At 36.6% G+C, this 72,089-nt stretch overlaps 2 protein-coding genes across 2 annotated transcripts; both read right to left on the bottom strand.

The window, feature by feature from the left end:
* Window positions 1–18,073: 18,073 nt before the first annotated feature.
* On the bottom strand, window positions 18,074–44,150 carry MS4A13 (membrane spanning 4-domains A13). The gene is made up of 7 exons (XM_063095149.1): window positions 44,100–44,150; window positions 42,016–42,156; window positions 38,498–38,554; window positions 35,371–35,490; window positions 31,105–31,200; window positions 27,556–27,577; window positions 18,074–18,294 (listed from the first exon to the last, which is right to left on the bottom strand). Exons 1-7 carry the CDS (start codon window positions 44,148–44,150, stop codon window positions 18,074–18,076), a joined length of 708 nt encoding a protein of 235 aa, XP_062951219.1.
* A 9,188-nt stretch (window positions 44,151–53,338) lies between these two features.
* MS4A12 (membrane spanning 4-domains A12) lies at window positions 53,339–62,709 on the bottom strand. The gene is made up of 6 exons (XM_063095148.1): window positions 62,449–62,709; window positions 59,110–59,247; window positions 58,114–58,170; window positions 56,305–56,421; window positions 53,627–53,737; window positions 53,339–53,446 (listed from the first exon to the last, which is right to left on the bottom strand). The coding sequence occupies exons 1-6, from the start codon at window positions 62,707–62,709 to the stop codon at window positions 53,339–53,341; spliced, it is 792 nt and encodes a 263-aa protein (XP_062951218.1).
* Window positions 62,710–72,089: the final 9,380 nt, after the last annotated feature.

The raw sequence follows: 72,089 nt of genomic DNA, 5'->3' as shown, positions 1-72,089 counted from the left end.
AATACATTTCTTTTTTTATAAATTTCCCAGCCTGTGGTATTCTGTTATAGCAACACAAAACAGACTAAGACAAAACCTATATGTTTGGTACCTCTAAATTGAATTAAGGCCCTCATTTTTCTTGCCTGAATCACTGTAGTGACCTCCTCTAACCTCCCATATCTTCTCAAATCTAATCTCTTATTACTCATTGAGTCATGGTATTAAAACAAATCTAACCAGGGCACTGTCCTCAGTCAGAATATTACCCAGGGCTGTCTAGTAGAAAAATAATGCAAGCAACATACGCAATTTTAAGTTTTCCATCGCCACATTAAGAAAAGTAAAAAGAAATATATGATATTGATTTTAACAATATATTTTATATAACCTAATATATCTGAGATATTATTTTAACATAGAATCAATATAAAATTATTAATTATATATTTTACATTCTTTTTATTCATACTAAGTCTTTACATTTATGGCACTTCTCAATGTGGTTTATTTGCATTTTGCAGGTTTGATAGCTACATGTGACTAGTGGTTATTGTATAGGACAGTGTAGTTCTAGTCCTTACTTATCTTCTCTAATCCATTTTCACTCATTTCATTTGTGATCTGATGTAATCTCATGGGTGTTAAATATTTCCCTGCTAATGACTCCCAAACTTACTTTTTAAGCCTAATTCTCTCTTCTAAACTTTGGATTCTGCATTGAAGAGGACTTGATATTTCCAGCTGAATATTAAATATCTCAAACTCCACATGTTCAAAACAAACTCATGGTCTTTCTCTGAACACCAGTTCTATTCACAGTCTTCCCTGTATCAGCTGATGCCAAGTGATTCCTTCTATTATCTTAAAACCAAATCCTGGCATTATCTTTGACTTCTTTCCCATTCTACACCCAATGCCACAGGATATTCAATTTTCTCTACCTCAGTATACATCTAAAATCATTACACTCACCACCTTCACGGCTACCAACTTTGTCTGAATCTCATCTGGATTTCTGCAGGAGCTTTCTAAAAGGTTTCCTTGGCCCCCTTCATTCTCTAATCAACCCAGCAGTCAAAGTGATCCTTTTAAAACTTAAGGTACATTATTTAACTCTGTTTGTGAAACACTATCTAAACTAGAATTTCACTTAACAGCAAAAGCCAAAATCGTTACGATGGCATATAAAGCCTTGTATTACAGGCCCCCCAGTATCTTTCCTATGATTGTTCTTGCTCACTCTGCTCCAGCAATACTGGCCACACTTTTTTATGAATACTTCAGGCACAACAGACATTAGAGACTTTGTTCTGGCTATTTCCTCTCCTGGAATGTTCTTTCCCTACATAACTATGTGGTGAAAACCATCATATTTTCAAGTTTTTCCTTAAAAGTCACCATACGAGTTTGAACTTTTGGTCACAGTTCTTTACTTAAGGCAATAATAATATACTTCCCTACTCTTTCCATGGTCTCATGGTGGTTGGTCTCTGCTTCTCTGCAGCTTAATTAGAACTTGGCCATTTTATTTGAATTGGCTGGGATTTTAGCAGAAATAACCTAAGCCAAGGCTTGAAATGTTCTTGTGTGATTAGGCTTATCCTCTTGTGTTCATGCCTTTTATTGTGAAAAGAATATTATGTCCAGTAGCCACCAGTCTACAGAGAACGTGATACAAATTAATCAGATCTGGACCCAACCTATAGCCGGAAGCCAAGTCTACCTAATTTCAGCCCATATCAGCTGAATCTCTGCTAACTCTGCATGAGTAAGAAATAAATGCTTGTAGCTGTATGCCACTGGGTTTTGTGGTGGTTTGTTATATAACAATACATTAGTAATGGAGTTACTTTTCAGAGTGACTCTACTTACGTCGACCGTCCAGTTTTAAATGGTAACCCATATTCCCCTACCACTTTCCTAGAAATTACAGTCCCCCTTAACCTACTACTTTTCTTTTTATCTTCTATAGCTTTATCATCTTCTAACATACTAGAATAAAAGCTTCCTAAAGACTGGAACCTTTATTTTGTTTGCTGATGTATCTCAGGTATCTAGAATGGTGCCTAAAACATAGTGGGTACTCAGTAAGTACTGGTTGAGTGACCAAACTTGAAATATATTATTATTATTATAATGAGTTTCATTCAGGATGATGTGGGGGACAGTGGCACATCACTCACCGTTATATGCTTCTTTTGGATTATCCTCCTTCAAGGACAATGGTACATCACTTACCATACTATCAAACACAATAAAATTTACTTTATAAATCTCTGTTCAATTTCACTAAATTTTTCTTGGACCAATAGAACACCAAGACTTCATTTTTCTTTCTCTACACAAGTTCTACTTCTTCAGCAACTACGCTTTCTCATCATTACTTGCCCCACTGGCAAAATAAACGTCGTATGGTAGTTGAAGAGTCACCAACCATTTTCTGATTTCTAAAAATGCCCCTTGTGCACTTTATCATTGTTCCCCATATCCAAGAAGGATGTAAACAGTAGCCCTTTAACAAAAGACTTTTTACTGTGAAACAGGATTACTGATAAGAATCTTTAAGTTTTTTTTTTTTCATGTTGATATATTCCTTTTCAACTAGACATAAAAATGAGTTCCTTGAGAACAGGTGGTGTAGTTTTAGTGTTCTGTCTCTGGCACACTGCTTGATTCAGAAACAGTCATTAAATGCAGTAAATAAATTAATGATTGACAATCAGAGATTTGATTATTTACTCACAAGATGGGATGACCAAAATGGGTATCCTGTTACTGATGTAAGAGGAAGATATATACTTCCAAATGCAAAACTTTGTGTGCGAAACAAATATGCCCATATCAGTCCCAGGGAGAGAAGAATCAAACCAGTCATTATTTGTATGGCCTGGAAGGAAAGAATACCATCATTAATTACTTACTTTTCCAGTTGAACCTTTGAAAGGAGTATACATCAAGAAAAAGCCAAGGTTGGGAAGAAAGGTGACAACCTAACAGAATTTCAGGTTTCTCCACATTCAGCTCAGGTGAGGAGAGTCTGTTATTATTATAAAAAACAGCAGTTTTGCAGATATAACGACTATTTACATATTTAATAAAGTTATACTGGGAGCCTGTTTATCTGTTTGGTTCAAGGGGTCATACAGAATAAGTCCTGCAGCCCCAAAAGAATTGATCTCCCTCAAGACTCAGTCAATGTTTGGTCAATAATCCTTGACCTGTGTCGTCAACAATTCTTGACCTAGGTCAACAAATCATATCCTGAATGCACAGATCTTACGTATAAGTTTGTGATGTGCTCTTGTTATGTTACGTGATTATGGCAAGACCCAAGAAGTGGCTAGTTGATGGGAGTACTCCTTTCCGTTATAGATTATGCTGACCTCCAGGCAGCACAAAACCATGCACACAGTGGTACCTTGACAGGCTGTGGCAGAGGAAAGAAGCAAGGGGAAATTGGGGTGAATAAGACTTTCCCCACTACTGCCATGCTGTGCAGTTTCAGCTCTTTGTTTGCCTTAGAACACAACCTCTGAAGTCTGAGTTTAGTGAAAATTGCAGGATTTTAAAAAACTTTATTTTTAAGTAATTATAGATTCACAGGAATTTTCAAAAATAGTATGGAGAAGTCCTCGTACCCCGAATCCAGTTTCTCCCAGTGGTTACATCTTATGTAAGTATAGCACAATATCAGAATGAGGAAATTGACCCTGACGTAATGTGTGTGTATAATTCTGTGCCATCATATCACATGTGTCCATTTGTGTAACTATCACCAAAATCAAGACACAGGACTATTCTCTCACCACAAGATATCCTTTGTAGTACACCTTTATTGTCACTCTTCTCTCAACATCCTTAATCCTGGTAGTCACTAATCTGTTTTCCATATCCACACTTTTGTAATTTTGAGAGTGTTATATAAATGGAATAATTTAGTATGTTTCTTTTGAGTTTGGCTTTTTTCATACAGCATAATACCCTTGAGATCCACCAAGATGTTGCATCTATCAATGTAGTTTGCTCCTGTTGGGAAAATATAGAAAAATGGTCAGGGCCCCTCAGATGTTCAGAATCTTGCCAAGCATTTGATGTAAATATGTACGTGCACCCAGGTGTTCCTTGGTTACTGTCTAATGTAATTGAGTATGTGTACCCAGGGGTCATGGGTTATGGACTTAGGTATAAAGAATGAGTGGCTCTGATCCATGGTGCTCCCCACATCCTGGATCCCCCATGGGGACCATGGGGAGGCCACTACTGATGCTGGAGGCTGTTGCTGCTGGGGCCCCTGGGACCCTCCACAAGGCCGCCATCACTGCTGGACCTGTAAGGTGTTGGACCTGTAAGCTGCTGCTGCTGTTGCTTAGGACTGAGCTCGTGTCATCTGCCAATGGCTCCTGGGATCTTTCCCAATTACCTAGCATGGACCTGTATGTGAGGGGTCTGGTGACCCAGCCTGGCATGTGGGGGTCTGGTGACCCAGTCTGTACAATAGGTTTGAAGGTCTTGAGCCCTAGCCCTGACAATACAAATGGAAACTTAGCATAACTAAAATAATGAAACATTTCAGCTTCAGTTACAATTTGCCTTACTCAACAACTGGCATAGTGGTGTAGCTTTGCAATTTGCACAGTTGTTGCAGGATTTGGGACAGGTAAAAGTGCTTGACAATTGGCATAGTCATGGCAGGATTCCGGGCAGGTAAAAGAGCCTGGCAATTTGAGTAGTCACTGCAGGATACCAAGCAGGTAAAGAAGCAAAGAGCCCCTTGGGAGGGGGAGGAAATGTGGCTACCCTTGGGTATGTGGTGCCCAGTGGCTGCTTTCCTATTGACTGCGGTCTGGCTGTTGCTTGCTGTACTATGAGCCAACATGGACCAGAAATCCCATGAAGCATCACAGTTTCAAGACTTGCAGCAGAAAGCAGACAGGTTGGAAGGGCGGATATATGCCCTGGAGGCTGAAGTATAGTAACAGATTATCCCTGCTTCTGACACCAAAGACATATGATGAACCTGATGGTGAGTTGGGGGAGACTGTGAGTCTCCTGGAATGACCTGCTCATCAGAAAGTGAAGCACAAGCAGCCTATGGGACTGGGCGGACGAGTAGGCAACCTACAGGTGACCCAATTCACTACTTATGGCTCACATACCCAGGTCAAATTGGTGGGCTTGGGAAAACAATAAAGCAGCAGAAACAGGGAGAGCCCCTGGCTGCTACAGCTATGGGACCTAGGCGTGGATGGTGTAACGTGCTCTGGAGATGATGTAGTAAATGCATGTCATGTTTGTCTGAAGGCAAATGGTTCAGAGGGTGCCACTTAAACCTGATGGCTCAACAGGTGCCATATGAACCTGAGAAAAGAGTGCCACATGCAGATGGGCAGATGGCCCAAGGATGGGTGCCCCTGCAGATTTTCAAGTGTATTTTCACTTGGTGAAAAGGTGGAAAAGTTAGCCTCCATTACTATGCACCTGTCTTTGTGGGAATGGTTACAAGATAGCCGCAGATATGCACAAGGGCAGGGCAGCTACTCCTTGATGGACTGGAGAATGCAGTTGTTTCAACTGTGTGGGCAAATGCTGCAGAACTGCCCAGGACTGTGAATGAATAGCCAGTGTAAGCTGAGCTGATTCAAGTAATTCAGGAGCCAGGGATGGGGCAGCTAGATGCTAATGACCAAGACAATAGGAGAAGGGCCCTGAGGGCATTTCAGAAGTTCGGAGGAGTGCCCCTTCCATTATAGACCATGAGGTCTAAGAGAACTGAGTTTCTCTGGAGGGCAGACATGAGGCATCATTGCCCTCAGGAAACTACTCTCTGCATCCCAGCTGCTCTGGCTGGAGCAGCGCTACCTTGGGTGGCCCCAAGTGTGATTCATGCAGCATCTCTGGAGAGCAAAAGCTGAAAACCTTGGTGGTGTTCACATTGTGTTACGTTTGCAGGCCAGGAGAACATGAGAACAGGGAAGGCATGTCAGCCTCCACCCAGATTTCAGAATATGTATGAAAAAGCCGCAGGACTCAGGCAGAGACCTGCTGCAGGGGTGGAGCCACTGCAGAGGTCATCTACGGAGCAATGTGGAGCAGAAAAGTGGGGTTGGAGCCCCAACAGAGAACCCCCACTGAGGAAATGACTAGTGGAGCCAGGATGGTGGGACTGCTGCCAGGAGCCCTGAACTGTGGGGCAGCTGGCAATGTGCAGCACCAGCCTGCAAAAACTGCAGGCACCAGGGCAGCTAAATGGGCTGCACCTGGTAGAGCTGTAGGAGCGAGACTGCCCAATGCTGTGCGGGTCCAGGTGACTCAGTGTGCTTAATGTTTGCCTTGTTTGTGTTTCAGATTTGTTTGGGGCCTGTTTTTTCTCTTTCCTGGTCTATTCCTCCCTTCTGGAATGGGAATGTGAACCCAATGTCTGTCCCACTATATCTTGGAAGTAGATAAATTTGTTTTTGATTTTTGCAGGTTCACAGCTGAAAGGAGTTTTGCTTTTGGTCTCAGATGAGACTTTGGATTTTTGAGTTGGTGCTGGAAAAAGCTAAAGACTGTTGGGATGGAATATCCTCACTAAGGGAACATCGCAGAGGATTCTCAATATGCAGATTGTACAGTGAGGGGGTGGACTGTTGGGAAAATATAGGAAAATGGTCAGGGCCCCTCAGATGTTCAGAATCTTGCTGAGCATTTGATGTAAATATGCATATGCACCCAGGTGTTCCTTGGTTATTGTCTAATGTAATTGAGCATGTGTATCCAGGTGTCCTGGGTTACAGACTTAAGTATAAAGGATGAGTGACTCTGATCCATGGCACCCCCCAACCCGGGGATCCCGGGGGAGGGGGATGGGGAGGCTGCTACTGCTGCTGGAGGCTATTGCTACAGGCTGTTGCTGCAAGCTGTTGCTGTCAGGGCCCCTGGGACCCTCTGCGAGGTCGCCGCCACTGCCAGACCTGTAAGATGTTGGACCTGTAAGCTGCTGCTGCCATTGCTGAGGACTGAGTTCATGTCATCTGCCAACGGCTCCTGGGATCTTTCCCAATTACCTAGTGTGGACCTGCGTGTGAGGGGTCTGGTGACCTAGCCTGGCATGTGAACGGTCTGGTGACCCAGTTGATACAATGGGTTTGAAAGGTCTTGAGCCCTAGCCCTGACAATACAAATGGAAACTCAGTATAACTAGAATAATGAAACATTTTGGCTTTAGTTATGATATGCCTTACTTGACAACGGGCATAGTAGTGTGACTTTGCAGCTCCTTTTGTTATTTCTGAGTAGTATTCCATGATATGAATGACTATAGTTGTTTAACTATTCACTGATTGAGGGGCATTTTGATAGTTTCCAGTTTTGAGGCTATTACAAATAAAGATGGTATGAATAGTCATGTATAATTTCTTATACAGACATTAGTTTTCAGTTCTTTAGGTTAAATGCCCAGGAGTGGACTTGCTGGGTTTAATGGTAAGTGTATACTTAGTATTTAAAAAAACTGTCAAACTATTTTCCAGAGTGGCTTTACCATTTTTATATTCTCACTAGCACCATTTTTAAATGGGTAAAAAACATTTGTGAAAATACTATGTAAAAGATAATCATACATCATTTCCAATTCAGAATTAAGTGTAACTCAGTAAAATAAAGCACCACAATGTGAATAAATAAAAAAAAAATTTCCAGAATTAAAAAAAATTCTAGATAAAAATTCTTTGTCAGATACGTGGTTTCAAATATTTTCTCCTATGTAGCTTGTCATTTTATCTTCCTGACAAGGTCTTTCACAGAACAAAAGTGTTTTGTTTTAATTTTGATAAAATTCAATTTATTGATTTTTTTTCTTTTACGGATGAACCATGCTTTTGTTGTCTTTTTTTAAATTTGTTTTTTGAATTGAAACATTGATCATACATATTTATGGAGTACAGAATTGACTGTCAGTATTTGTGTACAGTATGTGATGATCAAATCAATATTGTTAGCATGTTCATCACTACAAATCGTAATTATTCTTTGTGTCTCTTACCCAGTTACTCCCTAACCTCCTCCCTTTCTCTCCTCCTCCTCTTCTTCCTCCTCCTCCCCCCCCTCTCTCTCCCTCTTATAAGTGAGGACATGTGGTATTTCTCTTTCTGTGCCCAGCTTAATTGCACTTAACATAATTTTCTCCAAGCGCATCCATGTTGCTTCAAATGGCAAAATTTCATTCTTTTTTTTACAGCTGAGTAGTATTCCATTGTGTTTATATACCACATTTTCCTTACCCATTTGTCCGTTGATGGACACTTAGGTTGGTTCCATATCTTGGGCACTGTAAACAGAGCTGCAATGAACATGGGAGTGCAGGTGTCCCTTTGACATGACAATTTCCATTCCTTTGGGTATATACCTAGAAGTGGGATTGCTGGGTTATATGGCAGTTCTATCTGTAGTTGTTTGAGAAACCTCCATACCATTTTCCATAATGGCTGTGCTAACTTATAGTCCCACCAAAAGTGTAGAAGATTTCTCTTTTCTCCACATCTTCACCAGCATTTGCTATTCTGTCTTGATAATAGCCAGTCTAACTGGGGTGAGATGATATCTCAGTGTAGTTTTGATTTGCATTTCCCTGAGGGTTAATGATGTTGAGCATTATTTCATGTACCTATTGGCCATTTGTATGTCTTTCTTTGAAAGATGTCTATTTAGCTCCTTTGCCCACTTTTTAATTGGATTATTTTTATTTATTTATTAATTTAATTAATTTATTTATTTATTAATTACAGTGAGTTCCTCATATATTCTGGATATTAATACCTTGTTGGATATATAGTTTTCTCCCATTCTGTAGGTTCTCTTTTCACTCTGTTGGTTTTCTCCTTTGCTGTGCAGAAGCTTTTTAGTTTGATATAATCCCATTTATTTTTTCTTTTGTTGCTTGTGCTTTTGGGGTCTTATTCATAAAGTCTTTGTCCTGTCCTACATCCTGAAGTGTTTCCCTTATGTTTTCTTCTAGGAGTTTTATAGTTTCAAGTCTTACACTTAAGTCTTTAATCCATTTTGAGTTGATTTTGGTATATGGCGAGAGGTATAGGTCTAGTTTCATTCTTCTACAAACGGATATCCAGGTGTCATGTTTACAAACTCTTCATTTAGTCCAGATGCCAAATATTTTCTCTTATGCTTTCTTCTAAAAGTTTTATAGTCTTTTATTTTATATTTAAAATCTCTGATCCATTTTGAGTTAATTTTTCTATAAGGTGGGGACTTCTGAGTTTTTTTTTTCTGATAGCTATCTAATTGTTCCAACACCATTTGTTGAGAAGACTATACTTCCTCCATTGAATTACTTCTACCAAAAATCAGTCAGCTGTACTCGTATGACTCTATTTCTGGATCATGTGTTCTGTTCCATTTATTTATGTATCTATTGCTACACCATTACTACATAGTCTTGATTACTGCAGGTATGCAATGTCATAAAATTAGGTAGTGTAGTTTCTCCCACTTTATTCTTCTTTTTCAAAAATGTTTAGCTATTACAGTTCCTTTGCCTTTCCATATAAATGTTAGATAATCTTATCTACATCTATAAAAAATGTTGCTAGGATTTTGATAGGCATTGTGCTAACCTATCTGTCAATTTGGAGAGAATTAATATTTTTGTTGAGTTTTCCAATCTACAAACACATCTTTTCATTTATGTAGCTTACTTTGAATTCTTTCATAAATAGTATTAATTTTAAATTTTGGTTTCTAGATGTTCATTGCTATTATATAGAAATATAATTCATTTTGCATATTGATCTTTTGTCCTGTGACCTTGCTGAACTCACTTACTAGTTCTAGGAATGCTTTTTTTTTTTTTAATTGCTTGGGCTTTTCTACATAGATCATAACGTCATCTGTAAATAGGGACATTCATATTATTTCCTTTCCATTCTATGTGCTTTTTATTTACTTTTCTATCTTACTGATCTGGCTAGGGCTTCCAGTAGTATGCTAGTAAGCATGGTGAGAGCAGACATCTTTGCATTGGTCCTGATCTTAGGGGGAAAGAGTTCAGTTTTTCATGATTGTGATGTTAGCTGTAAGTTTTTCACAGGTATTCTTTATCAAGTTGAGGAAAATCCCCTGTATTCCTGTTTTTCTGAGAATTTGTGTGATGAATGGGCATTGAATTTTGTGAAATGCGTTTTTATTTTGCCCCAGTTGGCATCATCGTGTGATTTTTTTTTCTTTAGCCTATAATATGGTGGATTACATCGATTGATTCTTGAATATTGAACCAGCCTTTGTTCCTGGAATAAACACCACATTGTCATGGTGTAAAGTATTTTTACATATTGTTGAATTATATTTGTGTCTATATTGTGAAGAATGCTGATCTGTGGTTTTCTTCTTTTATGATGTCTTTGTCTGGTTTGATATCAGAGTAATACTGGCCTCCTCAAATGAGTTGGGAAATGTTCTCTCCTCTTCTGCTTTTTGGAAAATATTGAGAAGTGTTAAATATTCCAAAGACATCTGGTAAAATTCTCCTCTGAAATTCAGGCCTGCAGAATTCTTTTTTAGGAGTTTTAAAATTACAAATTCTGGTCCCTGAGGCTCTGCTTTTTTGTTTGTTTGTTTGTTTATTACCTCTCGGTTCTTAAAACTGGGTATTTTTTTATCATTCTGTCTTTGAGTTTACTGATTATTTCCTCCTTCTTTTACATTCTTCTGTTGAACCCATTTAGTGGGTTTTAAAATTTCAGTTGTTGTATTTTCCAGTTATGTCCATTTGGTCCTTCTTTATAGCCTCCATTTCTTTGCTTAAACCTTTATTTTTTTCATTTGTTTTAAGCATGTTCATAATTGTTTGTAACATTTTTTCTGATGGATACTTTAAAATCCTTATCAGATAACTCTAACACTGTGCCATCTTGGTGTTGCCATCTATTGATGTCTTTTCTCATGCAAGTCTAGATTTTCCTAGTTCTTTTTGAATAAGTAATTTTCAATTGTTTCCTGGACTTTTTCGGTGTTATGTTCTGAGACTCAAGATATTGATTAAGGTCAGTAAGATGGTGGACTAAGAAGCTTCAGGCTCTTCCCTTTCCATGAAGATGTAAAATAAAAAACAACAGACTGACTAAAATGGCTTTGGGGAACTCAACACCCTTTCATGATAAAAACTCGCAGCAAACTAGAAACAGAAATAAACTACCTCAGTACAGGAGGGGCCATATATGGCTTTTCCATACAAAAAGCCCACAGGTAACTACATACTCAGTAGTCAAAAACTGACATCTTTTCCTGTAACATCACGAACAAGACAATAATACCCACTTTTACTATAGTACTGGAATTCCCAGCTAGACATATTAGCCAAGAAAAAGAAATAAAAGGCATCCGAATTAGAAAAAGGGAAGTAAAGTTATCTCTGTTCACAGATGGCATAATCTTACATGAACAAAACACTAAAGTTTCTACAAAATGTGCTGGAACATATAAATAAATTCATCAAAGTTGCAGGATACAAAAAAATTCAACACACAAAAAGTAGTTGTTTCTATACACTAAAAATTAACAATCACAAAAAGAAATCAAGAAAGAAATTCCATTTATAATAGCAGAAAAAAAGAACGAAATACTAAGAAATAAACTTTCCTAAGGAGGTGAAAGACTTATACACTGAAAACTATAAAACAGTGCTGAAGGAAATTAAAGATACCAATAAATGTAAAGATACCTGTGTTCATTAATTGGAAGACTTAATATTGTTAAATTGTCAATATTACTACCCAAAGGGATCTACAGATTCAATGCAATTACTATCAAAATATCAACTTTTTTTTAAAATAGAAAAATCCTTCCTATAATTCATATGGAATCTTAAAGGACCCTGAATAGCTAAAACATTCTTTAAAAATAAGAACAAAGTTGGAAAACATAGGAGAAACACTTCAGGAAATAGGACTGGACACAGACTTCATGAATATGACCCCAAAAGCACGGGCAACCAAAGGAAAAATAAACAAATGGGATTATATCAAACTAAAAAGCTTCTGCACAGCAAAAGAAACAATTAACAGAGTTAAAAGACAACCAACAGAGTGGGAGAAAATATTTGCAAAATATACATCTGACAAAGGATTAATATCCAGAATATATAAGGAACTCAAACAACTTTACAAGAAAAAAACAAGCAACCCAATTAAAAAATGGGCAAAAGAGCTAAGTAGGCATTTCTCTAAGGAAGATATACAAATGGCCAACAGACATATGAAAAAATGCTCAACATCACTCAGCATCAGGGAAATGCAAATCAAAACCACACTGAGATACCATCTCACCCCAGTTAGGATGGCTAAAATCCAAAAGACTCTGAACGATAAATGCTGGCAAGGTTGCGGAGAAAAAGGAACTCTCATACATTGTTGGTGGGACTGCAAAATGGTGCAGCCTCTATGGAAAATGATATGGAGGTTCCTCAAACAATTGCAGATAGATCTGCCATACGACCCAGCTATCCCACTGTTGGGAATATACCCAGAGGAATGGAAATCATCAAGTCGAAGGTATACCTGTTCCCCAATGTTCATCGCAGCACTCTTTACAATAGCCAAGAGTTGGAACCAGCCCAAATGTCCATCATCGGATGAGTGGATACAGAAAATGTGGTACATCTACACAATGGAATACTACTCAGCTATAAAAACGAATGAAATACTGCCATTTGCAACAACATGGATGGACCTTGAGAGAATTATATTAAGTGAAACGAGTCAGGCACAGAAAGAGAAATACCACATGTTCTCACTTATTGGTGGGAGCTAAAAATTAATATATAAATTCACACACACACACACACACACACACACACACAGACACACACACACAAAAACTGGGGGGGGGTAAAGAAGATATAACAACTACAATTACTTGAAGTTGATACAACAAGCAAACAGAAAGGACATTGTTGCGGGGGAGGGAGGAGAGGGAGGAGGGAAGGAGGTTTTCGTAAGGGGCAACAATAATCAACCACAATGTATATCGACAAAATAAAATTAAAAAAAAAAAAAGAACAAAGTTGGATGTCTCATAAGTCTGATTTCAAAACTTACTACAAAGCAATAGTAATCAAAACTGTGTGCTGCTGTCATAAAGTCAGACATATAGACTAATGGGATGCAACAGAGAACCCAGGAACAAACCCTTCCATATGTAGTCAAATGATTTTTGACAAGGGTACTAAGACCATTCAGTAGAGAAAAGACAGTCTTTTTAATAAATGGTGTTGGCATATTGCACACAGGTATTTATATTCAATGCTGTATCCCAAAGATATGTATAATCAATTACATTTTAATAAAAAAATTTTAAAAAATGGTATTGGGAAAACTGAATATCTACATATAAAAGAATGAAGTTAGATCCTTACCTTACACCATATACAAAAAGTAACTTTAAATATATAAAATATCTAAATCTAAAACCTAAAACTACAAAACTCTTAAGGTAAAATATAGAGAAGCTTCATGACATTGAATTAGGCAATGATTTCTTGAATATACCAAAAGTACAGTCAACAAAAGAAAAAACAGATAAATTGGACTACATGAAAATTAAAAACTTCTGTGCATGAAATGACACAACAAACAGAATGAAAAGAAAATCCACAGAATGGTAGAAAATGTTTGCAAATCATATATATGATAAGGGGTTAATATCCAGAATATATAAAAACTCCTACCATTTAGCAACAACAAAAACAATGCAATTAACAAATGAACAAGGACTTGAATAGACATTTCTCCAAAGATGACATATGAGTGGTCAATAAGCACATGAAAAAACCCTCAACATCACTAATCATTAGGGAAATGCAAATTAAAACCACAATGAGATACCATCTCACACTCACAAGGATGGCTGCTATCAAAAAGGCAAAAAATAACAAGTGTTGAGAGACTGTGAAGAAATTGGAACCCTTGTGCATTGTGGGAGGGAATGTAAAATGGTGCTGCTGTTACAAAACCAGTTTTGAAGCTTCTTAAAAAAGATTAAATATAGCACTACCATATGACCCAGCAATTTCATTCCTAGGTATGTATACAAAAAAATTGGAAGTGGAGACTCCAGGTATTTGTACACCCATGTTCATAGCAGCATTACTGGCAATAGCCAAAAGTTGGAAGCAACCCAATGTTCATTGATGGATAAATATATAAACAAAATGTGGTATGTACATACAATGGAATATTATTCAGTCTTGAAAAGGAAGGAAATTCTACAACATGAATGAACCTTGTTGATATTACGCTAAGTGAATAAGCAAATCACAAAAGGGCAAGTGTTGCATGAGTCCACTTATTTGAGGTACTTAGAGCAATTGAATTCATAGAGACAGAAAATAGGATGGGTGCTAGTGGCTGTGCAAAGGAGGGTAAGGAGTTTATTGTTTCATAGGTTACAGGGTTTTAGTTTTTCAAGATGAAAAGAGTTCTGTGGATGGATGGTAGAACATCCACACTTAATGTCACTGAACAGTACACTTAAAAATGGTTCTGATTAGAAATTTTATGTGTATTTTACCACAACCAAAAAAAGACATTACTTAAATCTTCTGTTTCACCAGATCTTCTCAGATACTGTGCTGACAATGGCACAGGGCATAGCCTTGTTACTCCTAGGTGGGAGTGGAAGGTTAGATTCCAACTTAGCCTCAGTTGACACCGTGTGGGGATCATTTTAGTATTGGTGGGTGGGGATGGATGTTCAGTTCTGCTGACACCACTGTAGCAGGGTGGGGAAGGTAACCACATCACTGCTTCCCTATGTAGCTTACTGACAGGAGGCTGGAGTAGGGAGCCCATTACTGCTAAGAGGTAATAAAAGTCTCAGCTTCCCACTCAGCTTCATCTGACACAACCCTGGGGAAGGGGAGAGGTTTTCTGTTATAGCAAAGTAATGATGGAAGTTTAGGCTCCCACAAGGACATTGTTTATGGAGATGGGGGGGCGGGCCATAGTTTTTACTATTGTATTTGGCTAGAGTAGGGTAATTACTTTCTAAACATTTTCTGCCTTGCTAGGCTTCCCCTTTCCTTAATGTATGACTGGAAAAAATAAGCTTTTCTTGGAGCTTTTTTTCCTTATTAGTGTTTGGGGTTGCAGGTTTCTTGAGCACCCAGTGTGAGATACGTGAAATAAAATGAAATCCCAGGAAACCCATTACCATGTCATTCCTTGGGTTCCAAGTTCCTAGCTCTTCTTCCTCCTTATTTGTACTTTTCAGCCTTCTTATATTTGTCCAGAGTTTTAACTGTAATTAGTGGTAGAAATAGGGAGAAGTGTTTCTACTCCATATTGTCCAGAATTGAAAGTTGAGAATGTTTTATTAGATGAAATGAGAACTGAACCCTGTGTCTTCTTGAATAATGGTAGATCTCATTAGAAAGACAGTAATGTGGCCAGTAATAGAACTACTTATTTTCAGGCACACTTCAACTATTCCTCCCCAATACCCAGACCAGATAAGGGTGTTAGGAATCCCTGTTTTAACATCATAACATTGGGAAAGAGGAGAAGAAGAAATATTGGGTTCATTTCTTGCTTTCTGTAAGGCTCTTAGTATAATTCTGATAGAGGATCAGGTATATCTTAACTAAGTGGAGGAAATTATAGACTTGTGATGCTGAAAATTTTCCTGAACCAATTTTGCTGCTTTAATCTTGCTTAATTAGGTTTGACTCCTAATTTGGCTCCATCATCCAACAATATGGGTTGATAATGCACCACTATGTGTGGATAATGTAAAATCATTCAGCAATATGGGTGGATACCTGCTATATTTAATGGGCTTGATTGGGAAAAGAGTGCTATGTCTGGGGGGTTAATGCTGAGAACACAGTGCTGTTAGGACCACTGTTCACAAAGCTTTACAGTCTGTAGCTTCTCCTGAATGTAGTTCCCACACTCTGACCATCTCATTTAGAGCCATATCATCAGCTTATCTTGAAATAGTTTATACATGACAAAAATATATTTTCCACTCATTTCCAGATTCAGGGTATATTTTCTAAGTATGAGTAGGTCGTAATGGTGTTGGGTCATTTAATGTAGTTGATAGATCCATAATTTCTGCCTTATTTAATTTTAGCCTGACATACAGATTATGTATTCAGGCTACATGTGGAAAATGCAGATGCTACATAACCATTTCAGGAAACTTTCATTAGCTCTCCTTCACTTGGAGAGTTCATAGTAGACGTGGTTAAATTTTCCTCCCTTGTATGTTTAGAAGTTGCAACTCTATAGTCATTTACTTGCTCAAGTAGCGTTTAGTTCTTACCCCCAACAATCTCATTTCCTCTCTTATCCACAGACGATTTTGTGGCATTTTCCACTAAGATATGATAGAGAAATATGAGGATAAATGTGTTCCTTTCCTGTAGGAAAATATGGAGACAAATTAGTATTAAATATTTTCTTGGGTAAGATACTTAAACTTGAGAGGGAAATCAATTCATTTTTCACTACTTTGTAGTCCTTTGAGATATGTTTTTGCATCAAACCACCACTATTACTGTTGTGACAAAATCCAATAGTTACCTCTCAAATAGTTTTGGGCATTTATCAACCTTAAGTTAGATTTCAGTAAATAGCATGTGGTGGCTTCCCCCAATCACATCAACCCCTCTGGAAATTACCCATATCCACACATTAACAGGGTCAGAAAAATTGGACTTTTGACTGCCAGGGATTATTCTCTTACTCATTCTTGTTTCCTTACAAATTAAAGTCTGGTTCAAGGGTGCCTGACTGGAAGAACCCATGTCACATTCCTACACCAGGGGAGGCTGGAAAATAAAGTGCTATATATTATACTTTGGAAAAGTGAGCTTCACAAGTTAGGGGCCAATAAAAATATAGCGAGAGTGTTCAATAGATAAGAAAATTACAACTCGCAGATAGCTACCATTTAAGTTGTGGATAACCTTTGTTATTCTATCATGTATAACTTATACCAATCCTCCCTGGCTTCCATGTTTAATATACACGAGAATCGTTCTTTGATCCTAGCTGGTTGAGTCAAGAGTGAACACTTTACTGAAGTGGGTCCGTGATATAGTCTTTCCCTGATGGTTTGGGCTGATATTTTGATAAGATGTAAAAACTAAGGAGCAGTGGCATTGGCATGTTCTACCCTAACAGACAGAGTTGTAAAGAAAGTTTTGAGAGTGAGAAAAGTAGAGAGGACAGGCAGAGAAAAGCAGAGGCAGAAGGTGCAGAACTCCCCAAGTTTCTGATGGCTTTCCGTTTTCTAGTTCCAATTTCTTTTGGAAGCCTGGATGACTTCTTGCTCTTCCATTATGAAAATATAACTGTTCATATATTACAATAAATACGTCTGAATTTTGCTGAAACTAGTAAGAGAGAGTTTCTGTTTCTTGCAATCAAAAAGCTTTTTAATTTTAAGTCGCCTTATCTTTTAACTTTTCTCACATGGCGTTGACAATCTAGTCTCGCCAATCTCCAATGTCTGATGATTCTTCTTTGCTTTTTACTTCAACCTCTTATCATAGCCCTATCTGAACATTCACATCCTGTATTCAAATTCTTCATTTCAAACCTTTTCCTTAAGATTTAAGTTGCCCATTGATACTAGAAATTGAGAAAATATAGAAAGGTATAGTGGAGTCAAAGGAGTTCAAATCTTACCAGTTACTGTGTGACCTTGTCCATATTATTTACTCGTCCAGAGGCCCTTTCTTCGGCAGCAAAAAGCCTGTAGGATTATGTTGGGGGGCGAACCAGAGAAACTGGTACAAAATTGAAACTCCAACAAGAGGAATTAGTGTCGGCAACGCCTCAGTGTAGTCCACACCGGCAATGGCTTCCTACACTCACCTGATCACAGGGCCAGCGGGGCGTGATCGTGCAAGTGATGCCCTTCGTTCCAGACCTTCCCGCTGCGGGTGCTGGCGCAGCCCGGTGGGCACCGCTCCCTCGGTCGTGCCCCTTACTCTCCCTCGCGCGATTCCAACGCGGCGGTTGTGGTCAAGGGCGCGGCTGCCAGGGGCGCGGCGCGAGGAGACCGGCGGACGAGGACGCGGGGGTGGCTGCTAGAACGTGGGTAAGGGAGGAGGTGTGGCGGCGGCAGCTGACGCAGGTAAGCCTTTTCCTGCCTGTGTCAGCATGGTACCGCCCGTGGACCTCGCCGAGCCCGAAAACAACCGCAGGCTGTTTCCCTGGGTGCCTCTAGAGACTTCTCCATCAAGCCTTCTCCACTTTTCTACGAGGTTAGTATCAGCGAAAGTCTTTTTACCTTTAATTCCCACATGGCCTAGAGGGAAGAGTACAGGTCAGCAAATCTGGGCTCTCTGAACCTTACTTTTCCTTTTATTTAGATAGCTGTGTACTTGGGCAAAATACTGAGATCGTTCCTGTTCCTTAGATTGTTTTTTTGTACATTTGAGATGATACATGTTCTGTGTACATTACTAACTTACTCTGAAAACTGAAATCGGCTTATACAAGCTTAAAATCTACTGTGGTAATCAGGTCCCAACAACTGATATGTTACAATCCTGACTTGAAGGACATCTCCATGAGGCCAGACACCATGTATAACTTTCTTATTTTTTAAACCACTGAACACTAAGTGTAAGGGACCTGTGTCTGGCACATAGCGGGAAAGAATAAATGAATCAAAGCTCATCTATTCAAACTTCCTCAGCTTATAATGAGCCCAATTTAAGAGTAAAAATGATTTGCTTTGAAGGCTAACTAAAGGTGTGGTTTTAATAGGGAATGGAATTAACATTTGTTGAGTGTTTAGTTATCACGTGTTAACGTAGCGTACAATTCGTTGAACAGTAACGTTAAGCATCAGTATGTGTCAGGTATTGTTCTACATATTGGGGGTAAAGCAGTGAAGAAAATATGCAAATATCCCTGCCCGCCTTGGAGCTTGCTTTGTGGGAAGGTTGGGGGTAGGGAAGATAAGTGTTACTGTTAGGAGCTAAGGGAAATATATAGGATCCAGCATAGGAGGTGATGAGTGGCCAGAAAGGTAAATAGGTACTTGCAGAGTCCTGGAGTCTAAGGAAAAAAAGTGTAAAATGATGGTAAAAGTCTCCTAGATGGTCGATTAAGATGAGAGCTGAGCATTGGTCATTAGGTTTTGCAATATGGAAATCACTGTTATTATTGACAAGAGTAGTTTCAGAGGAGAGTTGGAGGTCAAACCCTAACTGGATTGAATTCAAGAGAAAACAGGAGGAGATAATTTGGGGATAATCAATATAGATGTATTGAGTTTTATTTTTAAGGAAAGGAAAGAAATGGAGTCATATGTAGAGGGAGAAGTAGAGTCAAGAGGTTTTTTTTTTTTTTTTTTTAAACAGGAGAAATAATAACATGTTTATATGCCGGTGAGAATAATCCAGAAGAGAAGAAAAAACTGAAGTCATCAGCTAAAATGAGGATGGGGTAGGAAGACTTCTGTGTCCTCTGGAATCTGCCTTCTATTGTGCATAGACCCCTCTATATCCCCAACTTCGTCACAGGAAGCTTTATCCACCTTCTTGTCCTGAAATCCAACTTTCCTCTGAGGACAATACTTTTCTAAGAGCTTGGTCATTCTTTCCAGAACCAGTAATTCTTGGATGAGAAAAAAGGAGAATACATTTTCTGTGAATTCTGCTGAAGCTTTGAGACCACAATGTCCAATACAGCAATCCTTAGCCACATGTGGTTATTTAACATTTGAAATGTAGTTAGTATAAACTGACATGTGTTTTAAGTGCAAAATGCACACTACTTCAAAATTTGAAGACTTGACATGATAAAAAGAATGTAAAATATCTCATTAATAATTTTCATCTTGATTAAATATTTAGATGACACATTCAGGTTTAAACTTTTTTGACAGATTAATAAAATATACTACTAAAATTAATTTCATCTGTTTCTATTTAGTGTGGCAACTAGAAAAATTTTAAATTACACTTGTAGCTCATATAATATTTCTATTGAATATTTCTGTTCTAAACCTTTCACTGTCTTATAAACTCTTCCCTCCTTCAGCTCTTTTCATCTTAATGTCTTTTTTTCCTACATTTACACTAAATGCTCAAACTTAACAAGGCCAAAAAGGCACTAAATGAGTTGACTCTGCCTGTCTTTCTACCTTTATCCTTATTTACTTTCCTTTTTCATCAGTCAGTTCTGGCCACACCATCCTCTCAGATCAGCTAAGCCCTTTCTCATGTCAAGATTTTGTTCTTCCTAGTTCTTCTCTTGGAGCACTTGTTTCCTGACTTTTAAAATGGCTGGCTCCACTTCTTTGTGTTCTTTCCATGACATTTAGTTTCAACCTAAATGTTACCTTCTTAGAAAGGAATTTATTTCCTATCTATAATACTGCCATTTACCCACCCCATCTTTTACTTTCTTCCCATCATTTTGTGTATTTCCTACAAAGCATTTTCCTATTTGATATTTTCTAAAATTCTCTTGCTAACTAATGTATTTAACTTATATATAATCTATCTTTTCCTTCTAGCTCCACTGGAGTAGGGGTCTTGTCTATCCTGTTTACACCCAGGCCCCAAAACAAAGATGGACTCCTAAATATGTGCTAAGTGAACAAGAGCAACAAGGATGAATTATAATGATTACATAGGAGTAGTTTTTAGTTAAAATAGTAAAAATGCGGTTGAGTAGTACTAGAAAGTGTGTTTAAATATTACTGTAAATTGTAGAAATTATAAATAAATGATAAACAGTTGATTTAAATAATTATAATTAAAATGACTTTTTTTTTTCATCATCATCTGTCTCTTCCTTTAATTTACAATATTTGACTCTCTCCTAGTTCTCTGTGTACCTTTAGGTCACTCCTTGTGGACTCCTTTCCGTGGCCTTATATTTTGGTCTTAAACGATATTCTTCCCTAAAGTCCCTTCTATTTTCACTCTCTTCAGAAATGACAATTAGAAAGACCCTTGGACTAAACATAACAACTTAGTTTTCAAACTTTAAGGTTTTCGTTTCTTTGGCTTATTCAGTAATTTGGTTTTTTAACTTCAATTTTGAGGGACTTAGATGGGGCTTGAGTCTCTAAGACACCATCTGGCCACCACTTTCTAAAGTTTTATAACTAGTTTTTTGTAGACATTTGGATTGCTGGTGCTGGGATTTCTCTATTGAAATTCCATTTGCATGTACATTGTGTACTGCAATCTTATAAATAACTTCCAAAGTGGAATTTCTACCTTAGAACTCTCTACTGAATTCCTAGTCTCATATTTTCAACTTCCCACTGAATGTTTCCACATGGTTCATCCAAAAGCACCTCAGATAAAAAATAACCCAGAGTAAACACATCGTTTGCCCATAAAGTTTTTCTTTTTCTTCCATTCCAATTAGCGGCATCACCATCTAGCTAACTGCCCAAACCAGAGCACTGGAATCACTCCTATATCTAACTAATCTACAAATCCTTTTGATTTTATTTCCCATATATAGTTCAAATTTTTCCTCTTTGTCTTCATCTCCCACTGTCCTAGTCAAAGAATTCATCTTCTCTCCTCTGGATAATCTCAGTAATCTTCTAAACTAGATAACTTGCTTTTAGTATAAGTCTCCTCAATTCTTTTTTTTCTTTTTAAATAACATTTTACGTGCCTCAAGTATTTAATAGAAATCAATTTTAAGCAAATGTCATAGTCTATGTAATTTCAAACTACCGGAATTTACCTCTTTATGCACCTGTTGCTATACCTTGTGTAAACAGTCAAAAAGCATTTGTTGAATGTAAAGAATAAACCATGTATTTTCAATAGGGACAAGTAATTTTTCTGACAGTTTTTTAATTGAAAGATAATTGATTATATATATTTGTGGGGTACAGTATCTAATATCAATACATGTGTACAATATGGGGTGATCAAATCAGGATAATTAGTATACACATATTTACAAAATGTAATCAATCTTCGTGACTCAACTAGTTTCTTCCCATCCCCCCTCCACTTCCCCCTTTCCCAGTTCTAATAACCACAACTCTGTTCTCTCTCTTTTTAAAAAAGTTTAATGTACTATCATGATCCTTCTTCCTCCCTCCCTCCTTCCCTCCCTCCCTCCCTTTCTTCCTTCTCCCCTTTATGAGTGAGGACATGCAGTATTTCTCTTTATGTGCCTGGCTTGTTCCAGCTGACATAATTTTCTCTAAGTTCATCCATGTTGCTGTGAATGGCAGATTTTCATTCTTTTTTATGGCAGAGTAGTATTCCATTGAGTACATATACCACATTTTTCTTTCCCAGTCATCTGTTGTTAAACATTTAGTTTGAGTCCAACTCTTGGCTATTGTAAATAGAGCTGCAAATAAACAAGGGGGTGCAGATATTCCTTTGACATGATGACTTCCATTCCTTTGGGATACACCCAGCAATGGGATTGCTGGGTTGAATGGCAGTTCTATCTGCAATTGTTTGAAGAACCTCCATACTGTTTTCCATAATGGCTGCACTAATTTACAGTCCCACAAATGGTGTAGGAGGGTTTTCCTTTCTCCACTTCCTCACCAGCATTTGTTGTTCTTTGTTTTTTTGATAATGGCCAGTCTAACTGGGGTTAGGTGACATTGCAGTGTGGTTTTGATTTGCATTTCCCTGATGCTGAGGGATGGTGAACATTTTTTCACGTGTCTGTCGGCCATTTGTACACCTTCCTTTTTTATTTATTTATTTGTCTTTTTTGTGACTGGTAAGGGGATCACAACCCTTGGCTTGGGGTCATCCACACCGCGCTCAGCCAGTGAGCGCACCAGCCATTCCTACATAAGGATCCGAACCCGCGGCGGGAGCGTCACTGCGCTCCCAGCGCCGCACTCTCCTGAGTGCGCCACGGGGTCAGCCCTGTACACCTTCTTTTAAGAAATGTTTATTCACCATCTTTGCCCATTTTTTAATTGGGTTGCTTGTTTTCTTACTATTGAGTTGTTTGAATTCTTTGTATATTCTGCATATTAATCCCTTGTCAGATGCATAGTTTGTGAATATTTTCTCCCATTCTGTAGGTTGTTTTTCTGTTCTGTTGATTGTTTCCTTTGCTGTGCAGAAGATTTTTAGTTTTATATAATCCCATTTGTTTATTTTTTCTTTTGTTGCTTGTGCTTTTGGGGCCTTATTCATAAAGTCTTTGCCCTACTTCCTAGAGTGCTTCCCCTATGTTTTCTTTTAGCAATTTTATGGTTTCAGGTTTTATATTTAAGTCTTTAATCCATTTTGAGTTGCTTTTGGTATATGGTGAGATGTACAGGTCCAGTTTCATTTTCTGCATATGGATGTCCTTATTAATATCTCATAGTCCTGAGTTTAATATATTCTTTGGCACACGGTACCCACTCTGAAAGAAATAAGCTAAGCACTGAAATTCTTAGAATCAAGAAATCTTAATTCATAGTATTAGATAACAATTGGTAAAACATCTTGAAAGACAAGGCAGAAAACAAACAAAAAACATTAGCACATTTAAAAGAGAGCTACATGTACTCCACTGGCATGGTTAATACTGCTGAGCAGGGCTTTCTGAAGTAACGTTCCATGTTAGAAGAGACAGTAAACTGAATTCAGAACAGAATCCTCGGGAATTCCTTTTATTGTGGAAAGGTAGTCTGTTCGCTTTGAAAAGCAGTTGAACAGATGATCCAAACAATGATAGGAAGTAAGAAGCAAAGGAAATGAAAGGGGAAAAAAGACTGCAGAGACTTTTAGGACAGAAAAGAACTTCAATGAAGTGAGGAGAAATCAATGCAGGGAATATGAATTGGAGGCCTTTTGATTCATACTTTGTCAAGGTAGAAGTTAGTTCAGGTAGAAGAATTTAGACTGTGAAATGTGCTTTTTACTTGTAGGGACATAATTATTTAAAGTTTTCCTGTGAATTATACAGCATCACACATTGTCTTTATAGCCTGCACTCTAGAGATATTAACGAATCATTTTTATGGTCTCTTATGAAAGCTCCATTAAGGAGAGATGCAGTTATTCAAAGTACCCAGATAAATACTTCCTTGTAATAATCTCATATTTAAATAGGAAAAAACTTTCCCCCTGGGGCCTAGAAAAATATGTGTGAGAAATTTCTTGAATACTGAGGAGAAAAGTCCAACTTGTTTTGTATTTTATCTTGCACAAAATCTGTGGGCTTCATAGCAATTTATTATACAGAGATACCATTATAGCCCACATCAGACATTAGCACCAGTAAAAATTTCATATTTCTAAGGTTTTTAAAACGTGCTCTCAGCTTCCTCTGCAACAGATGTAAAATTATCTTCATGTCTTTGACCCTGGAAAAAAAAAATTAACCCCTTACAAATCATGTTTCTTAAAATCATACACGTAATACATAATTTTAAAAAATACTGTTTTTAAAGTCTTAAAGTGCCATTTTTCCTAGTTCTGTCTGATTCCTCCCATAACCTACTTTCTTAGTTCCTATTGGATCACTTGTAACTTCTGGTATACTTCCAGACTTTTATAACAAAAATATTCATGGTCTTCTTAAACACAAACAGATGCCAACACAACACAAGTCACTCTATGCTCTCATGACATTTCCCTACTATTACTTATTCCTTCCCTCCAAGGTAAATGTCACTTTGACTTTTAGGTAATCAATCCTTTCTTTTCTTTCTAATTTCACCAACTAAGCTTGCATCTCTAAACACTATAGTTTAGCTTTAGTTTTGCCTGGTTTCAAACTTCATATAAATGCAATTAAAAAAGTATGCTTTCTTTTGAGTCTGCCTTTTTATAACCAACATTGTATTTATAAGATTCATCAATATTGTTAAGTCTAGATATAGTTTGTTTTAATTGCTATGCAGAATTATATTAGAGTAATATACTTTAATTTATTCATCACTCACTCATTTGTGTTGTTTCCACTTTGGGGCTATTTTTTACTAATACTGCTATATATACTCCTGGAAGAATATCTTGGTACATATGTGCATACGTTTCTGTTGGGTATATACCCAAGGACTTAAAATTCTGATCATAGGGTATGCACATCTTAACTTTCAGTAGATAATTCCCTAAAAGTTTTTGAAGTTGTTGCAATAATTTACATTCCAACCAAGATTGTGAGAGAGATTTCTTTTATCCATAGTCTTTACCATCACTTGGAATTGTCAGTATTTTGAAGTTTAGCTATTTTGCTAGGCACCTAATCATATTGCATTAAAGCTTTAATATATTTTAATGTTATTATTGAAATAGTTGAATGTATGTCTATTTTGCTATTTGTTTTCTATGTGTCTCATGCCTTCTGAGTTCTTCCTTAACCTGTTTTTTTAAATTAGCAATAATTTGTGTTATTTTAATTCCTTTGTTGATTTTTTTAACTATAATTTTTTTGTTTTAGTTATTAAATATGCATCTTAATTTATCACAATCTACTTCAGATGAATGTAATTTAACTCCAGTAAAATATATCAACTTTGTTTCCATATAGTTCTATTCCCTCCCCCTTCCTTGGTATTATTATTGTCATATATTACATCTAGATATGTATATACCCAATAATATAGTGTTATAATTACTACTTTTGTAAGTTTATCTTTTAAAATTTAAGAGAAAAAAGGGGAAAATGTATATCTATTGAGGAGAGGTTGGTAAACTGTGACACATGGACCAAATCTGGCATAGTGCCTGTTTCTGTAAAAAAAATTGTACTGGAACACAGCGATATCCATTCATTTATGTATTGTCTATGGATGCTTTCGTGTTAAAAGGCAGAGATGAGAAGGTGTGACAGATGAAATTAATATTGGTAATAACATGTCCTTAAATTAAGGAGATTATCCTAGATTGTCTGAGTGAGCCCAATGCAAATGTCTTTTAAATCAGTTAATGGAAGACAACACAAAAGATGTATTTATTCTGATTTTTATAATCACCTACATAATTACTTTTACTGGTGCTATTTATTTATTCATGTGCATTTGAGTCTCATCAGATATCACTTCCTTTCAGTCTAAAGAGCTTCCTTTAGTGTTGTAAGGCAATTCTGCTAGCAACACACTTTTTTCTTCTTAAAAATACATTCTCTAAGTTTATTTGTGACTTTATTTCACCTTCATTTTTGAAGGATAGTTTTAAAGGATATATAATTTCTACTTGATATTTTTCCTCCCAACACTTTAATATGCCTTCCTACTACTGCCTGGCATCTATTGTTTCTAACGACTGTTAGTTAATCTTATTGTGGTTCCCTTGTATGTGAAAAGTCATGTTTTTCTTGCTGCTTTTTCCCCTTTTTTATCCTTCTGACTTTGAGGGGTCTAGAAGTAGATTTCTTTGTGCACATTGTGCCTGAAGATCACTGAGTTTCTTGGATGTATATGATAATATTTTCCATCAAATTAGGAAAAATCTGGCCATTATTTCTTCAGTTTTTTTCCTGTCTCTCCTCCTTCTCCCACTACATTTCTATGGATATCTCATTATACATTTGAGAGTGTCCCAAAGATTTCTGAGGCTGTGTTCATTTTTAGTCTTTTTTTCCCCCCGTTCTTTGGAGTGGATGATCCCTTCTGTGCTATTTTCATGTTTGCTGATTTTGTCTTCTGTCAGCTCAAACCTGCTCTTGAGCACCGCTAGTGAGTTTTTTATTTCAGTTACTGTATTTTTAAACTCCAGAATTTCCATTTGGTTTTTTACAATTTCTGTCTCTCTTACTGATACTCTTATTTCATTAGTCATTGTTATTATCCTTTGATTCTTTAAACATATTTCCTTTAGTTCTTTGAAGTTTTTCTTTGTTGAATCCAACATTTGTCCTAACCTCCTCCCAAAAGAACTGTACGTACTGAGACTCTTTTCAAGTGTATGGGTCACTATATCCTGTTTGTTACATTTTTTTTGTTGTTGAAAATGATATTTTAGATAATGTATTACAGCAACTTTGGATTCTGATTGTCTCACTTTCTCCCCAAAGCAGTGGTTACTGCTATCTTTTTAGTGACTTCCCTGCACTAATTGTGTAGAGTCTGTTTCCCTTGCAGTATGTGGCTTCTGATATATCTACTCACTTTTTCATTTTTTAAAAAAAATCTTGTTTTTATTTTTAAGACTGGCTTCCTTGGGTTCTCCCCTGGGTCAGCATAAGTGGTCAGCCAATGACTGTTCAGAGGTTGTGCTTAAACACCTTGTTAGGTCTGAACTATATCCCACAAAACCAATATGTTAAAAGTCTAACCCAAAGTATCTCAGAATGTGACTGTATTTGGAGACAGGGTCTTTAAAGTGGTAATGAAGTTATAATGAGGTCATTAGGATGGGTCCTAATCCAGTATGACTGGTGTCCTCATAAAAGATTAGGGCACAGACATGGAAGTAAGGCCATTTGAAGACACAGGGAGTAGAAAGCCATTTGAAAGCCAAGGAGAGAGGCCTCAGAAGAAACTAACCCTATCAACACCTTGATCTTGCACTTATAACTTGTAGAGTTGTGAGGAAATAAATTTATTTAAGCCATACAGTCTGTGGTACTTTTGTTATGGCAGCCCTAGCAAAGTAATACATACCTTGAGCCAGTAAGACTTCTACCTTTTCCCAATGAAAATGAAATACATTGAGGAATGTATTCAAAGTTTAGGCTGCTTATAAGTCTGCTCCAGCTTTTACTTTATTTTTTCAAGTCCTCTTGTTCAGCCAGAGGTGAGTGGGTTACTAGGGCCCTGCCAGTCTCCTTAGCATGTGTGTAGCCTTGCACATATTTATATTCTTCCACAGATAAGTAGGATATTATCAAGGTCCATTGTGGCTGTCTTTTTCTCTTAATCTCTCTGTTGAGTTTCTAGCTGGTTGCCAGTAAATTTCTTGCCTCAACAATTGTGATCTTAATCAGGCTAGGAGTGACACTGGCCTCACCTGCTTGTTTGCCACTGAGATCACTACTGTTTTAATAACATCCCTGGTAATGAAATTTTAGCCTTCTCAAGCCATATGGCTATTGGTCCTCACAGTCTGACCCACCAAGGAAAATTTTTGCATAATTAAACCTGGGGCGTAGGAGGAATGGGAGCAGCCTCAAGCTAACATGCCACAGATATCCACTGTTCTTACTGAGGTCCAGTAGATTCTCTTAAGCAAACCGTTCTCAATTTGTTGTATGCTTTGGTCAACTTCCTGAATTTTTAAAAAGGTTGTTTACTGACAATTTTGTCTAGTTTTACAATTTCTTTTCTTTTTTTTCCTAATCCCCCAAATTTATTTCATGAGGACATTATCACCTTGATACTGATACCATACAAAGACAAAACAACAACAACAGCAACACTAAAAACTACAACAACCTACAGTCTAAATATCTTCAATGAACATTGATGTAAAAATCCTTAACAAAATAGTATCCATCACAACACAGCTCCACATCAAAAATTGTACACCATGATTTAGTGTGATTCACCCCAGTGGTGCAAGGATTGTTCTGCACACACAGGTCAATAACTGTGATACAGTTGGAACCAGCCCAAATGTCCATCATCGGATGAGTGGATACGGAAAATGTGGTACATCTACACAATGGAATACTACTCAGCTATAAAAACGAATGAAATACTACCATTTGCAACAACATGGATGGACCTTGAGAGAATTATATTAAGTGAAACGAGTCAGGCACAGAAAGAGAAATACCACATGTTCTCACTTATTGGTGGGAGCTAAAAATTAATATATAAATTCACACACACACACACACACACACACACACACACACACACACACACACAGAAAACCGGGGGGGGGGGGAAGAAGATATAACAACCAAAATTACTTAAAGTTGATACGACAAGCAAACAGAAAGGACATTGTTGGGGGGGAGTGGGGGGAGGGAGGAGAGAGGGAGGTTTTGGTAAGGGGCAACAATAATCAACCACAATGTATATCGACAAAATAAAAGTTAAAAAAAAAAAACAAACAACTGTGATACACCACACCCAGAATATCAAGGACAGCATTGGTAGGATTATCTTAATAGATGCAGAAGAAGCATGTGACACATTTCAACATCCCTTCAACATTAAGGGTCTTAGGAAGTTTTGTATAAAAGGAAAGATGTTGACACAGTAAACCCATATAAAGACATAAATATATACATATATAAAGAAACAAATGAATACATGGAAATGTAGGAAAGAAAGAAAGATACCAAAAGAACAAAAAAAAGAAATATACAGAACCATCCTAAATACAGGTTGGCCTTTTAGAACAAGAGGAGCAAAGTGTTGTTCCAAGAAGTGTGAAAGGCAAAAACGGAGGTGGGTTAGTGAGAAATTGATTAGTGGACATGAAGAACGATTCCATCATGCAATGATGGAAGTGCTAATTATACTGATTTGAACATCACGTATTGTATACTAACATGTATAGTCCATTCCATACAACAACAATTCTTAAAATCAATTACATTTCAATAAAATAAATACCTATACCTTTAAAATTTAATAGCACTACACAAATATTGGCCAAGAAAATAAACCACCTCAAGAATAAAAAAAAAAAGGGTTTCCCTACAACAATGTAAAATTTATCCACTTCTATAATGTGGACTGAACACTTACATGGTGTGGTCTGCAAATTCTCTTCCAACAGAACCTCTTCAACCAAGAAATCTTTGTCCTTACAATGCAAGTCATTTCCTCTCTTAACCACACACTCTCATAAAAAGACATACACATTCACTCTCCTACCAGCTTGGTGCCAGCAGTATAAGGCCAGGTCAATGGACAATGTGAAAAATGACATCAAATAACATATGATTTGAAAACTTTTTATAATGAAACAAAATCTCAGCAGAACCTGCACATTAAAAGGCCATTATCTTTTATGATGAAAAGAAGCCATAACTTGATGTTATAACTGTTAGCTTATAAATATGTTATACCTGTGGACTGTTAATATTAAACCCATAATTAAAAGAATTGTATACATGTATCACATGAGAGTGTAATATTCCATTTGGTGTGTCTGTATACAATTTCTTTTTAGGGAGATTTGCCATATCCTCATTTAGCCATTCTGAAAGTCCCAATCATTCTTTATTCTTTACAAACTCTTTTTCCTTATCATCTCATAGTTCCTTCTGTACTTTTGTTAGTCCCTGCTCAGAGTAGTCTTCACTGACCATCTTATGTAAAATAATCTTTGCCTTATCTCCTTACTCTGCTTTATTTTACTTCACAACATTTTCTACTTCCTGACATTATTTTATATATTTATTTGTTTATTCTCTTTTCCCCCCAGTGGAATGCAAACTCCCTGATGGTAGGCACATTGCATCCTTACTGTCTACTAGAATGCCTAGCAAACAATAGGCCCACCATAAACATTTGAGAAAGAATGAACGAATGTCAGTTAAATAGTTTTTTTAAGCTTGTGAGAAAATAAACATTCTCATAAACTTTTGTGGCACTGTGAATTGTTACAGCATTTTATTAATTATGAATGTTAATTTATTATTAACATTATTAAATGTTATTAAACTTGACCCTGCACTTACACTTCTAGAAATCAATCACCTACAGAAACAGTAGTCCTGTATGCAAAAATAGTATTAAAATGTTCACTGCATCGTTGTTTATAATTTAGAAAAAACTGAATACAAAGCTAAATATGCAGTAAAAAGGGAATGTTAAATACTAAGAAGAACAATGAAGCAATTAAAAGGCATTATTTAGATATGTTTTGTAATGGAAAGATGTTCATGATAGTTGTGAAAATGCATATGATAAAACAATATAGATGTGATCACACAATTAGTAATCTATGTGTGTTGGTCTGTTTTTGTGTAGATGTGGATGTGTATATATGATGAGGATTATATTAAGGGAACAACCACTTTTTACTCTATAATTTTTTAAAACTTTTTAATTTATAGTGTCATGTATTACTTTTGTAATCTTATGTTTTCTATTTATAAAATAAGGAAAAAATAAAAAGTAAAGGAAATATTATCATATATTCCATTTTCATCAGTTCCAAACATTGTATCAGTGCATGTCACCTCCTCATAGAGTATGCTTACAAGAAATCAACATCTTTTGATTTGTCAGAGGGTAAATTACACTTACCAAAAGCAAACAGCAGTTGATAGAGTATGTAAGTGCAACAGCAAATTCCAAAGGGTAGAAGACCAGTAAAATACGTGAAACTTCCCTCCCAAGTTTCTGTAACAAGAAAATAGGGGAAAATCCTGTGTTATCTTTAGTAAATGCACACATACACGAAAAGAGCTCTTAGTATGTGAGTGAAGGAAAGGAAGGAAAATAATAAAGCTTTCGCCATTTGATTTCCCTAGGCATTTCTACTCTTTTGCCTTCTGCTTCACTTTTCTTTCCTAGCTTTCATTCCCCTAATTCATTGTCTCTGGCTTCCATCCTTGATCTTCATCACTCAGTATTCTTGTCTCACTTCTTACATCTTTTCATTCTCATTAATGTCCTCACTACAGGTTTCTGGCACAGCTTACTAAACTCTTCAGTCATTAAGATTTGGCTCTCCTGTCTCTAATGATAAGAAGGCAATCAGGAGATTTTTTATTAAGCAGTCCTATATATTGAAACAGCTATTATTCATTAAAAACTTACATGAATTTACATATGTAGTAATAAAAATCTCATATGGATATTGCTGTGATATTATATGGAATAATGAGTAAATTAAAAATGAGTTCAAAGAACATTTCACTTAGAAGTATGAGGTGATTGACTGCTGGGATAAATATAGCAGATCCCTTCTGTTGCTATGGGAAAGATATTTTCAACTACATATCTGACTGGTGAGTCCTGAAAATATAGTTTTTGTGTTGCCTATAGAAAGACAAGAATGATATTCAGACCAAGAAAGAACAACATCATTACTCTTTCCTTCAACTCCTTCTTTTCCTCCTCTTCTTCCTCTTTCTCTTTCTCCTTTTTTGCTGAGTTTATGTAGTATCTTTTATATGCAAGAAACTATTAGGTGGCAGGGACTATATAACAGGAGTGCAGTGACATATAGAAACTTCCTGCTTTCTCAGTGTTTATACTCAAGCAGAAAAGGCAAGGGGTAAGGTAACATATGATAAGATTAAATATGTCAAAAATAGATTTAAAACTTGTTCAATAATTATGGGGGACACGAGGTTCACTCTAAGCCATTAGTATCCAGGAAGGCTTCATAAAGAGGTAGAACCTTTGAAATGAAGGGTGAGACTGAGAAAAAGAAAAGGGGGAAGCAGCATTCTAGGCAGCTTTAAACTTTTATTTATGTATCTCTTTGTAATCTATCTTGTTCCAGAAAGAATTTAAGAATTTAGTACATAAATTAAAAGTGAGACAAAATAATTAAGAAATGGAGACATAAAATAGAACCAATAATAAAGCTAAAATACATATCACAACCTATAGTTGTGTAACATGGGCAAAAAACAATGCAAGAAATATGTTTTGAGAAAATGATAAAAACAAGTTTTAACTGAAGTACAGTATTCATACACGTATGATATATACAGGAAGATAAGGAAAAGACTGTAGAGATTTTGAAATACCCAGGTAAAGAACTCTGATTTAATTTTGTTGACAGAAACACAATATCAGGTCGTTTTAGCTAGAATTTCCTTGTGACCTCTTAGTTGGTAAGATGGTAAAAAGTCATTTTGCCCACATTCCTTAATTTATATGAGTTAGTGTTACTCTAAAACTCTTCCTCTGTAAGTGGCAAGATGTCTTCCAGAGAAGCTCAAATAGAAAGACAACAGAGAGAAAAGAGTGACTGAATTCTTGACACATAATGTAAGCTCTGGACCCAGCTTAAGTCAGTAAGTGCCCTTTTTTTGATTAAGTCAATACTGGTTGTATTTCTTGTCACTTTAAATCAAGAGAATCCTAATTAATTAAAGTTTAAATAATGTGCGAACAATATTTGGTTGTTAGAAAGACAGGGTTGAAGGATTAAGTCAAAGTTTTGAGTGAGTCAGACTGAAACAAGGGAGTCCTGTACTGCGGTACTGATGTAGTTTGGATATATTTGTCCCCCAAAGCTTATGTTGAACTCTGAACCCCAGTGTGGTAGTGTTGGGAGATGTTTGGGTCATGGGGTCAGATCCATCTTGAATAAATTATTGCCTTCCCTGGGGGTGGGGGGTAGTGAGTACTCACTCCATTAATTCCTGTGACAGCTGGTTGTTAAAAGGAGCCTGGCACCTCCCCTAACTCCCTCTTGCTTCCTTTCATTATGTGGTCTCCTTGTACATGCTGGGTGCCCTAACTTTTTCCACTATGAGTAGAAGCAGCTTGAGGCCCATGCCAGATGCAGCTCTCCCAGAATCATGAGCCAAATAAACCTCTTTTCTTTATAAATTACCCAATTTAAGGTGTTCTGTTATAGCAACACAAAAATAGACGAATATAAGTACTTTTGAGAAGATAACTAATTTCCATTTTATATCTGTTTAGTTTGAGAAGATAATGATAGAAGCATATCCAAGTAGAAAAGTCAAACTAGCCATTAGAACAGGTCAGAAATTTGGGAGAAAGAACAGAGCAGTTAACAGGCATGTATTAGCATTTTCTCCATTTTACACATAAGAAAACTAAGGAACAGTGAAGTTAAGAAAGCTTTCCAAGAGGTTATGCACAGTAGAGTACTGATGATAGTATTTGAATAACTGCAGTTTGGTTCTAGAGTCTATACTATTAACAATTTTGCTACATGAGGAACGCATCTCAGAGGCATGCACTTTTGGGGATAGTTGAAACTACCTGAGAACACTGATAATTTGATGAATTTGTGGATTTAGCCAACCCCCTTGCTTATGTTAGAAAACTTGGCATATGAAAATCTTGTAAAATGTTGGCTGCCTTAGTAAATGTAGTTATATAATTCTATAATGCCACTAGAAAAAGATGGTGGGTTAGAGATGTAGGTCTAATATACAAGTTCATTTTGTGTAACTTATCATAGCAAACAAAGCTGAAACTTCTGATTTTGGAAGATTGTAAAACTGATGATTAATACTGAGTTCTGATCAGATAAATTCAGTTTAAAATGGTTTATAATGCCAATTGCAAAAGGCAGGTCTTGGAAATTAAACTGATGATTACAAGCTGATGAATAAGAATAGTCTCTTAAATAACTTGAAACAATTATATCTTAATAACTGAAGTCCTTCCTCCCTATTCTCTGTCCCCCAAATTATAAAGGAAGATTTCTAGGTTGAATCTCAAGGCAACTGGGGAATTTTCTTAAAATTTGTAGGGAAAATCTGGTCCATGTTTATTTAAATCATCATTCACTACACATAATCTATTTTGTGTATTATTGCCATCATTGTGAGGAGAATCCTAATCAATAAACATTTAAATAAAGAATAAACAATATTTGGTTATTAGAAAGACAAGGTTGAAGGATTAAGTCAAGGTTTTCATTGTACAAGATGGAACAATCTATGACAATGCTATGATTGTCTCACTGTCCTCCAGGCTTTTGTTCTCCATGCTTGGATTCATTCCACCAATGATCCCCTTAATAATAAATATACTGCAGGTATGGAGAGAAAGTGTGTAGAGGAAGTTTGTCTCTCACCTACAATGACTCTTCTACTAATTATAATTCTTATTTGTTTTTTTCTGTCGGTCAAACAAAGAGGAGATCCACTCCAATCTGTCCTCACATTAAATGCAAGATTTTTACAAGCACTGCTGAAGTCTTTTGCAGCACTAATATTCCTGTGATTCTGAATTTAAAGCCAATACAATTAAGATAAATCTACTGTACTATCAGTGCAGATATTCACATTTACTGGAGAATGTTACTATCCTAGGAAGAAGTACAGTTATTTCTGTGGTACGAAGTATGTGATTGGATATTCAATTAAATGGAAGCAAGAAAGGTTTGTGTACATTTAGCATTTGTGGTATTAAAGCAAAATTGATGTAAAATTCAAAGATAAGCTGTGTATGAAAAGCTCTTATGTTAAACCAGAAATTACTAGGTGTCCACAATTTGAACTGTGTCAATAGTAGAATTCTTTTGTTGATTTTGGGAATGGTATTATATTTTTCTTACATTAAGACCATCATCAGTGATCTTGTGCCTAAAATATAGATAATTACCACTGAAACCTTCAATTTTTTAATTTCAATTTGGCAGGTCAAGAATTCAAACACCTAATTAGTATTTACTAAAAATTTACATATTAGAATTATTTTTGAATTCAAACTTTCAATCAAAACTTACTACTAAATCAAATAATTTCATGAGGATCAATAAAAGCCTCATTTTACCTCCTAATGCTTCAAAACCAGCATAAAGAATAATTTTAAAATTAAGATGTTACTATAGAATTGTTCACTTACTGCTTGTCCATAATTCCTATATGACACAGTATTAAAAACAGACAACTCAGCTATTGTTAGACCTATTGCAGTAACTGTAGAAATCATGCAGAAGATGTTCATGATCAAAGTACATACAATCTGAAAAGGAGACACAGGGTAAATTTATTATATTCAGCTTAAACACTTTGGTTAATAATTTGTATTGCTGTAAAAAGTTCTCTAGTTAAAACTTTGATCTAGTCTCTAAAACATTAGAAGTGTTTGTATGCTTGCCATTAATGTAAAATATTTTTCTAACTTCCACAAAATTCAGTGAATCTGGAGGAAACATTAAAACATCACCAATAAGTATGAGTCTCCTATTTGGGCTCAGAAACATTGTATTTTACAATCTTATGAGTCAGTTGAGAGAAAGACTATAAGATATGACTTGAACAAAAGGGATTGTACTGTAAGGAAAAAAAGAAAAGAAAAACAAAAAGATGAAAATTGAGTACTTGTAGAAATAAAACCAAATAGAAGTTAATAAATTTTAATCCTGAGTTCTCATTATCTAGGAAAATCTACTAATATCTTTGGACATCGGTTTTTTTGTCTGTAAAATTATTAGATTATATCATCCCAATGTCACCAAAAAAATGAAATACCTAAGAATCAATTTAACCACAGAGATGAAAGACCTCTACAATGAGAACTACAAATCACTGCTGAAAGAAATTAAAGAAGACACAGAAAGATGGAAAGACATTCCATGCTCTTGGATTGGAAGAATTAACATGGTGAAAATGTCCATACTACCCAATGCAATCTACAGGTTCAATGTAATCCCTGTCAAAATACCAATGACATTTTTCACAGAAATAGAAAAAACAATTCTAACATTCATATGGAATAACAAAAGACCCTGAATAGCCAAAGCAATCCTGAGCAAAAAAAAAAAAAAAAAAAAAAGGGAATAAAAAGTCAGCGGCATAACACTCCCTCCCTGACCTCAAACTATACTACAAAGCTATAGAAACCAAAACAGCATGGTATTGGCATAAAAACAGAAATTCAGACCAATGGAAGAGAATAGAGAACCCAGAAATCAACTCACATACTTATAGCCAACTGATCTTTGACAAAGGCAACAAGATCATACATTGGGGAAAGGACTGCCTCTTCAATACATGGTGCTGGGAAAACTGGATATCCATATGTAGAAAAATGAAATTAGACCCATACTTCTCACCATATATCAAAAGCAACTCAAAATGTCTTAAAGACTTAAATATAAGACCTGAAACTACTAAAAGAAAACATACGGGAAACACTTAAGGATGTAGGATTTGGCAAAGACTTTATGAACATGACCCCAAAAGCACAGGCAACAAAAGAAAAAATAAACAAATGAAATTATACCAAACTAAAAAGCTTCTGTACATCAAAAGAAACTATTGGGCCGGCCCGTGGCTCACTCGGGAGAGTGTGGTGCTGAGAACACCAAGGCCCCGGGTTCGGATCCCATATACGGATGGCCGGTTCGCTCACTGGCTGAGCGTGGTGCTCACAACACCAAGTCAAGGGTTAAGATCCCCTTACTGGTCATCTTTAAAAAAAAAAAAAAAAAAAGAAACTATTAATGGAGTGAAAAGACAACCTACAGAATGGGAGAAAATACTATCTGACAAGGGATTAAAATCTAGAATATACAAAGAACTCAAACAACTTAACAGTTCAGAAAACAAGCAACCCAACTAAAAAATGGGCAAAGGAGCTGAAGACTTTTCTTATATGAAGATATACAGATGGCCAACAGACACAAGAAAAAGTGCTCAACATCAGTCAGCATCAGGGAAATGCAAATCAAAACCACACTGAGATATTATCTCACCCCAGTTAGACTGGGTATTATCAAAAAGACAGAGAATAACAAATGCTGGCAAGGATGTGGAGAAAAGGGAACTCTTCTGTACTGTTTGTGGACTGTAAATTAGTGCAGCCATTATGGAAAACAGTATGGAGGTTCTTCAAACAACTACAGATAGAACTGCCGTATGACCCAGCGAGTCCCATTGCTGGGATTCCCAAAGGAATGGAAATCATCATGTTGAAGGAATACCTGCACTCCCATGTTTATTGCATCTCTATTTACAATAGTCAAGAGTTGGAATCAACCAAATGTCTATCAACAGATGACTATATAAGGAAAATGTGGTGTATATATTCAATATATCACTACTTTGCCCTAAAAAAGAATGAAATTCTGCCATTCACAGCAACATGGATGAACTTAGAGAAAATTATGTTAAATGAAATAAGACAAGCACAGAAAGAGAAATACGTGTTCTCTTGTAAGTGCGAGCTAAAATAAAGGAAGTAAGGAAGAATCACAACAATATATTAAGCTTTCACAAAAAAAAAAGAACAGAGCTATGGTTATTAGAGGTGGGAAAGGGGGAGGGGAAGGGAGGCTGGTGAGAATCTAGTTAAGGGTCACAAAAAGTGATTGCATTTTGTAAACATGAGTATGCTAATTATCCTGATTTGATCACCACATGTTGTACACAGGTACTGATATTCAATGCTGTACCCCACAAATATAAATAATTATCTTTCAATAAAAAATCTGTCAAAAAAATTATAAGATGAGACTAATTAATTTTTAAGATATCTTTTAGCTCTAAGATTCTAAGATTTTTTTCTTTACAATACCTTTCTGCCTACTCCATACATAGATGGATTTTTATTGTGGACAAATACCCTGCTTTGTTATAAGACACAATTGTGTTCCAAAACTGGATAGTTCAGAAAATGAAGTTTTACAGCTATGTCATGTCTGTATATAAAAGCATTAGGTCCTATTAAAATTTTTCTATTCATAAAATTCATGCAATGTTATGTAAAGGTAGAACACCACACAAAATAAAACAAAAACTATATTTAAATTTAGAAACTTTTAGATTAAGTGATCATGATTTTAACCAATACTACATATTTGTCTACATTAAATTATTTGCTCCTAGATTTGCACTTATTTCTTCATTTATTTTACAGGTAGGGTAGATTCCTTCATTGTTTAGACACTCACTATCTTTTCATTAAAACCTAATGTTTAGCTTTGGGACAAGTGATTTCTAGAGATACCCCAAACATTTCAACTTACCAAGTATCGAGTTGGATTCTTTGTTGCTTTTATTATGAAGGTTCCTGAAATGACAAACTGGATATAAAAATATATATTTATAAATACTCATTGATAATGCTTGCCATCTTAAAATCTATTTTTAATAACTTTCTCTTCTGAGTCAATTATTTTTAGAATACTAAGAGCCAACAAATATAAAGAAGTTTTAGTAGAAGGGGTCAGAACAAGTTTCCATCATGCAGTAATGAACTGAAAGGTAACAGTAGGGTCACTCATAATAGAAATATATGAGGGACAGTGGGAATATGTCAAGGATAGCATAAGCAGTCTTAAACCAGGGACCAAGTTTGCTTATACGTGTGCGTGCTATGTCATCTGTAACTCATTTGTGTATTACTTATAATGCTATCCTTCCTAATGAGATCATACCATTGATTATAATTACTGTGTACATATCCAGATGTGGAAAACCTGTTATGAATCTACTGCATTGTGACTGTACAAAATATATCTCTTAACTAAGATTGTAGTCATTATTAAGGCAAGAGCTGCTATTCGTGCCCTGGCCTTTGTTTTTAAAAAAACTGGTTCCACTATTTTGTGTCAGGAAGTTTATTTCTAAGAAGTGTAAAGCTATGCCGTATTGTTTGGAGGTGGGCTGCACAATTCTTTTGAAATATTCCTTGTCTTATCTTCTTTAGTGATTTTGGCAAAGATTCAAGTCAAAGGCTAAGTTTTAGAAAAACAGTATTCATGCTACATACAATGTACAGGAGGGCCAAACGTTATGCTTAAAAACTCTTCAAGAATAACTTTAAATCTACGTATTCAGCACTTCATTTTGTAACAAAAACTGAGATTTCTAAGAAGGTACACAGTGAAGGTAAGAACAAGCTCAAAATATAAAGTGAAAATATATCGTCAGTAATGAACTAGAGTACTCTCTAACTAGGTTATCAAAACCATTTGCTTTACAAAATGCCTTTCAAAGTTTATGCCTAAAAAAGTTTCACGTTGAATTGCATTTAATTGAAATTTTAGCTAATTTATTATAGGAGTAAAATATGTTATTTTTATAACATGAACAATTAAATCCTAAGGGGCATGCATCATTTATCTGGATTTTTTTTTTTTTGAAAATTCACTATTTTTATCCCTTTTTTTCCCCAGGGCACTGCTTTGACACTTATGAGCTGGTGCATCATTTATGAATCATGCATCACTTATGAACCAGCCATCATTTATCTGGATTTTGTCTAAAAATTCAATATTTTCCCTCTATTTTTCCCCCAGGGCAGTCCTTTGACACTTATGGGCCAGTGCATGTATAATGACAGGAGATCTCCTAGAGATCACTGTTTCTTCTAGTGATCACTTGCCATCTCATGTGGTGTCCCTTTTGTTTCCTACAGCCCTCCTATCATCTGTTCTAACCAAGGGTTTAAGTGGTTGCCTTACTGCATTGCTTATTGCTACTTCCAACCATTCTTTCTCTTCCAGCTTTGAATAAAATGTCATCAGATTCTGTCACCCACTATCCCTCAGGCTGAAGTCATCTTTTGACCCCTTGATTATTCCTCTTTGTCCAGATGATTTTGATTCTTGTCTCTCTGACTCTCTCTCCAACACCACTTAATCCTTGGTAATTTATATATATATATAATTCTTCTAATACTCTGGACTTGTCGACTTGAATTTCTCTTCTCCAATCCTTTACTCCAACCTATCTTAGTCATTCACTCCCATATTCATTCTCCTGTCCTTTCAAATCTCAAGTATCCCAGCCTGACTACCACTTGCTATCTTTCTAGCTCATGCCCTCTAGTATTAAATCTCTAACAATCCTTAGACTCCACCTGGATCTATAATCAAACATGCTCACCTCCCTGTTAAATTCTTCTTTCCTTCACCAGCTTAAATTCCACGATCAATCATTACAAACACTTCTCCTTATATTCACTCTCAACTCCTCTGTAAATTTCTTGTTTTATCACAGTTGCATAGTTAAGCCAAAATTCTGATTAAATGTAGTTTTCCTCCTACTGCATTCCTGCATCCCTGCAGCAGAACATGGCCTGAGAAAGACACACAGCCCGTTTCACTGTACAATCATGTTCCTAAACCTTAAGCGAGTCCTTAATGCTGTATGAAAATCAAACTACTTTTCCATAATCCATACAGTCTCTCACTTTTCCTAAATAATGATTTCATATCCTCTCCTCTCTCCTAAAACTAATCCACTTGCCCATCTTCTTCCTCAGTTTATGATCTTGCTTTATAACTCACTGATTTATTTGAAGCTATTGGAAGAAAAATTCCCAAGCTACCAACATCCTATCAATACCTGTCCTTTCTCTCACTCTGTCTTGCCCTCCTGTTATCCAACTTAACACTATTTACGTAAGGCTGGGTAATTCTCTGTTGTGATGGGCTGTCCTGTGCATTGTAGGATATTCAGCAGCATCCTTAGCCTCTGCTCACTAGATGCAGACTCCCTGCTGTGAACACCCAAAATAGCTCAACATTATGAAATGTCCTCCCAGGGGAAAAATCATGTTTATTTGACAACCACGGCCAGAGATGAACTGACCACTGCCAGAGATGAACTGTCTGTGCTCCCAATTCTCTTTCTGGTTCAGTCCCTCAACAAAAGACATAATACTATTTCTTTCAACTTATAGAAATATATAAACAAACCCTCTCTTGACCCAAACTTCCCCAGCAATCACTCCATTACTGTATATATTTCTCTATACCACATTATAACAAAATTCTTAAAGTAACTGTCTGTATTTGCTGTCTCCAATTCCTCTCTTCCTACTACTTATTAAGCCAACTCCAATCAGACTTTTGCCTCACCACTCCACTGAAACTACTTGTCAAGTTTACTACTGGCCTCCATTGGATTTATTGCTAAATCCAATGTTTAATTCTCAGTACTCATCTTATTTGACAAAACAACAAAATATAATATAGTTGATCATTCCCTATTTCTTTTTTTTTTTGGCTACTGGCTGTTAAGGGCATCCGAACCCTTGACCTTGGTAGATCTTTCCCTATTTCTTGTAACACTTTCTTCACTTGGTTTCCAGGATGCTACTCTGTCTAGGTTTTCCTCCCTACCTAATGGCTGTCTAGAAACCACAGAAGGGTGCAGGTAATGATGAATTTAGAAAATGAGTATTGATTCATTCTACGAGGAGGCTAAGGTGAAGGCTATAAATACGAAATTTAACCATGCTAATGGTTATTATGTTTAAGTTTCTTTGTCTTTCACATATCTAGGGACAATCCACCTTATGGTTTTCACTGTGTATCACTCCTGTATCCACCTCTCCTGAATGGCACTTGTAAATTATAGGTTCTCAAAACATATTTCTTGAAAAAAGGAATTTGACTTTGAATAAATTACCAGCATGGGGTTTACTTACATATTTCCCCTGAAAACCTTGTTTAGAAACTGTTCCTCACCTTCTACTATTGGCACGAATATTATTTATTGAATGATTAAATCAATATAAATGTACTCTACTCACAAAAATTCCCCATAAAGCACATCCTGTTTTGTAAGTTAATGGTTCATACGTCCCAAAGACTCCTTTAATTTGTCCTATATACAAAATCAATAGGAAATACCACATGAAAACACTAAAGATGCCAATCATAATCTGGATAGCCTGTGAGAAGAGAATGATATTAGTACTGAAATAACATAATTTATTATATAAATCCAATAACTGTTAACTGCAAAAAACATTTAGCATCTTTACAAAAGATGAAGGTAAAATAGCAATGCACTTAACTATGTATTTCCTGGATTGGTTATCCCAGAAAGAACACCCAAATCAGGAAAGACTGAGGTTTACGAAATAGGAATCAGCCATACTTGGAACAACAGACTGTTCATAAGAAAGTTGACCATTTGTTTCTACCACTGGCTGTCCTCCCTACCTATCAAGTAATGACATGAGAGGAGAATACTGAGGGTACTTGGGAGAGAAAATGTGGTTACTAATCTACTTGGATGCAGAAAGCCATATATCCAACATTTTCTCTTACATAAGTAATTTATTAAGGATAAGTCACTTTTTGAATCTTATAAAAGTTTATCTTTATTTTCAAGGAATACTTGGTATGGATTTTTTCACAAGCATGTTGGAGTGAGGTACAATCCAACACAGCGATACAGAGGATATCCAAAGTTGACTTGCTTGCATTAGGTCTTCCCATTGGTTAGAAAGTGGGTTAGAGTAGGGGAGAATTATTACTCAACTTTAATTTGTAAAAGGACAATTATAATCCTAGTAAATATGTCCCAGTAAATTCATTTCTGAATTTACATGTGAACTGATATTTAATATTCTGAATCACATTTTTAATTATTCTTTAAAAATAATAGAGGATATATTGTTTTTATTTTCATATGAACTTTATTTAATAGGAAGCTATTTAATGTTTTAAAAGTTCCAGCTCTTTGTCAAGCCAAGTAGTTTGTGAAACACATAAATGCAACTGTCTAATGTTAAACATACATTTTAGAGAAGTTTTCTTGTTTTTTTAAAGAGAGACCAAGTTTTTTGGTAACAATCTTATTCATTTTTATAGATTTAAAATTTAAATTTCCCCCTGCATCAAATTTGCAAGAATGGTGTTACTTACAGAGGTTCTTTGATCTTGACCGGAAGAAACATACTCCACACAAGATTGCAAAATCCTCAAGGGCCTGGACTTTTTTTCTCATTGTATCATCAGCTGCTACTATGGTGCCCAGCATATAGCAGGCACCCAGTAAATACCTCTAGTATAAGCATATTGTATCAAGAACAGTAATTCCACATGACTTTCCCAGCTGTTGTTCAAAGCCAATCATAGCCAAAGCTTGTAAAAAAATGGTTCTTAATCTAGAGCCAATGAATGGGTTCCAGGAGGCCAGACATTCCTCCCCTCCTCCCCCAAGAAAGAAAAAGCACAAAGGACTGCAATATGTACATGATTCTGAGGAGAAGATTCAGAGCTTTCATTCTATGCCAAAGTGGTCTATGACCCCAAAGAGGTTAAGAACCTCTTGAATAGCCAGGTAGGAGACTTAGACAATTGATCTACACAGCATCCAAATTCAGAGAAAAAGTTCACATCAGTGGAAAAGTATTCTCGCCTTCAGATGTGAAAAAGCATGATTTTCATAATTCCTTGGTGTTTATTAAGAGTGATATAAACTGTCTGTAACTTTACATGTTTATAACTTAATAGAAGAGGCAAATTTATAACTATCCTACTGCATAGACATCAGTATAGTAATTAAAAAAGATCAGTGATAGATCTTTCTCAAAGTTAAAAAAAATACTCATACTCTTTTTTTTCCTCTTATTCCTTATTTGGACTTCTCTATTACTCTCTGTGTGTGATTTAGTCAGTACACTTATATCTAAGAACAAATTGTTTATGAAGGGACATGAGGTCAGTCAAAATTTGTAGAAGATGATCAACATTTTTGAAAAAATAAACTTTTATCCTTTTGATTTAACCAAATCTGCCCCCCTCCAGATCCAAGAATACTCCTTTAAAAATTGAAATAGTTCTTGATACAGAATTTAATTAGTCAAAGTGAAATCTTACTTACCCCTAAAACAAGAGAATCTACTGCAGAGATTTTTGTATTCGCACACGCCATAGTACCAGCATTTCCTCTAAATGATTCTGTCTTTAACCTTTGGTGATATCTTTATTAGCAAACTTCTACAAAACAATACAAAACATGATTTTCTCAGAAGAAAATACTTAAGTTTGTTTATTCCCTTATTGTTTGGCAACAACCTTCCCAAACTCAGACAATAACTTTTTCCTATGTTTACTTCTTAGAGGCATCAACTTGCATCCACCTATTCTGAATAACTGCCTCCATAACTTAAAAGGCTCTCTCTACAACTGAAAAAAATTGGTATGTTCTAGATACTATTTCTGAGTAGTAAACAATCTCTAGATGATAAAGTATAAAGAACACCTAGGGAATAGTATTAGAGAATTTTTGGTAAAGCTTTCAACAGTTCATTTGCAATTCATAATCAATTCAATGCAATTCATAATGCCATGCTTGCATTTTCAAAATCAAGTTCTTATATTTAAATTCACTAAAAATGTGGGCTTGTGATTTTTTTTCCTAATTAATATCTGTTACCTAGTTCTTTCTATATGAAAAAACCTTCTCTTCTATCAGAAAACTTATCAAAGCTGCTTCTGCAATCCTAAAGGCACCTCCTGTTCTTTCCTTCCTGTTATTCCTATATTTCTCCGTGGTGTTTAGATCATCTTAATATTTACAGTAAGATAAAAACCTGGCTAATAATTATAAAGGGATTGAATCCCTTTGTAGATCTAAAATTCTACATCTGTTAGTATGTCATGCATAGGTCAATAGCATAAGCCATGCCACCCTACTAACTGATGATCTTAAAATTTGAGGTTTGATCTTTTCAGAAAGGAGAAAGTTTGACTAAATGTCCTCTCATTTCCTGCACCCTTAAAGTCTCATGACTTGGTTATTTTAATGAGTCTTCAGTTTCTAAAATTTATTTTCTCAATATCTCAATGCTATAAAGCACAGAGACAGAAAAAGCTAGGTAATAATACAAGAACAAGTGATGGCCAAAAAAAAAAAAAAACCAACAAAAAAAACCCCAAACCAAAACTGAAACAGTATGTTAGTGACCGAAGTAAGCTTTATATGTTCAAACACCACCTTTGAGAAATAACAAAGAAAGTGTTTAGAACATATGCAAGCAAATCACTCTGACATGATGAAATGAAAAGCCATAGAATTATAGAGTTCATATGAAAAGCCCCATCTAGACTGCTATTATTTGTCACTTTTTAGAAAACAGGAAAATAAAAATAAGCCCTTTTGTGTATACTGTACAGAAGAATTCTTTTTACATTTGTAGTTAACAGTGGAAGCACCATGAAGTGAACTAGGGAGTAGAATTGGAGAGTAGAATACGAATACTTAGCATTACTGTAATTTTCATCAGGTCTCCACCAAAACCACCCTTTAAGTATTCATAAAAATACTAATGGGGGGGGGAAGACGTGTGTGTTTAAAATCCTCAGCTTAATTGGTGGAAGGAAGAACTAAAAAATCCTACAATATACTCCTGTAATAACTGATGGTTGGAATTCTTCTCAGTCAAACATTCTACATTTAGCTACCGTACATCCCAGTTAAGCATCCTGTTTTTGAAATAAATAAATAAACGATCTTTATGTTTTTATTTTCTGGTAATCTCATCACTAATATAAAAGAAGCTGCAGGAGGCGTCCCTTAGCCCTCATTCCCAACCTCATTGTTACCCCATAAACTCGCGTTACACAGGAACTCTGTAACAGTCACAGAGAGCTCATATCTAGCAACCACCCCTCTATCTTGAGCATCTTCAGAGGGATGCAACCCCTCAGTGCCTTCAGAATACAGTTCAAATTCATTAGCAGTGCCTATAAAGCCCTTCGTGAACTGCTTCCCTGCCCACGTTCTCAACCTCATCCTGGCCATTCCCCCGTTTCCGCGCTAACAAGCTCCAGCAGGAACCTTTGTGAAGTATGCTCTGACTCACAAGTCTGTTAGATACTCCTCTCCCTGTTCCCCCAACATTCTGTGCCTAATTCCTATCACGGTGTATTCTAAATTTGATTTTCAGAACTGGTTCCCAAGTTAACGTGAGCTCCCAGAAGTTAAGGAATTCATTTCTAGCATGTCCAGGGCTAGTCCTGGGCTCGGACCCGGGATTCTACACTTGATGAGATCAGGAATGGCAGGGTTGGTGGGTAAGAAGCCGACTCCGCCGAGCAGGGAGGAGATAGGGGGCAGGGGGTGGGGGAGGGGCACCATCTTCAGTCGCCATGGCCCTTCATGGCTTTTGACACTTATGAAATCTCTTAAGCAAAGCGACATCATTACCACGCATTTTACTTGTTCAAGGTTCCAAGGACTGAGTTTCACCCTCTCACGTCCAGGTCCAGGCCTCGGCTAAGGGGATCTCCCGCGCAGGCCGGCCGCCCTGCCACGGGAGCCGTCTTCCAGCACCCACCCCAGGTCCTCACGCCAGCGCCCAGGCCCGGCTGAAGAGGAAGATCCTGGCTGGAGGAGCCCTCAGCGCCACGTTCCCAGTCTCCGCTGAGCGGCCATCACAAAGGTGGCCCGGAGCCCAGCACGCAGCCGGCCTTCAGGCTCCTCAGGTAGGTAGCAAGGGTCTTCAGCGGCAGCGGCGTGGTCCTTGTGCGCCTGCGCTGACCCACTCAGGTACGGGAGGGGCGGAGGGAGGGCGTGTGCGCAGACTCACTAGGGCCTGCCAGCCACGTGGTCGGACCACCAACTGCGTTTGGGTGTCTGTAGAAATGGCTTCCCCAAATCTTCATTCAGAGATTGCCTGTTCTGGTACATTTGTTGTACACATGCGAGCTGCAAAGTGACCAGGTTCACTGATGAAAAGTCAGTCCTTCACCTTAAATGTCTTAAGAAAAATTTTGACCAAAAATGCACTTTATAAGTCGTAAGTGTAATGAAAAAGAAAATTAGGTGGAGCTGTGTCAATGGCTCACCTCTCCTCCTCCGCGCACCACCCCCACCTGGAAACATTAGTAACAAAAGATGGAACTTAGTAGGAAGGAAGACAGTATTTAGTAAGCTGCCAGACTGACTTTTTGATCCACCTGCTGAGTTGGGTTTGGTGTCAAAATGGTGTCAATTTTCTATTCAGTTATAGACAGTAGATAAAGCAATGTTTATGAAGAGATGTGTAAAGAAGTAGAGGTAGTAGCTAGAAGATATGCAAGAGTCAGATCTGAGAAGGTGGATGAGGAAGTGGGGGAGAAAAAAACATCTCAAGCAAACAATGTAATCTTTAACTGACAAGTAGGGATCATCATGTCTTACTGAGGCATTAAAGTACCTGCAGAACAGACGTTCCTTCAGCTACTGAATGTCATGAGCTCTCATTCATTACTAGAAAATTTAAATTGGCATTGTAAGAAAAGTTAAAATTTTGGCTTGCAATGTTTGTATTTAGAGAATGATAGCCAGTAAAACATTCAGGAAGCAAGATTTTTTTTCTTTTGTAAAATTTTTTTCTCAGTGTTTCCCACACCCTTATTTGCAAAAGCTAAGTTATGAGTATGTCTTAAAGCCACCAAAACCTTTTACGATCCTTTTATAACCTGAAAAATTAACTATAAACTGAGTAACCTTATTTTTAGTCTCACAGCTAACTTCCTTGCATTGGGACTCCAGAGTCTCTTCAAATAAAAGAGAAAAATGCTTAGGCTCTAAAGTCTTTCATTTTGTATTGGTCAGCTATAATATAGCAGCTTAGTTTCTAACACTAGTATTGTTCTTTCACGATTTACTTGTCTATAAGCAGAGAGGGCTCTGATAATATTAAGCATTCTATGTGCTATAGAAAGAGGAACTCACTGGAATGTCTTTTCAACCTCGAGTTCTGATGCATAAACCACTATTGTAACTTGCTGCCAAGACTGATCAATTGACTGTGAGAGAAGTGACGTATCTTTTTCTTTCTTTTAAAGTTTAGCCGACAGTCTCTGGAAATTGCCTTCGATTTGATCCTTTTCTTGGACAAGGGTCGAAATGTATATTCAATATGAACACAGGTAAGAATAGAAGAGTGAGCCAAACTGTGAGACAGGTACAGTTCCTTGGTATTTCTTTATTCTTCTGATAATATCACAGATCAGTAAACCAACACTGATTTTCTCAATACCTGTAACCTGGATTTGGAAATTCAGAATTCACTTCATTTTAATTTTTATCCTTTGGTTGTAAAAAACCCTGCATCTTTCAACCATGAAGAATCAACCAGTCATGGTTTGACATTCAATATGACAGCTTTTTAATCTTTGTCATCCTAAATATTTCTCCATGTGGATCGTGTTGTGAATTTCCCTTGAATTCATTCCCAGGATACAAAAGACATTAAGAGAAAATGTGCTGGAACCACCATGCCTGATATAATGTTGTTAAAACCATTGTTGGGGATCCTTACAAGGATCCTGTTGGCTGTAAGCCATGGTAAGCCATGATAAAATACCGTGTCCAAATTGCTATGAGGAATTTCATTTCACTTATACACAGGAGAAAACAGATGCTTCCTCTGTGGAAAAACCAGGGTGTTCTAGTAAGAAAAATGGAAGTCGATCAATGCAAACTGGAGAACGTAAGCGATTGAGCTTATTATAGAAATGAAATATGTATATATATGTATATTTATAAAAAGTACAATGTGTATGTATATATTTATTCTTATACAGGCACACATAAAAACATTGTAGTAGATTTCAGTTTTCATTTCTTGTCACTTAAATACTATTCTTTAATAAAATGCTAATTAATAATAGTTTAAAATTATTTGGCTTTTTTTTCTTTTTCTTTTGCATTTACTATGTTAAAGCAACATGTTAAGTGTCTTACATTGCTTATTTTGTTTAAACTTCACTACATGCCTGTGATTTACATATCATCGCTATTTCCATTTTAACAGATGAGAATACCGAGACATTGGGAAGTTATAGGTCTTGTTCATGGTCACATAGCTTATAAATGTTAGAGTTGAGATTCTAATTCCAGCAATCTAGAATCTGTATGTTTCTGCCCTGCAAGACTCCCCCACCACCACCTTTTTTCCCCTAAGCTCCTGAAGGAAGGGCTCTGTTTTGTAACTGTCATGGGATTGCGTAAAGAACACTGCTGAGGAAATCACAAGGTCTAGGGATGGTTCTCAGCTTCAGTTCTGGCTGTGTGTACTCCACTCTCCTACTCTTTGAGTTCATTTTCTCATTGTTTGAATATATGAAGTGACATTTGTTCTAAAAGTCCATACCATATTCTAAAGTGTTGCTACATACTTGGGAGAGTAGAAGGAGTTGTGAAATATAAAGCCAAATTGTGACTGAGGCTTAAACTGGGTAGAGACTTCCTGGGGGTAGGTGTGGAGTTAGAGATTGAATGAGACCCCTTGAGAACTATTGAGCTGGCAGAATTAGTAAACAGCTCTTTGGTTTTAAGAGTGAAGCCAGGGACTGAGGAGTGGAGAAGAGGAAAGAGAGCACTTACGAGAGAAAAGCAAACAGTTAAAAATTATAAATTGTGTTTTGAAGAGATTAGCCCGGAGGGAAGAGGGCTTTTTTGTTTTAAATACAACATGAAGGGAGAAATCAGCAGTTATAGGAAAACACTGATATCCGCGGTATCTTTGTAAGGCAAATCAATCCTGCATATAAATATCTAGTGATTCTCTGCACCCCACACCCAGTCGTCCATACTCAGGGTAGGGATGGCCAGCATCTGCTCCATGGAAAAAGAAGAAAGTTGTGATTGATTGCCAATTAGAGGGATGTGACAAATGCAAAACATGCTCTGGGAAAGAGAGCTTACAGGAATGTTGTGTGGCCTGGCATGGATCAATGATGGGTATATATCTGAGATACATTTGTGGATTCTTGAAAGATAACTCTTGAATCCATGTATTCCATGATGAATTATTGACCTTCATAGAATTTAGAATTGGAAGACACCCTAGAGCCCTGGAGATCTAATAATGGCCTGTGTTCTTCTGAGAAGGGAAGAGACTAAATACAGGATGCATTTGTGTGTATATATTCATAGCTTAAGCCATATTTCTTGGGTGAAGCCTTTGTACTCAAATCCAGCATTACGTGTACGTGAAAAAAGTATGTGTGCACTGGCGTTGAGATAAAGCCCACTCCACCCTATTTTATATTAGTCCAAACGTAAAAATATGCAAAGCTTAAATTTTATGTAATAACCTAGCACAGTGTTTGGTCACGAAGTACTAGTGTAATACAGTTTTTAAGCAAATGAATGGAAAAATGAACACATTTTTAGGTATTCCAGAATGAAAATACCATAATAAATATTAACACTTTAGTAGTAGGCATGTGATCTGTATTTGGGAATATAATATTTCTACTCCAGTCACCTTGTCAGGTGTCAGATCACAGGTATGTTTTTAGAAAGCTTAGAAGATTTAAACTCTAAAATCAAACTTACTTGATTTTATTTTTCGTAGGAAGTCTGACATTTAGATAGAATAAGCTTCCAAGGAACAGAATTTTTATGTTTTTCTCAAGCACACAGAACACTACCCTGTACCCAGTAAGCACTCAGTAAGTGTGAGAGTACTTCAAAAAGTTCATGGAAAAATAGAAGCAAAAGATAATATTAATCTTTCCATTAACTTTTTGAAATATCCTCATATTTGCTGAATGAATTAATTGATATTGTTTCCAGTTGGATAAAAATATGATTACATTGTTTTAATAAATCCACTATATAAGAATTTTATGCTTGCAGCATTGCTTAAATTGCTAAAGTGGGCAGTCTTGCACTTCATACCCTAAATGGCCTCAAATAAAAATTTTAGATGGTGAAACCCAATTCCACAAGCACCTTTTGACTATCCAGTAAAAAAGAGAAGTTAGAGAGGGAAGCAATTGACACTCTAGATACTTTCTTTTAATCACACCTGGGAATCCACTAAAAAGGTAATGGAGACTTTCAGGAGGCAAGTGTTAAAAACAGTATTATTATATTACTAAACCCTTTCTCTCCATCAGGGAGTGAGGCAGTTTCTTTCAAATTCACTGCAAGTTTACCATAGAGAAACATTTTTTTGTTTGTTTGTTTGTTTTGGAGCTACAGATCTCTGATTCTAAGATAATGAGAGCAGTGGGAGTAGTGGTTATGAGAACTGCCTGGACTTGGGAGTCATGCTGCCTGGGTTCAAATCCATGCTTCACATTTGCTAGCAACATATCTTAGGGCAAGGTTTTTAACCTTTCTGCCAAAGTTTTTTTCATCTGAAAATGATGCTGTTAGTAGTACCTACCTCATAGGATGTTGCGAGTATTAAATGTGTTAATATATGTAAGTGCTTGGAATGTGACTGGCAAATAGAGTGGGCTAAATATTTGCAATTATCATTATTACTATTATTTAAACAAAATGGAAAAATGGAATAGAAATGTATTTAAAAAATCGAGTTTGCTAGGAATGCTTCTGCTCCCTAAAGCAAGCGTTACTTTTACATTTATTTATTTTATATGTATGGATATACAATATACTACCCCTCCACACATTTTTGGGGCACCATTTAGTTCCTAAACCCTCTGACCATGGAGTACGTGTCTTCACGTTTGCTGAGCTGCTGAGTTTCATGGTGAAGGACACAGCACTCCTAATCACCAAGTTGCTAACTAGTTGGGACCCAGGCAGGACAAGAACCTTGAAACTATGTGGCTGTCATCTGACATAGTAAATTTGCTTTCCTGGATGCAAAAATTCTATTCTTCTCATCTGCCTCTTTCCTGATTTTGGTTTCTCTGCCTATTCTTTTCTTGTATTTCCTCCACCTTTGGCTTCTTTAATAATGTGAACGTTTCAAGAAAGGGTAATACTTTGCTATTTTCAAATCATTTTCATATAACATTATCTGATTTGATCTTCACAACAATTCCAGTGGAGGAAAGGCAGATATCTCAAGTTTTGATCAACCCATCTCTTTTTTTTTTCTCTCTCTATCCACTTTAGATTTTTAGTCCATCACTTAAGTAATATTTTTGATAATCTTCTAAGCATTCTTGCCTCTCTGCTATTTTATCATCCCCTCTAGCAAAACTCTGGATGAAATCAAGTAGATATTTTCTCTGTATCCATATCTGAACAGTCAAGCCCTGCTGGAGCAATTTGTTCATACTATAAATTTGTTATCACCCCTTGAATGTGCCCTCAGTACAGTTTGGCAATCCTCCATTGTTTCTCTGATCAGTTTATTCTACATTTTTATGACTTTTCCAACATTACCCATTCTGTTCAATATTCTGAATCTACCTGTGCCCCCCACTGTGGGTATAACCTCATTGCTACTTTGACAGAGATGACACGAGCCCTGGTATTGAACCCTCCCTATGCACTCACTACCATTATCGCAGACCTATGGATATCTGCAACAATTACATCTTTTCTTCTTTCTTTTGTGTAGAGAAATTGCCCTTCTTGATGACTTTGGCCACGTTCTCCATCTGTACTTTTGCTATCTTGAAACTTACACTGTCATTCATCCCCTCTCTCACCTGGATTGTTTTGACTGGCTTTTAAACATGCCCTCATTTCTCCCATTTCAAAAACAAAAAGCCACTCTCCTGGTCCTGCTCTTGTCCCATTGCAAATAAGTTTAATATAAGTGAAAATACTCTGTAAATAGCAAAACTTCATAGTTATCCAAGAGGCAAGATGTTTGATGATATTAATGTACAGGATAGTATGGCCCCCAACAAGGTCAACTGGGTATTTGCTTTCTGAATACAGAAAGGGGAGGAGGAGAGGAGTAAAGGAACTCCAGATACATAGGTACCCTGCAAATAAATCAACATCAAAGAAACTTTATTGGTCTGATTTACAGTGTTTTATCAGATCTACTGCTCTACAACCAATGTCAAACCAAAATATATTTAAAAAATATACCAAGAAAGTCTCATGTTCTTAATGGCATTTTATTGAGGAAAAGGTAGTGTGAACAGGTAAAGTTCTAATATTAAGAAAGGTGCAGAGTCATTTTTTAGTCCTCTGGTCCTTCACTTTTTCCAGTGTGTAGTAGTGGTATGTAGGAAGAGACAGTGACAGGGAAATATAGTTATCATTAGTGATGAACCTAAGAACAAATCTCAAACACAGTCTTTAAAGATTAGCAATCGTCATGGACAATAAAAGCCACCTTCTTAAGAAGTTTCTGCAGGGCAGTTTTACTCCATGAGATTGGATGGCTGCCCCTTTTTCTTTTAATACCTAGGGTCATAAGCTGGGTCGTTGTCATTTCTGGGAGGAGTTGAGGAAGTTTCTATTGTCAAGGGGTTGGCTGAATACACAGTTGGAATAACCAGGACAGACTGGAAAAAATAATTAAAACAAACAATATTATTACTATAATTCTACTCAACTTCTCCTAGTCCCATCAAAGTCAAAAACAAAGAGCACTCTGGTAAGCCCATAGGGGGATTTAGCAGACACAAGTCTGTATTTCTCTAGCACATATTCAGAATATTTTACAGAGAAGAGACCCAACTCACCCTGTTGGTGTTGGCAATTGTTTGGTTGGCAAAATGGGCTGTGGCACAAGTTATGCAGAACTCTAAGAGGGAGAAGATCATCAGCATGGCCGAAATTCCTTTCCCAGACAGCTAAAATCAGAAATAAACACAGGGAAATTGTGGCTAATCAGTGGGTCTCACATGGGCTTCGAAAACTTACTAGCTCATCAAATGTGCTATTGCTTATACTCAACTTGCTCTATGATCATTTTTCCATTACCATCCAATGCTTATTTCAGGGGAATGTGAATTTATTTTGGATTTTCTTTAAAATGCCAGAAGACTTTTCTTTTGGTGAGTAGACTATTTCATTTAGAAATATTATAAAGGAGATAGACTTTTTTCTTTGCAGTGACTTCCTTGTTTTTATAAAAATGTTACCTACTCATTAAAAAAAAATCAAGTGATATAGAAACCAACTAATCGTGCCAAATGGAACTGCCTAGAAATAAACAAAGTTAATATTTGATGACAATTATTCTAGATTTCTAGGTATTAGCAGAAGGTAAATAGGATAATGGATGCATGGAGAGACAGCGTGAGAGAGGGAAAAAGAGCAAGAGAGGGAATGAGACAGTGAGCAAGAAAGAGAGAGAAATATTCTCTAAGAATGGAATCATACTTTGTTTTGACTTTTTTTCTTTTGCAGCTGTCCAGTGATGTAATACCACACTCTAACCTGCCAGCCTTATTTCCTATTTTGCAATAAAGTATTAAGATTGCCATCTGTTTATTCAGATATAGTATAGGTGAATTTTCCTTGATTCACCCTTCCACTTACCTGGTTCCAATTTGTTTTCCTTGTTTCCAGCTACAATTTGAGGGCTAGATATTGTTTTATGTCCATTTTTCTGAATTATAATCAAGCAGCTATTGCGGGGAGAGAGAGAACTTACTTAGCTGGCACTGAGCACAGTTCTTGTTAGTCTACATGGACTTTGCTTTCTCTCTGTTCTGAGAGTGACTAAATGCCTGATCCTAAGGCATGCTCCATGGCTGGAAGCATATTCTGTTCGTGTGGGTTTCTGCTCATTCCTGCGTGTCAGCAAAGTGCACTGGAAGGTTTTAAATCTGGTGGCTTTTCCTCTTTCTCTTGGGGTTCTACCATACAGGATTTGCTTTATCCTCCCAGATAAAGCAAAGACCCATCTCCATCTTCTTAGCTCCAGATTGGAGAGCATTAGTGAGACTTGTCAGTGTCTATTGGCTTCTCCTCTTTCCTTGGACTTATTTCTGGGGCATAAGGACCAGGGCTAGGAGCTGTGCTTTCTTCTGCCACCCTGAGTCACATTAGGATTTGTTTCTCTACTTGGATGCCAGCTTAAAATCTGTTTTTTGAATTATTTTTGTTCTTTTTCTTTGGTATCTTAGAGGATGAATTTTTTTTGTTCTTGCTTCATTCCTCCTTATTTACCAAGAGTTTCCCTCATCTATTATTGCCTCCTTATAACCTCCTCTTTACAATTCAAACAGTGGTCTTTTCAAAACAAGATGAGATTGTTCCAGTTCCTTACTTAAAACTCTTCTGTATCTTTAACAAAGAAGGATCATTGCAAAGTCTGGTGGACAAGGGTACTTCCAACTATTGTCACTTAAAAGGACAGACTCTTAGGTCCACGTTTTTGATGACGTTGCTTAGACAACTTTCAGATGATACTAGTGTTTGGAGTCAGGATTGCAGACCCAATATGAGAGAAGCAGATGGCTTCAGAAGACTGCTATTCCAAGATCCAGTGGAACAGAATTACACAGTACTGAGTGAACTGATAAGGGAAATGCTATTGTGATTATTGGCTTAAAATGCTGTTGATATTGTCTTAACGTTCTATTTTCTAGATATATAGGAGAGTTGTTCTCTTTTTTTCTTTAGATATATGTAGCCCATATCAATTTAATAAACTCTGTTTTTGGTAAGCTGGAAAAAAAAAAAAAAAAAAGAAAAAAAAAAAAAAACCCCAAACAACAAACCAACCAAAAAACTTCTCTTCTGTGGCTTCTCATTGTTCTCAGAATGAAGACCAAAGTCCTTAAGTTGGCTGTTGAGGCAGAATGCCATCGTCCAGTCCAGCCTCATTTGGCACCATATTCCTTCACTCCTTCCACATAGTAAGAATTCCAGCCGTGAGACGACCCATTGCCTCCTAAGGTCTGAGTCCATGATTGGCCTGTATTCTGCTAATGAATGGCTGATTCTTTTTTGAGCACATTCAGAGTCACGTGCTTCATCTTGCAATTGCTTCATTCCTTGGGTTTCTCTAGTAAAAATCGGATGTCCTTGTCACTGACATGTTTCTCTCACCCCATTCTTACTCTAAAATAAGAAAAGTCACCTAATAACTTGACTATCTGCTTTGTATAGAATTATTTGGAAAATAATTTTTAGGCGTCTTGAAGGCCAATCCAAACCCTTCCTCATTTGTTTATGTGATTCACAGTGAGATGGATCAATAAGGGATGCCCTTTAGGCCTTAGTCCATCTGCAGAGGTAACTCTCCCACTTTATTCTATAGTCCTAGAGATCACATGACTGGGGTAGTGCTGGAATAGAAAAATAGGTTTTCCACTAGAGTTACTGTACAATAATAAAAGATGAAAAATAGACCCACTCTATGGGAGTGAAAAGAGAGCAGGCATGTGGTAGATTATGGGATACTTACCACTGTCCAATAGGTTTGGTTATTTACTTCATTGATGATCATATCCACCAGTAACAGAATCACTCCAACAAGGGCAAAGATAGAACTAACAATATTCATTCCTAGGCTGCTTTTTATCTAATGGAGATGACAGGAAAAATAAATATATAGGATAAGTGAAATTAAATGAAATAAGAATCAATTCAATTTAATGATTCTTCATCTTTGAAATCTTGAAACAATTTTAAAAATTGAAATGTTTTTTTTTCTGCCCTTCTGGCTGGTTAATTACTCTGTATGCAGCTTCGATGGAGGGTACTTCTAAAAAGCTACAGAAAAATGTAAATAATTTAAATTTAAAACAGAAGCCCATATTTATCTAAAAGCTTCATGCATAGTAACTATGCTTCCTTTTTAAAAAGAATAACAGGTAAACTTTAAATTAGCATTTTTCTGTGACAGACACTGTGTTAAATTCTTTAAATACATCATCTCATTTAACTCTTACAGTCGTTGTATGAGGTGGTACTATAGCACCTGATTTTATAGATGGGAAAGTATATGCACACAGATTTTTTGCTGATAAATTTAGGAGTTCATGAAAACCCTGAAGTCTCTCTAGGGACTAAGTAAAAAACCCCAAATGTAGAAGGAGAACAGCTTTAGGCTTTTGTGGGTAGAGGTGTATGAACAGAATACAAAACTTTCCCCAGTTGCTACAATAAGATTTTGACATACAGCAGAATAATTGTGAAACTAAGTCATCAGCTGACTTGCTAGGGGTGGCACAGTTTGAGTTCTTCAGACTGTGCTACTGCTTTAGCATCCTTAAAAGTCTCTCGAAGGCCTGTAAAAGGCTCTTAGAAAAATCACCTTAGGTGAGTTTCAGTGGTTGTCTTCTCCAAAAGGACAGAGTCTATGCTTGAACAATATCATTTAGAAGGGAGGACCCATTAAGGATACAGAAAAAGTATGCTTTATTTTGTTTTCAGATTATGACAGGAATAGCTAATCAGGAATAGGCTGAATTTAGTTTAATTTAATTTAATTTTACTACATTATTTTTATTTTGTCTAGAAAAGCATGAGCTACATCATTCTACATTCTCATTTCCCCATTCTTTCCTTTTGTTCTGGATTACGTATAATCTTGAGACCACCTCTGCTCTAGTTGACCCTAGTTCTTGGAAACTCATTTTATTCCTCCTGGTTAAATAGTAGGCCAGGAAATTGCAATGGGTGGAGGTTCTGTGACTGCGAGAACTGAAATTCCTGTCCCAGTGATTATTTTTATAAACTTGTCTTTTGGAACAAGCTAGATGCTTTTAATGGTGACTTAAAGAATTGTAAAAAAAAAAAAAAAAAAAAAAAATCCAATCTAAATAAGAGATATACACAAATAAAAAAAAAAAACACAAGGCAGAGCTGAGAAATGGCAAATGAACAGTAGAGATTTTATTACTGATATGGCAGGTAGATATTTCCTGGTTCCTGGATTCTTCTTTGGACTTCCACTAATGCAATAAATGTGCCTCTACTGAACCAGGGGGCCTTTAGGTTAAAGCTTAAACAGCCTTTATCTTCACTACTTCCAACCCTTATCTTTACTACTTCTTGTGAGTTCAAGAGTCGAGATGTGGAGCTCTGCCGCTTCTGAGTGGCAAGTAATGTGAACAATTCCCCCACCCCAGCACACATACCATGGGGATAATCAACAGATATTTTGGGAAAAGTGCTCCCATTGACATTTTCTGAATCTACCTTTTCAATTTTCTTCCCCAATAAAACTAATCTTTAAAGGGGTTTAAAAAATAGCAACATTCTAACTTACCAGACAAGGGGAAAACTTGCTGGATGCTGATATAGACAGAGAGCCAGAAATAATGAACTGTAGAAATAGACAAATTTATTTATGAAATAGTGGGTTCTCTGGTTGTACCTGGGCACTTCTCTTTATATGAAAGGCTGGTCTACTTATATTTATCTAGTCCCCCCTCTCAAAATTTCCTCCCATATATCTACACAATGGCATACTTCTCTGCTATAAAAAAGAATGAAGTACTACCATTTGCAGCATCATGAATGAACTTAAAGAAAACTGTGTCAAGTGAAATAAGCCAGACACACAAAGAGAAATGCCACATGTTCTCACTTATATGTGGGAGCTAATAAAAATAAATAAATACATAAACAAACAAATGGGGGGGAACACAACAATCACAACAATTCCTTGAACTTGTTAAAGACGTGAACAGATATGATGTTGATGCGGGTGGGAGGGGGGAATGGGAGGAAGGGAAAGGAGGAATTGTAAAGGACCACAAAAATCAACTACATTGTATATTGATAAATTAAAAAAAAAAAATCCTCCCAGACTTCTCAGTTTTCTGGAGTAACTCTCAGGGGTAGATCCTTGAGTTCCTCTTTTTTTCCCCTCTCTCTCTTTAGTTTCTTGCATAAGAAGAATTTGTTCTCGTTTTAGCTTTTCTTGTTGTGATGATTCCTGAGCTTACTGCTCAATCTCTTGTCATTATCAATTGCCTATTTTCAGTCATGTTTCCAATAGCCTTTTGCTCCTCTCCAAACACCACATACATTTCCATCTAAAATGTAACAGGGAACTAAAAATTTGGCTTGAAGAGTACTTGATCAGAGTAAACTTTAGGGTATGGGCTTAAGCTGCCTTTTTATGCTGAATCAGAGCTGTTATTTCTCTAAATTCTGCAGGCCTCAGATGTGGGGCTTTTTATCAAGAAATGAGTTGTGAATAGGCTGTAAATATCTGTACTTTATAAACTGAGGAGAAGTGTTCTAGTGATCTACTCACAGAGAGGCCACCCCAGAATGGATATCCACCAATAAAAGAAATGGAGTCAAAACCCAAATGTTGATCATCAGAGTAGCTCATTAAACCCAAAATAATTCCAAAACCAATGTGCATTGATCCAATCACAATCTGGATCCCCTGAAAAAAGAAAACAGAAATTTTAAAACTACTTCTACATTTTCAGGCTTGTGAAACATTACTATCATTGCTGCTCTGCTTATTTTATTGTCAATTTTGCCAAAATCCATGACTGTCATTTAGGCATGCATGTAAAACAGGAGATGGGCCATGAGGATTTTGACATGCTAGAATAGCTGGGGAGCAAAGGCCTCAGCATAAGGCCTTGTTTGAGATATTTGGGGAGACTTGCTGGGGTGGCCCAAGGGGAATTCCTCAGAAAGTAAGTTAACTGCATTAGTTTCTCCAGAGAGCTTCTAAAAGACTTAGAAAAAAAAAATGCTTTAACTGTGACTTCAGTAGCTGTCTTATTCAAATACATCAATTCTCCATTTGGGTAATCCCATTTATAGGTAAAGGAATCAGTGAAGATAAAAACATTTATTGGGCATTAACTATATGCTTAGTAATGTTTCTTATCGAGCATTAACCATATGCTTGGTAATATTCTAAATACTTTACATTTATTGGTTCATATAATCCTCTCAACAACTGGATGGAGACACAGACACACAAAGAAGTTAGGTGTCCAAGGTCACACAATTACTAAGGGGCAGATATGGGAATTTACTCCAGATCCCATATTTTAGCTATTCAGTACTGCATCTCCTCAGGCTCAACTCAGCTCCGTCTCTATCATGAAGTCTTCCTGATTATACCAGCCAAATTAACCTATCTTTTTTCTTTCCTTCTAATTTTTTGTTGTAACTTATGATATAAAGCACACCTTATTACCTGATTTTGTACTCATTTATAAATATATATATTTTGAGTGGCAGGTATGCAATTATTATTATTTTTATCAGTCAAGAGATGATTCCCAAAGCTGAGGGATACATATTTTACTTCTTTATACCTCTTACTTCACCTTCCTTCATCCTGGATAGAGATAGATTTCTCAGAAAGAACTGTTGCTAGATTGGTCCGAAAGTCAATTGTAGACTTATAATTTATTTATTCCCAAGTTTATACCTTTATCCCAGAAGAGTGAAAATGTAAGACTATTGTGTTTTGTTTCTTCAATAATAGCTACTGAATACAATTAAATTCAATTAAAATTAGAACCCCCCTCCCCCAGCTTCTTAAATAATGCTAAGAGATTCATATTTTTTTGAAAATGAAATTCTTTGAGACTCTGGTAAAAGCTATGAAACTTTCCTCTTGAAAAATTATTCTTGCACATCCACAACCCCCCCACCCCCTCCATTTTTGCATGTAGCTTCAGAGTGGAGATAGGTCTCTTGTAGCCAATCATACATCTCAGTTGAAGAACCCCTGCATTAAACTTTATATTGGTTTTCACAAGCTCTTCTCTAGAGCAGCAATTTAATAATCTGGTTACGAACTTCTCATCCTTGCCTTTGCTGTCATCTTGATGAGGGGCAATTAGATCTTGGATTCATATTGGCTTTCTTTTCTCCTTGTATAGCCATGGCTGTACCATTTACTGATCAAAATTGCCAGTAGGATGGACTTAAACATTTGAACATGTAATTTATTCTGCACTTTCGGTCACAGAAGCACTTCAAATTCCAAGTTGATTGTCACATTTGCTCCACAACCTACTGCTTGTGACCCCTGCACTGCTGTGGCGACTGGGGGCTGCTAAGAGATGGACAATCACCAGGGAGTGGAATAGCTCCTGCCATGTGGAGATTTTTAGAAACAAAACTTCGCTTATCCTTGCAAGGTATTTTTATTGTGTGCCTCTTCAGTACCAGGCAGAATGGCTCCTCATTTGCTCAGAAAAAAGCAAAGCCTCACTGGGTCTGGCCTCTGGCCCCTCCCACTCTTCCGCCCTCCTTCCAACTAATCCCTCCATCACTCATTTGTTCTACTTTATTGTCCTCCTCCCTGTTCTTCAAATATGTCACACACTTTCATCTAAAGACCTTTGCACTGGATTTCTCTCTTGCCCTGATATCTGCATGGTTCACTCCCGACTTCATGTCTTTGCTCAAGTGTCATGTTCTAAGAAAGGCCCACTCTGACCTATTTGAAATTGCTACCCCCTCACTGCCTGGTACTTTTTATCCTTTTCCCACTGTTTTATTCTCTCTGTATCATTTATCACCTTCTAACACACTATTTATTCTACTTCTTTTGTTATGTATGTAATCTGATTTCCCCTGCTAAATTGTAAGCTCCATGAGGGCAGAGGTTGTGCCTGCTTTGTGCTCTACAACACGATATTTCTGACACCTGTGTGGGGTCAGCTGTGTGGGGGGCTGGTTTGTCCCATTTGCTCAATAGGAGCAGAGAATTTCCTCTATGTGGCAGGAGCAGGATTGAGGGGCTGCCTCCACAGCTTAGATGGGCTGTTGGAGGGGAACTGATGTTCATTTTTACTTTCCTAAACCACTGAAACTCAAAATAGGTAGTAAGATGGGTAGAAGAGTTTCTGGCATGTAATGAATACTCAATGTAAGTAACTGAATGCTCTAGCGGAGAAGTTGTACACAGGGAGAGCCTTGATTCAATTTGGTGGGATTGTGTTAGTGGTATGAATGAGGTACCTGGAAAAAACAGCAAAGGGACTAACAATTCCATCTAGGCAGGTGGTATCTTCACCTATAAGTAGGGGATATTTTAAAATGCCTGCTGAAAGAAGACAGTGGATATACAGTTCAAGGTACTCTTTGTAGAAGTTAGGTGGCAGTTAAGTCATAGTATCTCCAAGGGTACCAGTGAGAGAGGCACAGCACATGGAATGTCCCATAATTCACACTCAGCCTTCCTCACACTGCCCATTTGAAGTTCTTTCCCTTTTAAGGCAGCCATTGATATTAATTTTAATGTGAATTCACCTTTTTACTTAATACCAGACTTGTAACCTGTACAAAGAGAGGATTAAGATTTTCCAGAAAGTCCATTGCAGAAGTGAGATCAAGCTAGAAGTAGCAGTGTTCCCATCATGTCAATATTACTGAATTCTGCTCGGGAGTGTCATCTGTCACCTGTTTGGTTCTTGCTTGAACTGAAAATAAAATGAGCACAGGGTAAAGTGTGTATGCATATTAATTATTTCTGCCTAAAAGAGACACAGTTTCCAGAATAATGGTTTAATAATTGGATGTTATTCTCTCCACCTATATTATAACTCATGGGTACAAGAAAACTTTGCAAATACAAAATTAAAATTCTGTTAGTAAATAGACTTACCCCTAGTGCCTTTGCATCTTCTTTAAAGTTTGTTGCTGCTGTTCCTGTAGCTGGATTTACCATCTGTGTATTTCCTGGGCCCAGCTGATTGCTAGCAAAGATTCCTGGAGATGTGATGAATGTAGGCTGACTACCCTGAGCTTGGTTTCTTAGGTTTATGAAACCCAGAGGTTGTTGATACCCAGGAGCTGTAAAGCTGCTTGTTGCATAAGGATTGGGTATGGTTTCATGCACTCCAGAGAGAGTTTTCTTGGATGACATTGTCTTATCCTAAGCATTACAAAACATACCAAGGTGATACATTTACTCACAAAAGAAACTAAAGAAAACCTTGTCAAATGTTAACTATTTATGCAAATGAAAGAGGGCAAGTGAGCAGATACCGGGCAATGACAACTAATAGAAACGTGATTATCATTCGACTTTGGAATTCTGTATATCTTACGATTTGAAGGAAATGAAGGAAAGATGGAAATACATCTATTTTCCAATTTCTATTTGGTTTTGTAAAGTCAATCAATCAATCAATCAATCAATCAGTCAATCTATCTGTTTATCTACCTTCCCTGAATTCATTGCATCTGAAGGACAGGAGAAAGAGGGAAGGGACTGTGGTAGGCAGAATAATGCTTCCATCCCCAAACATGTCTATGTGCTAATCCAGGACCCTGTGAATACGTTAGGGTACATGGCAAAGGGAAATTAAGGTTGCAGATAGAATTAAAGTTGCTAATCAGTTGACCTTGAAACTTGATTGTTCATTTATTTATGAACGGTTTCTCATTTCATATTTGCTAGTTTCTGGATTAAAATCTATGTTTCATATGGAACTCAGATTATTAATAGCTAGCTCTATAAAGATTACAGCTATTCTCAGAATGCATTTTTACTGGATCAAGTTCAGGATCTATATAAAAGATTAAAGAGCTGAGCCAGTTCTGATCCTTTTAGATTATATCAAAATGACTTAATGTGTAAATGGCTTAAATTATTGGGAGGATAGCTGATTATCTGGTTAAAATGAGAATAATCCTGTAAATAATACAAGAAAAGGGAAACCAACGAGTAAACTCTTTTCATAGATTCTGCATATTAGTATGATTTTTCTCTTTACAATTGGTACAATATTTACCATCAATTGCCTTTTTTTCTGAAAATTAGAACAACTGCAATTATTTTTAAGCACAAAAAGCACATCAAAAAATCGAAGGTCTGATGAGATCAAAAGAGAAAAGCTCACTACTTTACTCTTTGACTAGATAATTTCAAATGAAAATTAGAAAAATTTACTTTTTCTAGTTTCTTTTTATCTGCCTTTCATGTTAACTTTACTTTTAACGGAGCGAAGATAACCAGTACCTTTGAGAATACATTAGAGCACACGGTGAAACATAATACTGAATTATTTCCACAGAATCACCCAGTACATCCATAGGTATACCAGTATATTTTCCACAAAAAAAATGCTGAACTAGTGAAAATGAGTGCTCTTCACCTATTATTTTTTTTTTGCCAGAAAGAAGCACCTTAAAGTGTGTTACAATACCAAGTACTCCCATATTTCTACTGTGCTATATAGTCCTGTGTAGCCACATTATCAGCCAACATTCATTATGAGGCATTGCTTCCTTGTTGCTGATTAATATTCATGGAATGGCATACATTTGAACCTATTTTGTCAACTTTCTTAGCGTTAGCTTTTGATATTTTTTCCTCAAAGTATCTTCTACCTGTTTTGTAGCAACTGACTTTACCATTCCTTTCCTGTTTCGTTTCTTTTCTGTTTCATTCCTTTCATAGTTTTGTTTTCCCTCATTTATGTACTGGTCCCTACATAGAGTCAACAACTGGCTTCATCTCTCCAGCCTAGAGAATGGAATGCAGCAGAGAACCCATACAGATAGGCCAGTCCCACTTTATCCCATTGACTTAGGTGAAGAGATAGGCAGAGATGTTTCAATGGACTTACCCTGTTCCTTTGGCACCTCTGTGTTTTCTCTCCTTCTTGCTCCAAGCTCTGTGTCAGTCTTGGATATTTACCTGGATTTTATAGGTACCTTTTACTTCCTTGCTTTAAAACAACCTGTCTTCTGTTTTTCTGTCATTCCAAAGTCCTTTTATTATTGACTCTCTTTCACCCCAAGTGAATACACAGGCCCATTTGTAGATCTCGCAACATGCGTTGCTCTCACACATTCCTCTCATTTGTACTGGGAAGTCTTTTTTGACACCCTCAAACACTTTAGTATTCATTTTCTCCATCCCCTTTGCACTTTCCGATGCTAATCACTGCAATGTTGTACTGCATTTTAATGACTTTTAAATTAGATAAACAAAATTGGAAAATGCAGATAATAAAAAAAGAAAGAAGAGAAAAAAGTACCCATAATCCTACCACCCAGACATAATTAATGATAATATTTTCATTTAGATTTGTAAACTTTTGTATGTAAATACTCATGTGTTTTACATAGAAACATATATGATTGTGTAAAATTAACAAATTAGGATCATGTTTTTTTTCTTTTTATTTATTTATTTATTACAAATATTCATGAGATACAAAGCTGATTGTCCTCCCTCCTGCACATGATGTGGGGGCCAGATTCATACTGGGAGCATATCCATTACCAGAAATTACTTTTGTACCCTTTGTCCCCTCCCAATTATCCCCGAACCTCCCTCCCCTTTTCCCTCTCCCCTCAACTCCAATTTGTAGCCCTAGGAGTATTCCCTCCGTCTGTGGATCACGGCACTACTGTGGTCTTTCTTTCCTCCCTTCCTTTCTCTCTTAGCTCCCACATATGAATGAGCACATGAGGTATTTATCCCTCTGTGCTTTGCTTGTTTCACTCAACATAAGTTTCTACAGGTTCATCCATGTTGTTGCAAATGGGAGTATTTCATTCTTTTTTTTTGGCAGAGTAGTATTCCATAGTGTATATATACCACAGTTTTCTTATCCAATCATGTATTGATGGACATGATTAGGTTGGTTCCATATCTTGGCTATTGTAAACAGAGCTGCAATAAACATGGGAGTGCAGGTATCTCTTCTACATGATGATTTCCATTCCTCTGGATATATACCCAGAAGAGGGATTGCTGGTTCATATGGAAGATTCCATCTGTAGTTGCTTGAGAAACCTCTAAATTGTTTTCCAAAGTGGTTGTACTAATTCACAGTCCCACCAACAGTGCAGTAGTGTTCCCTTCTCTCCACACCCTCGCCAGCATTTGTTATTCACCGTCTTTTTGATTATAGCCAGTCTAACTGGAGTGAGGTGGTATCTCAGTGTGGTTTTAATTTGCATTTCCCTGATGACTAGTGATGTTGAGCATTTTTTCATGTATCTGTTGGCCATTTGTATGTCTTCCTTTGAAAAATGTCTATTCAGCTGCTTTGCCCATGTTTTAATTGGGTCATTTATTTTTTTTACTGTATAATTGCTTGAGTTCTACGTATATTCTGGATATTAGTCCCTTGTCGGATGCATAGTTGGCAAAAATTTTCTCTGTAGGTTATCTTTTCACTCTGTTGATTGTTTCTTTTGCTGTGCAGAAATTTTTTAATTTGATATAGTCCCATTTGTTTATTTTTTCTTTTGCTGCTTGTGCTTTTGGTCTCATGTTCATAAAGCCTGTGAGCTGATCTAACTGCTGAAGTGTTTCACCTGCATTATCTCTTAATAATTTTACAGTTTTGGGTCTTATACCTAGGTCTTTAATCCATTTTGAGTTGATTTTAGTGTATGGTGAGAGATGCATATCTAGTTTTATTCTTCTGCATATGGATATCCAGTTTTCCCAGCACCACTCGTTGAAGAGGCAGTCTTTTCCCCAATGTAGATTTTTGTTGCCTTTGTCTAATATCAGAAGGATGCCCACTCTGACCACTCCTATTTAACATAGTTTTGGAAGTACTAGCTAGAGTAATAAGGCAAGAGAAAGAAATAAACAGCATCCAAATTGGAAAAATGAGGTCATATTGTCCCAGTTTGCAGATGAAATGATCTCATACAGAAAAGCCTGAAGACTCTACCAAAAAACTCTTAGAGCTAATAAAAGATTTCAGTAAAGTTGCAGGATAAAAAATCAACTTGCGAAAATAAGTAGATTTTTCATCTTCCTACAATGAACTAGCAAAAAGAAATCAAGAAACGAAGCCCATTTACAACAGTTACCAAAACAAAACAAAACAAAACAAAAACCTAGGAATCATTTAACCAAGGAGGTGAAAGATCTCTACAATGAGAAATGAAAATCACTTCTGAAAGAAATTAAAGAACACTCAAAAAGATGGAAAGACATTTCATGCTCTTGGATTGGAAGAATTAATATTGTGAAGATTTCTATAATACCCAAAGTGATCTACATATTCAATACAATCCCCATCAAAATACCAATGACATTCTTCAAACAAATAGAAAAAAACAATCCCAACATTCATATGGAACAACAAAAGACCACAAATAGCCAAAGCAATGCTGAGCAAAAAAAATAAAGCCAGAGGCATTACACTACTGTCTTCAAATTATACTACAAAGCTATAGTACACAAAACAGCATGGTACTTGCATAAAAACACTCAGACCAATGGAACAGAATGGAGAACACAGAAATCAACCCACATACTTATAGCCAACTGATATGTGACAAGGGCAACAGGAACATACATCGGGGAAACGACAGCCTCTTCAACAAGTAGTGCTGGGAAAAGTGGACATCCATATATAGAAGAATGAAACTAGACCTGTACCTCTCACCATAAACCAAAATAAACCCCAAATGTATTAAAGGCTTATATTTAAGACCCCAAACTATAAAACTACTAAAAGAAAACATAGGGAAAATACTTTGGGAAGTAAGACTAGGCAAAGACTTTATGAACAAGACCCAAAAAACACAGGCAACAAAAGGAAAAATAAACAAATGGGTTAATATCAAACTAACAACTTCTGTCCAGCAAAAGTATCACTTAACAGTGTGAAAAGACAACCTACAGAATGGGAGAAGATATTTGCAAAGTATGCATTCAATAAGGGATTTATATCCAGAATATACAAGCAACTCAAGCAACTTAACAGTAAAAAAAGAAGTAGTCCAATTAAAAAATGGGCGAAGAAGCTGAATAGGCATTTCTCAAAGGAAGATATACAAATGGTCAATGGGTAAATGAAAAAACGCTCAGCATCACTAATCATTTGGGAAATGCAAATCAAAACCACACTGAGATAGCATCTTACTCGCCAGTATCAAAAAGACTGAGAATAACAAATGCTGGTGAGGATGTGGAGAAAGGGGAATCCCTGTACACTATTTGTGGGACTGTAAATTAGTGCAGCCATTATGGAAAACAGTATGGAAGTTCCTCAAACAACTACAGATAGAACTGCCATGTGATCCAATAATCCCAATGCTGGGTGTATACTGAAAGGAATGGAATGATGATGTTGAAGGGATACCTGCACTCCCATATTTATTGCAGCTCTGTTTACAATAGCTAAGAGTTGGAACCAACCTAAATGTCAATCGATGGATGACTGGATAAGGAAAATGTGGTATATATACACAATGGACTACTACTCTGCCATAAAAAGGAATGATATTCTGCCATTTGTAGCAACATGGATGAACATAGAGAAAATTATGATTAGTGAAATGAACCAGGTGCAGAAAGAGAGATATCACATGTCCTTACTTTCAGTGGGAACTGAAAAACAAACAAATAAACAAGAAACAAAAGAAAGAAAAAAAGGCACAACAATCACAATAATTCCTTGAACTTTTGAAAGGAGGGAATGGAACTGAGGATACCAGAGGTGGGAAAGGTGGGGGAGGTTTAGGGAGAAATTGGTAAAGGGCTACAAAAAATGTTTACATTGTGTCATGGTAAAATAAAAAATATGATTAAATAAAATGAGCAATGTAAAAAAAATAAAGAAAAAAAATAAAGCATGTACTTTTGTTCTAACTTGAGTGCCTTGAGGAGTTAGTGTTGCTGAAGGAAGTTGTGTCAGAGATGATTTTACGAGGTTCTTAAAGAACAAAGTGTAATATAGTTATTCAAAGAGTATCAATTGAGCAGGGACTGGGGATGCTGAGGTGAGTAAAAAATGGTTTTTATTTTCACGAAGTTTATATGCTAATGAGAGAGTCAGATCCAGTGAAATTTATATTTCACATAACACAGTTATTATGAAATTTAATCAGTCCACAAGATAAGAATTGAAAGTGCTTGGTAGGGAACATATTCACAGAAGAGGTCATCCTTTTTTTTTTTTTTTTTATTGTTACAAATCATAATTATTCCTTTTTTTTTAAAATTTTATTTTGTTGATATACATTGTGGCTGATTATTGCTCCCCATCACAAAAACCTCCCTCCCTCCTCCCTCCCCCCCTCGCCCCCAACAATGTCCTTTCTGTTTTTTTTTTTTTTTTTAAATTTTTAAATTTTTTTTTTTTAAATTTTATTTTGTCGATATACATTGTGGCTGATTATTGCTCCCCATCACCAAAACCTCCCTCCCTTCTCCCTCCCCCCCTCCCCCCCAACAATGTCCTTTCTGTTTGCTTGTCGTATCAACTTCAAATAATTGTGGTTGTTATATCTTCTTCCCCCCCCCCGGTTTGTGTGTGTGTGTGTGTGTGTGTGTGTGTGTGTGTGTGAATTTATATATTTATTTTTAGCTCCCACCAATCAGTGAGAACATGTGGTATTTCTCTTTCTGTGCCTGACTTGTTTCACTTAATATAATTCTCTCAAGGTCCATCCATGTTGTTGCAAATGGCAGTATTTCATTCGTTTTTATAGCTGAGTAGTATTCCATTGTGTAGATGTACCACATTTTCCGTATCCACTCATCCGATGATGGGCATTTGGGCTGGTTCCAACTCTTGGCTATTGTAAAGAGTGCTGCGATAAACATTGGGAAACAGGTATACCTTCGACTTGATGATTTCCATTCCTCTGGGTATATTCCCAACAGTGGGATAGCTGGGTCGTATGGTAGATCTATCTGCAATTGTTTGAGGAACCTCCATACCATTTTCCATAGAGGCTGCACCATTTTGCAGTCCCACCAACAATGTATGAGAGTTCCTTTTTCTCCGCAGCCTCGCCAGCATTTGTCGTTCATAGTCTTTTGGATTTTAGCCATCCTAACTGGGGTTAGATGGTATCTCAATGTGGTTTTGATTTGCATTTCCCGGATGCTGAGTGATGTTGAGCATTTTTTCATATGTCTGTTGGCCATTTGTATATCTTCCTTAGAGAAATGCCTACTTAGCTCTTTTGCCCATTTTTTAATCGGGTTGCTTGTTTTCTTCTTGTACAGTTGTTTGAGTTCCTTATATATTCTGGATATTAATCCTTTGTCAGATGTATATTTTGCAAATATTTTCTCCCACTCTGTTGGTTGTCTTTTAACTCTGTTAATTGTTTCTTTTGCTGTGCAGAAGCTTTTTAGTTTGATATAATCCCATTTGTTTATTTTTCCTTTGGTTGCCCGTGCTTTTGGGGTCGTATTCATGAAGTCTGTGCCCAGTCCTATTTCCTGAAGTGTTTCTCCTATGTTTTCTTTAAGAAGTTTTATTGTTTCAGGGTGTATATTTAGATCCTTAATCCATTTTGAGTTGATTTTAGTATACGGCGAGAGGTATGGATCTAGTTTCATTCTCCTGCATATGGACATCCAGTTATCCCAGCACCATTTGCTGAAGAGGCAGTCCCTTTGCCACTGAATAGGCTTGGTGCCTTTGTCAAAGATCAGCTGACAGTAAGTGTGTGGGTTGATTTCTGGATTCTCTATTCTATTCCATTGGTCAGTGTGTCTGTTTTTATGCCAGTACCATACTGTTTTGGTTATTATAGCTTTGTAGTATAGCTTAAAGTCAGGTAGTGTTATGCCTCCAGCTTTATTTTTTTTGCTCAGCATTGCTTTGGCTATGCGTGGTCTTTTATTGTTCCATATAAATGTCTGGATAGTTTTTTCCATTTCTGAGAAAAATGTCTTTGGAATTTTGATGGGGATTGCATTGAATTTGTATATCACTTTGGGTAGTATGGACATTTTCACTATGTTGATTCTTCCAATCCAAGAGCATGGGATATCTTTCCATCTTCTTGTATCCTCTCTAATTTCTCTCAGCAGTGGTTTGTAGTTCTCATTATAGAGATTTTTCACCTCCTTGGTTAACTCAATTCCTAAGTATTTTATTTTTTTGGTGGCTATTGTAAATGGACAGGCTTTCTTGACTTCTCTTTCTGCATGTTCACTATTGGAGAAAAGAAATGCTACTGATTTTTGTGTGTTGATTTTGTATCCTGCTACTGTGCTGAAATCATTTATCACTTCCAGCAGTTTTTTTGTAGAGGTTTTAGGCTGTTCGATATATAGGATCATGTCATCTGCAAACAGGGACAGTTTGACTTCATCTTTTCCAATCTGGATGCCCTTTATTTCCTTCTCTTCTCTGATTGCTCTGGCTAGTACTTCCAACACTATGTTGAATAAGAGTGGTGAGAGTGGGCATCCTTGTCTAGTTCCTGTTCTTAAAGGAAAAGCTTTCAGCTTTTCCCCATTCAGGATGATATTGGCTGTGGGTTTGGCATATATGGCTTTAATTATGTTGAGATACTTTCCCTCTATACCTAACTTATAGAGGGTCTTTGTTATGAATGAGTGCTGAACTTTATCAAATGCTTTTTCAGCATCTATAGAGATGATCATATGGTCCTTGTGTTTGAGTTTATTAATATGGTGTATCACATTTATTGATTTGCGTATGTTGAACCAACCTTGCATCCCTGGGATGAATCCCACTTGATCGTGATGAATAATTTTACGTATGTGTTGCTGTATTCTGTTTGCTAGTAATTTAGTGAGGATTTTTGCATCTATATTCATCAAGGATATTGGCCTGTAGTTTTCTTTTTTGGTTATATCTTTACCTGGTTTTGGTATCAGGATGATGTTTGCTTCATAGAATGAGTTTGGGAGATTTGCGTCCATTTCAATCTTTTGGAATAGTTTGTAAAGAATCGGTGTCAATTCCTGTTTGAATGTTTGGTAAAATTCTGCTGTGAATCCATCTGGTCCTGGGCTTTTCTTTGTTGGGAGCCTACTGATAACAGCTTCAATCTCCTTTATTGTTATTGGTCTGTTCAAATTTTCTACGTCTTCACGGTTCAGTTTTGGGAGCTTGTGTGTGTCCAGAAATTTATCCATTTCCTCCAGATTTTCAAATTTTTTGGCGTATAGTTGTTTATAGTAGTCTCGAATGATTCCTTGTATTTCAGATGAATCAGTTGTAATATCGCCTTTTTCATTTCTAATTTTCGATATTTGAGTCTTCTCTCAGAAGAGGTCATCCTTGAACCTGCCTTTGAGCAGGACTTCCTCTGAGATGCTTGTCCAAAAATAAATAAATAAATAAATAAAGAAAAAGAATGAAAAAGAAAAAGAAATAATGAAAAAAGGAAGGAAAGAAGGAAGGAAGTAAGATGGATGAAAGAAAGAAAAGAAGAAAGAGAAACAAAAATGAAGGAAGAACAAAGAGAAAGGAAGGAAGGAAGAAACAAAGAGAGAGAGACACAACTTTATTCCACACTATTTGATTTTGCATTTTGGTAAGTCTT

The sequence above is a fragment of the Cynocephalus volans genome, chromosome 4 (genome assembly GCF_027409185.1).
Source record: "Cynocephalus volans isolate mCynVol1 chromosome 4, mCynVol1.pri, whole genome shotgun sequence".
Lineage (NCBI taxonomy): Eukaryota > Metazoa > Chordata > Mammalia > Dermoptera > Cynocephalidae > Cynocephalus > Cynocephalus volans.
Note: the sequence above shows the minus strand (reverse complement) of the source record. Positions and strands in the feature narration are given on the sequence as shown.

Excerpts from the sequence above, each read along its gene's own strand:
- MS4A13 (XM_063095149.1), bottom strand. The coding sequence starts at position 44,150 with ATGGCGTGTGCGAATACAAAAATCTCTGCAGTAGATTCTCTTGTTTTA. Across the intron at positions 31,201-35,370 it reads ATAGGAATTATGGACAAGCA|AAACTTGGGAGGGAAGTTTC; the intron begins GTAAGTGAACAA and ends TTCTTGTTACAG. Across the intron at positions 18,295-27,555 it reads AGAAGTCTTACTGGCTCAAG|GCCATGTGGGAATTAAAGGT; the intron begins GTATGTATTACT and ends TCTTCCCTCTAG.
- MS4A12 (XM_063095148.1), bottom strand. The coding sequence starts at position 62,709 with ATGTCATCCAAGAAAACTCTCTCTGGAGTGCATGAAACCATACCCAAT. Across the intron at positions 59,248-62,448 it reads AAGATGCAAAGGCACTAGGG|GGGATCCAGATTGTGATTGG; the intron begins GTAAGTCTATTT and ends TTCTTTTTTCAG. Across the intron at positions 58,171-59,109 it reads CATTCTGGGGTGGCCTCTCT|TTCATTATTTCTGGCTCTCT; the intron begins GTGAGTAGATCA and ends CTATTTCTACAG.